This window comes from Nicotiana sylvestris, chromosome 8 (genome assembly GCF_000393655.2).
Source record: "Nicotiana sylvestris chromosome 8, ASM39365v2, whole genome shotgun sequence".
NCBI lineage: Eukaryota > Viridiplantae > Streptophyta > Magnoliopsida > Solanales > Solanaceae > Nicotiana > Nicotiana sylvestris.
This window is the reverse complement of record NC_091064.1, coordinates 1,655,403-1,727,491: the sequence shown is the minus strand read 5'-3', so window position 1 is coordinate 1,727,491 and position 72,089 is coordinate 1,655,403. Positions and strand designations below refer to the sequence as shown.

The window sequence follows — 72,089 nt, the reverse complement described above, 5'->3', positions numbered from 1 at the left end:
GCGATTTGAGGTTTCGACTAAGTCCATATCATAGTTTAGCACTTGTTGGTGTATTTTGTTGAGGTCCCGAGGGCTTCGGGTAGATTTCGGAAGGTCAACGGATAGAAAAAACTGCTGAAATTCTCTTTGGGAAGCTGCTGTCTTTTTTTTACAGCATCATGAACAATGCCCATGAATAGTGACCGTGAACAGTACCCCGTGAACAGTGCTGGTGAACAGTGTAGTGAACAGTACCGAACGCGTGAACCGTGCCCCCGACATTTTCTGGACAAATTCTTAAGTTTTGAAAATAGGACTCATCCCATTTTCCATTTTTATCAAATTGTAGCTCGGGGAGAGGCTATTTTCGGGAGATTTTCGGAGAAAACAACGGGGTAAGTGTTCTTAACTTAATTTTGGTTAGATTACCCGAATCTATTACTAGTTTTGGCATTTAATTGGTGATTTTAGTTGGGAAAATCTTGAAAACCCTCTGGGTTTAATTTGAAGATTTGAGGGTCGAGTTGATGTCGGATTTTAGTAAAATTGGTATGGTTGGACTCGTGGTTAGATGAGGTTTCATATTCCGTAATTTTTGTCGGGTTCCGAGACGTGGGCCCCACGGGCGAATTTTTAGTGCAATTTCAGATTTTTAATGGAAAAAGTAGAATTTCATATGGAATTAATTCCTATAACTTTTATTGACTGAATCGAATTGTTTATGACTAGATTTGAGAATTTTGGGCACGAATTCGCGAGGCAAAGGCTTGTTGGAATTTTGAATTGGTTGCAAAGCGATGTAAGTGTTTGGTCTAACCTTAGCTTGAGGGATTAGGAGTTGTGTCTTATTTGCTACATGTTAATTGTGGAGTACGACGTATATGCATTGTGACGAGTATCTATACATTAGTGTCAAGCATGTCCGTGAGTCTTGTATTATAATTATTATGACTCTATTGTGGTTTATTGCGCTTCATATGTTATCATCACCATTGTTCCCTTGCCGGGATGTTTGTTTGATAGTATTGTTCCCTTGCCAGGATGTTTGTTTTGATATTATTGTTCCCTTATGGGGATGTTTGTTTGATATTATTGTTCCCCACATGGGATGTTTGTTTGATATTATTGTTCCCTTGCCGGGATGTTTGTTTTGATAGTATTGCTCCCTTGCCAGGATGTTGTTGAAATATCATTGTTCCCTTGCCGGGAAGTTGTTATATTGCTATTGTTCCCTTGCCGGGATTCCTTGTGGTTATTGTTGGCTTGTAACTGGGAGCGGGTGGTACGCCTACCACAAGATATAATGAAATGGGAGCGGGTGGTACGCCTACCACAATATATAATGAAATGGGAGCGGGTGATACACCTACCACAATATATAATAAAATGGGAGCGGGTGGTACGCCTACCACAAGATATAATGAAATGGGAGCGGGTGATACGCCTACCACAAGATATAATGAAATGGGAGCGGGTGGTACGCCTACCACGAGATATATTAAAATGGAGCGGGTGGCACACCTGCCACGAGATATGAAAAGAAAGTGAAATCTGCCTTTGTTTTCCTTATTCTTGTTAGTGGTTGGATTTTGATTCCTTTATAATTCTCTTGATATTCTGTTTTTACCTTCTTTTATATATATATATATATATATATATATATATATATATATATATATTTTTTCAATACTCCAAATTTCAACAATTGTCACATTTTTAACTCAATTGATTTCCCAACTAAATTTTTCTTAAACCGTTTGAGGTTGTACTTTACTTAAAAAGGAATTTCTACTATGTTTTGATTTATTGATTTCTCGTATTAAAAGTAAAGGATTCATTTGTCACACCTCCTTTTTCCGCGCCCGAGGGGCGCAGGGGAGTTTTTTCCAATTAAAGGACAATCGAAACGGGATTTATTTGTTTATTTCAGAGTCGCCACTTGGGAGATTTACGGTGTCCCAAGTCACCAATTTTAATCCCGAATCGAGGAAAATAATGACTCTATATTACAGTCTGCGTACCAGAAATCTAGATAAGGAATTCTGTTAACCCGGGAGAAGGTGTTAGGCATTCCCGAGTTCCGTGGTTCTAGCACGGTCGCTCAACTGTTATATTTGGCTTATTTATCTGATTTTTAATACACTATGAACTTATGTGCAAATTTATCTTTTAACCGCTTTACTATTATTGTTTTTAGGAGAATGTGAACATCGCTTAAAACACGTCTTTGGACTGCGTCACATGAAATGCACCCACAATCCGGAACGCATTTTATTTGATGTTTTGAGATTTGGATTTGGGTCGCATGAAATGCACACCCGAGCTTAAGAAAGTAAATTATTAAACACGCGCCTAAAGAGACTATCGCGTTATTATTTTTTGCGGAGGCCGCGAAATTCGCTAAACGACCCTCCTGAATTCTAAGTGTTTAATACATATATTTTGTGAGGGCCCCGCAATTTGTACATTTTTTCCGACGAGGCTCGTCTCATTTTATTTATTTTTATTATTACTTTTATTCATTTTTTTTGTAATTATTTATTTATTTTTAAAGGATGCCATTTCTACGCCTTTAACAATACTAAAACTTACGGCCTCCGTACAACTAAAATCTCATAACTTGTCAAGATTTAATAAAAGAAGTTAGGCGAATGAGTGTTTCGGGCGTAGTAACAACAGGTACTAATACTAATTTTGTCCAAATAAACTAAGACAATAATAACATAACACATTGAACGTAAATAATAACAATACTAATCTTGGGACTACTGATACAACTAAATCAAATGACATCAAGTAATCAATAATAACATAACACAAAAATGAACTAAAATGCATACGGTAAAACATAAGCAGAAAATTATCATATCAATTGATATATTGCAACTTCAAACATTGAACGTAAAATTTCTTTAATCCAATACATCGAGGCTTAACTAACCTGAATAAACAGAAATGCATGGAGCCATGGACCGAACCTCAACATCGACTTCAACGAACAACCGCGACCGGGAAACCATAGAAAAGGTTATCGAAGCTCAGACGGAATAGCTCGCGCCAGAAACTCGAACACGAACGGACTAACAATGAGTCATGGCTACAACTGACTTTTCCAGGCGGTCATTTGGGCGTGGGGGAGCTGAACGGAACAGCAGCAAGGGCCGGATTCAATGGAGGATCGTCGGACTAATTTTTTTTGTTACGACGAGGGAGAAGAAATGGCCGGGGGCTGGTGGTTTGGACGTAGCGTCGACGGGCAGTGATGAACCCGAACCACAGCAGCAGTGGCTGCTGCTCGAACAACGCAACAACGGTGACAGCAGTAGGGTTGACGAGCAGTAGGGCTTGTTGGCTGAGGAGGAGAGGTTGTTTGACGATGAGGGAGTGAAGCTGGGGGCAGTGACGGCGAAGGCGAAGCAGCAGTACTCGCCGGATTTAATGGAGGATGGAAGCGATGGTCGTTCGGACGTGAGGGAGTGGCATCGCGACTGGTTTTTGGGTTGCGACGGGTGTGATGGAGCTGGGCGTCGTTGGTGGTGGTGTTGAACTGGTTTTTGGACGTGAGGGCGACTGGTTTGGTCGTTTTCTGGACCGGGGATGCGACGCGGGGAAGTAGGGTTCTCTTTGGGTTTTTAAAGAGGATGGAGGAACAGTCGTTTGGGTGGTTTAACGGAGGTGACGACGAGGGCTGTGGGGTTTTTTTTTCTTCGTGGGTCTTGGTAGAGTTTGCTGAAGAAGAAGCTAAATCAACAGTAGTCCCTTGTTTGGTTTCTTCTGAAAGAAGAAGACGAGGCTACAGTCCTCCTTTTTTCAAAATTAAAAAAAAAAAGTCCCCCTTTTTCCAGTCCAAGTCTCGTGCATTTGTATGGGTTTGCCCCAAAAAATGAGCCCCACGCGTGGTGGGGTTCGAGACTTATGTCCCCCACGCGTGGTGGGGTTCCCCATGTGTCCTGGACACGGTTTATTATGGGCTAGGTCCGAAAATTAGGCCTAAAACCGGGTAGTTTGAACCCGAATATTATTCTTTTGCCCGGACCCGAGAAATAGGAACACGTTGCTTAACTAGTCCTATGTAAGCAAAATAACTACCAAAAATAAGACTAGTATTTAAACAAAACTATATCTTTTAAATATTTTTCAAGATTTTTAAAATAGCTACAAAATATTAATAAAACTATTTTTTTTTGTAATTTTCGTTTTAAATATTAAGATAAAATATGAGGTAATATTTTTGTATTTTTTCCAAGTTAAAAATGACTATAGAATATTAATAAAACTATTTTTTTGTAATTTTCGTTCTTTAATAAAGACAAAAATATGACGTAATATTTTTGTATTTTTCAAAATTATAATGACTGCAAACATTGATAGAACTATATTTTTTGTAATTTTCGAATTTATATAAAGTACCAAAATAAAGTACAATTTTTGTATTTTTCAAATTTATGAGAGATACATAAACTAAAATTTATATATATATTTTGTGATTTTTTCTTTTTGCAACAAAATAAGGTAAAATAGTTAAAATAGTTATACTAGACCCAATTTCACATATTCACGCTAAAAATGTGAAAATTCTCGGGGAGGGTCAAAAATCACGTGCTTACAGCTGCCCCTCTTTGACTGGAAACACGAAGAGTTTTCCGACAAAGAACGACTAGCCGTGTTTTTGACCCGACCATTACTTGGACGGACTACACTTCAGGAAAGGGAGGGAATGTGACCGAGCCCTGGTATCTGAGCTGCCTACATATCCTTGGTTATACAGGAATCAGGCCACGTGTAGTTCGGGAATGAGAGAGATGGTAGAGTGTACCGAGGTGAAGAGCCGATCGAGGTTCCGTTCCGTTGAGGTTCCGGTCCGCGGTCCTGTCATTACAACAAAAATGAAAACTGAAAAAGACTAACTAAGTCTATCAGCTACTAGTTACAAGGATTCCTATCTCTTAAGTCTTCTGAAACTTGGTCTTGAGTCTTGAATGGTGCTTCATACAGACTTTGGATTTGAACCTTGATACTTGCTAGTTGTAGGCGCTAGTTCTTGAGCAGATCACATTTGTTCTCCTCATCCGTGCTTCGGATTCATTCATTTTTCTCTTTTTCCTTTTTCTTCTCTCCTTTTTTTTTCTTTTTGTTTTTGTGACTAGCTTTTGTTGACCCTCTCAGACTGTTGGCTCGCATTCTTGGGGCGAGCTTCTTGTTGCTTCTATCTTGGATTGAGTGCTGGGGATTTTTGTTGTAGCCTTATGCCTTCCAATGGGTTATGGCTTGACTTTGAACGATCCCGCTGTTCTACAGGCGGACCCCTAACTTCTTCAATCTTTGACATATAACAATCATCTGCTCTACAGGCAGGCCCCTGACAATCAAAACAAACAAAACAAACAAAATTTCCTAACCCAGTTTGTACTGGGAAGGTTTGTGAGTCGTTAGCAAAATCGTAGCCCACTGATACTACTGATGCAGTGCTGAGAGTGAACTAAACACTAGATTAGGATGTATTCCCTTGTTATACAGGTGGGCGCCTAACTTCAATGCTTGAAATGTAAGGACTGAAATGTATTCCTCTGTTCTATGGGCGGGCTCCCAACTTCAACACTTGTAATGAAAAAGACTGAAATGTATTCCTCTCGTTATACAGGTGGACTTCGACACTTAAAATAAAAGACTGAAATGTATGCCTCTCGTTATACAGGTGGGCGCCTGGATTTAGGAAAATGACTCTTTTTTCTTTCTTTTTTTTTCTTCTTTTTTTTCAAAAATGTTTTTTTTTAGCATCTTAGGAGAAAGATTCATCGGACTAAGATTTTGATTTTTGGTTATCTTAGGAGAAAGATTCATCAGACTAAGATTTTGATCCTAGGAGAAGGTTCGTCAGACTAGGTCTCTATCTTAGGAGAAAAATTCGTCGGACTAAGATTTTGATCCTAGGAGAAGGTTCGTCAGACTAGGTCATTTTTTGTTTTTGGTTATCTTAGGAGAAAGATTCATCAGACTAAGATTTTGATCCTAGGAGAAAGTTCATCAGACTAGGTCATTTTTTGTTTGTTATCTCAGGAGAAAGATTCATCAGACTGAGATTTTGATCCTAGGAGAAGGTTCATCAGACTAGGTCTCTATCTTAGGAGAAAAATTCATCAGACTAAGATTTTGATCCTAGGAGAAGGTTCATCAGACTAGGTCTTTTCTTTTTGGTATCTTAGGAGAAAGATTCATCAGACTAAGATTTTTTGTTTTTTGGTATCTCAGGAGAAAGATTCATCAGACTGAGATTTTGATCCTAGGAGAAGGTTCGTCAGACTAGGTCTCTATCTTAGGAGAAAAATTCGTCAGACTAAGATTTTGATCCTAGGAGAAGGTTCATCAGACTAGGTCATTTTTGTTTTTGGTTATCTTAGGTTTTTTCTTTAACAACCACTTAGGAGGAAATGCATCTCCTACGGGTGAAACTAAAATGAACTTAGGAGGAAATACGTCTCCTAGGGGGTAAAACTTAAACTTAGGAGGAAATGCGTCTCCTATGGGTAAAACTTAAACTTAGGAGGAAATGCGTCTCCTATGGGTAACACTTAAACTTAGGAGGAAATGCGTCTCCTATGGGTAACACTTAAACTTAGGAGGAAATGCGTCTCCTATGGGTAAAACTCAAACTTAGGAGGAAATGCATCTCCTATGGGTGAAACTAAACAAACCTAGGAGGAAATGCATCTCCTATGGGTAAACTAAAACTTAGGAGGAAATGCATCTCCTATGGGTAAAGACACAAAATGTATTCCCTTGTTATATAGGTGGGCGCCTAAAATATGAAATGCACAGACAAAAGTATTCCTCCCGTTATTCAGGTGGGCGCCTGTTTAAACTAAGACATAAAAGTATTCCTCTCGTTATACAGGTGGGCGCCTGGTTTTAAAACTTGAAATAAAAAGACTGAAACCAACATATCCTATTTGAGGGCGGATGAACCCAACAGATCCTATTTGAGGGCGGATGAACCCGACATATCCTATTTGAGGGCGGATGAACCCGACAGATCCTATTTGAGGGCGGATGGACCCAACAGATCCTATTTGAGGGCGGATGAACCCGACATATCCTATTTGAGGGCGGATGAACCCGACAGATCCTATTTGAGGGCGGATTAACCCAACAGAGCCTATTTGAGGGCGGATGAACCCAACATATCCTATTTGAGGGCGGATGAACCCGACATATCCTATTTGAGGGCGGATGAACCCGACAGATCATATTTGAGGGCGGATTAACCCAACAGATCCTATTTGAGGGCGGATGAACCCAACATATCCTATTTGAGGGCGGATGAACCCGACAGATCCTATTTGAGGGCGGATTAACCCAACAGATCCTATTTGAGGGCGGATTAACCCAACAGATCCTATTTGAGGGCGGATGAACCCAACATATCCTATTTGAGGGCGGATGAACCCGACATATCCTATTTGAGGGCGGATGAACCCGACAGATCCTATTTGAGGGCGGATTAACCCAACAGATCCTATTTGAGGGCGGATGAACCCAACATATCCTATTTGAGGGCGGATGAACCCGACAGATCCTATTTGAGGGCGGATTAACCCAAAATATTTTTAAGACTTGAAAATGTCTTACCTCGAATACTTGCTGGGGGTTGGGATGAATTTTCCTTTTCTACCTTCCCTATTTTTATTATTATTCTTTTTTTTTTGTTTTTGCATAGCTTCTTCCTTCAAAGACTACCTCCCTTGATTTACTTACCTGTTGGGGGGTAAAATGTTATCAGCTGGGGGTACCTGACTTCCAGAAAATTTTCTAAATGGAAGGAAAATTTTCTGCCCCAGTTTGATAATATCCCTTGTGGCATGCGTTTCTGCCTCAATGTCATTTCCCTTACCTGTTTCAAATCAAACAAAATTGTTAGTTTAAAACGCGGTGGTTGGTTGTGATACTCCCAACGGGATGGCTTTTCCTCTTTTCCTTCCTTGCTTTGCGTTGCACAACTTGTTGGGGACGATTTTATTTGCTGGGTACAATCCCTTTCTGATGGGGATATCCCTCTTCTTTTGTGGCATAGCTCGGAAACTGGCATTTCCCCGACCTTTTAGTCTAGTATGGATTTCGCCAAATCATGCTCACTGCTTTCCTTGCTTTGTCCATGGGCCTTGGCCTTGAGGTTTATAACGCTTGTCAATCCTTCTGTCAATTCCCTTTTGCTGGGGATATCTGTATTGACACTGGCCTCGCGTTTGTTCCCTGCTGACTATACCCCTTGGATGTACTAGTCAGATCTCATTTTTGGAAAGCTGATGGCCTATTCGAAGTCACTTCATACTTGTTTTGACCAGACAGACTCTATTGGGGATTTTTCTATGAAAGGAAAAAGATAAAAGGGAACAGAATAAAAAGACAAAGGAAAAAACATGACTCTTTTAACAAAAGAAACTATAAATAAAAACCCTATCAAATGCAGATGCCGACTCTAATGGCCATGACATGCATATGGGGCCTATCCTTTACCGTCAATCCTCTTTCAAGATCTTCAATTGGCGATTCCCCATCTGATTCTCACTCTTATTCGACTTGTAGTGCCCGAAGGGTTTTCACTATCAAGCCTCTCTCATTTTGGTTTTCTCTCAGCTTTTATCGCCTTATGGTGTCTGTGAAGGTTTTCACCAATAAGACTCTCTCATTTGTATCACTTTCCAGCTGGGAATTTGGAGTGTTGCCGGCATGACTCTTTTTGTTGGAGATTAGAGTCCTTTCTGTTGTGGAAACAGAATGTTATGTTCGCCGGTAAGAATCTTATTTGTCTGACTTGGCATCTTTTGAAGACTGGTCAGAAGGTCTTTCTTTGGACCGTAATGTGGGTTTTGGATAGGGCTAGAAAGAAAGGGTATTAAAGGCTCAAAAATGAATCGATTTTGGGTTATTAATTACAACCTTCGGAATTAGATTTATTTACAACAAACGCAACTTTTGCCCCAGTTTCTTGCTTGGGGATATTTTGATTGTTTTTTTTTCATTTTTCAAAACTATGACCGAGCTGTGAAGCGCCTACGTATCCTCTTTGAGGAATCAGGTCAAACGTAGTTCCCAATTCCTCTTTTCATTTGACTTTCTTTTGTTCTTTTTGTTATCATCTTTCTTTTCTTTTCTCTTTTCATTTCTCCTTTCTTTTTGTCGTTTTTTCTTTCTCTCTTTTTTCTTTTATTCTTATTTTCCATTTTGTTATTTTCTTTTCTTTCTTTTCTCTTACCTGCCATGCTCGCGTATTTTATTCGTTGCTACTAATTCCGAACGAGGGGTATGAAAGAAAATAAATAAAGCTCAAAAGGGGTAACGAATGATAAAGTGTTTGGGTAGCAGAACAAAATGCCTTCGTCATTCCAGTCTTCAAGACATGCCAAGTGCAAACAACACAATTAAACAATAGATTTATAGTCTCTTCCGATGGTGCTAGACTTGATAATTATATTCAACATCTGTTTGTTCATTTGTCACTTCTAAACACCGCTGGGCGATACTCTCATTATCATGAACACCCTTCATGCCAATTTGGCGAATCTTGGTTTTAACGGTTTTTCTTCATATTTTACTTGCCCCAGTTTCACATGACTCGAGCTCTGAATAATCTCAAACCGTCCTTATTTTCTTTAAATGGTCTGGTCGCCTTTCCAGGGTTTTATGATTAACTTTAAAGACTAGGCCCAAAGTGTGTGCGCATGTCATGTCCCTAGAATCGGCATTGAACGAAATGATAACACGACTAAACAAAAAGATGACTGGGAATAATCAAAGACCGGATTTTGCATTAGACTACCGGCGAAATGGTTTGAATAAAAAAACAAACAAAACAACCAGAATAAAATCCTAACACAAACTGGACAAAATTTAAACAAATTGCTATGACAAAATGGAAAGATAAGAAGGTTTGACACAGGACAAAATCCAAATTACAACCTTAATAATCCGGACAACAGAAATGACAACAAAATAAGCCACCACAAGCTTCTCTCTTGCTGACCAAGGAACAAAACGTCCTCCCACTTTATCAAAATTGGCATTTTAGCCACTGAGCCTTGCATCAATATTACCAGCTTCAACCTCATCAACCTCCGCAGGCAAGTTCTCGAGGAGGTTCGAGTGCTCCATGTCACTGTTATTAATCACAATCCGCCCTTCTTGGATCATTCTTTCTATTTCTCTTTTCAAATCCCGACAGCTTTCAACATTGTGCCCCTGGACATTGGAATGGTATTCACACCTTTTAGAAGGGTCAAAGCTTCTTGCACGTGGGTCCACACGATTTGGAGGAATAGGTGCAATCATGTCATGATTCTTTAATTTCTCAAATAAGCTTTCATAGGACTCTCCTATTGGTGTAAAATTATCTTTCAGCCTTTGTTCACCTTTATACCACTGGCTTGGCTGTGGGTTATAGGGCACCCGAAAATTTTGTGGAGACTTCTGGAGATTTTGTGATGCTCGTGCTCGCCTCCTGGGGTGCTTTGGTGGCTGGACAACATATTGAGGTGGAGCGACAGAGTATTGAGCGTCCTGAGGTGGATAATACTGCTCAGGGGAGCCATAGAAAATCTGAGGAGGCTGCTCATACCTTCGAGATGTACTCCTGGGACCTCTTCTAGGCCCTGATGTCATCATGATTTCTTCAATCTCCTCATTTGTGCCGCTAAGATTATCTGACTCAACCCGGACAGCCTGAGTTGCGGCCTTAAGAACAGCTTGACTTATAATTTTGCCTGTCTCAAGACCATTCTCTACCATTTCTCCAATCTTGATTGCTTCCGAGAAGGTTTTGCCAACTGCGGACACCATGTTTTGAAAGTAATCTGGCTCTTGCGCTTGAAGGAAGACAGTAATTAGCTCGTGGTCATCCATGGGTGGCTTAACTCGAGCTGCTTGCTCTCTCCATTTTATGGCATATTCCCTGAAACTTTCACTTGGTTTCTTCTGCAGGTTTGAAAGGGACATGCGGTCTGGGGGAATGTCGATGTTGTATTGGAACTGTCTGACAAAGGCCTGTGCCATGTCATCCCAGACATACCAGCGAGACGTGTCTTGATCCATAAACCATTCGGAGGCTACTCCCGTAAGGCTTTCCACAAAATAAGCCATCAATAATTTTTCATTTCTTCCTGCCCCTCTCAGTTGATTGCAATACCTTTTCAGGTGGGCTATGGGATCTCCATGTCCATCGTACTTTTCAAATTTTGGAGTCTTGAAACCAGGCGGCAAGTGGACATCGGGGAACATACATAGATCTTTGAAGGCAACACTCTTTTGGCCTGCCAACCCTTGCATGTTTTCCAACCATTGTTCTAAGCTTTTCACTCTTCGGGTCATTTCTTCCTGTACCATCTTTCGGGCAGGCTTCTCAGTTTTTGCAGCAAGATCAAACGAGTACGAGTGGTACTCAGGAGAGTGGTACTGCTCTTGTTGTGTCGCAAATTGTGACTCATGACGAGGAACCTTCCCACTCTGAGTCTCTGGAGCACTTGTAACAGCTTCGACGTTAGTTGTCATTTTTCTTTGAGGCACAAACCAACCACCTCAATTTTCTTCACAATTCAAAATCAAATATGTTAGAATGGACTCAGTCGGTCCTTATTATTATCAATATACCTATATATATATTTATTTATTTATTTATTTATTTACCTTTGTTTTTCTTTTCCTTTTTTCGATGTTTTTCTTTCTTTTTTTTCAAAAAAAAAAAATTTTCTTTCGCTTTTTCCTTCTTTTTCATTCTCTTTTTCATTTCTTGTTGTGGTCGAATCTTATGGAGATTGCCTACGTATCATGACCCCGCATGAATCAGACCTTGCGTAGTTCGTGCCAATAAAATAAACAATAATGAACATTTTTTCTTTTCACTTTCATATTAAAACAAACTGGGTTTCAAAGGTTTAAAGATGACCTACAAACTTGAAAATCAAACAACCCGCCTATTTTAATCAAAAGTTTTACAAACTTCAAAAACAAAATGGCCAACTTCCTTCTTCCATTTGCTAATGCAACCAGACGGTTATTTTTTGCAAATGTGGCCCCTTCCAAATTTCATATAAATTTTGAGGCCGGGGAGGATTATTTTATGACACTTTACAAATTTGTCCATTCTTTTACGAAAATAACCTTTCGACAACTGAAAGATACTCTAAGGCTATCTCGGCAAGAACGGTTTAAGACGCGGCCGAAGCTGGCTCGGCTTATTATGACAAAAGACGGCATTCCCCTGACCGCTGACTCTTTGATTTTTTTTTCTTTTCAAATTAATAAAAGACTTGGCGTTGTAAACACGGCCCTTCAGCGCCTCGGGGACGAAGATTTTGAAGGCTGTGTGGGTCAACTGGACCAAATCTTAAACATGACCCAAAAGTGGTCGTTTTATGCAAAGTCAGCCTTCCGGCGTCCCTTTCGGGAACATTCGGCTATTTTTGACAAAACAGCACCACCCGACTTACTTATGACAAAATTAAAATTTTGACATGTTTTTATTATTTGTTATTTTAGAAAAAGGTGGGGTTGGACATCACCCGATTTATTTAGGACATTTTTTGCAAAATGGGGGTTGGACCCGATGAGGGTTGCCTACGTATCTCACATCCGGTGAGAATCAAACCCGCGTAGTTCGGGCAATCAAGGATAAGTAGATGAACTAACTTTTTTTTTTGAATTTTCGTTTAAAAGAACTACTTTAAAAGAAGCAAGGAAATATTATTTTTTGATTGATTTTCTTTTTAAAAGAAAGACTAATATTTTTGAATTTTCATTTGCTCTTTTTTCTTTATTCTAGAGAAGAAGAGGAAAATATTTTTCGGAATTTTGCTTTTAATAAATGAAATGCTTCTCAAAATGTTTTTTTTTTGAATTTTGAATTTTCTTTTCAATTTCGAAAAAAGAATCAAAATATTTTCGGATTTGTTTTTCTATTTTATTTTTTTGAATTTTGAACTTTCTTTTGATTTTTTTTTTTGGATTATATATATACTTTTTTTTGGAACAAATAATAAAATCACATTCAACGCCGGACTCTTTTTTATTTTACTATTTTCATTTTTATTTTGACATTTTCATAAACAGATAAACAAATAAAAACCCATTTTAAAACAAAACCTTTTTTTTTCATTTTTATGGCAAAACAAATATTTTCTTTTCTATATTTTTTTTAAAAACAAGACAGAACAATGATGATTTTTTTTCCTTTTCTTTAAATATAACAAACTAACAAGACATTTTTTCATTTTCAAAATTTCGGCAGAGTTTCGACTCTACTCGGACTTCTATGCTGTTATTTTCTCCTTTTTCACGATTTTCTTATATGCGGAAAATGATGACAACATACAAAATCTTTTTGAATTTTCATGCTTTGTTTTTTATTTGTATTTTTATTTTTTATATTTATTATTTCTTTCAAAAATGTGGCATGGGAGACATAATGATTTCCAAGACTTCTTGGACTCCGCAAATGCTCCCCATGCGCTTTTCCCAACATATGAAGCGTGGGGGACATATGGGAATTCCAAGACTTCTTGGATTCCACAAATGTTCCCCATGTGCTTTCCCAAAAAGCAAGCGTGGGGGACATAGGGAATTCCAAGGCTTCTTGGATTCCACAAATGTTCCCCATGCTTTGATTAAAATAACATCATGCTGGAAATGACCAAATGACCCATACGCCCTTGACTAAATACAACATGTAGCACATAGGATGCCGAAAGATTGTCTATTATTTTCAGGTTGCTTGTCCTAGACGGACCCAACCCCTATGTTGAGTCCCCTAAGTCAAATGCACATGATGCAAATAAACGTTCCTACTAGGGATCCGGCATGAGGCTTTGTTATACTAGGTTCAAAAACCTGGGTCGGTGTTCTAGACAGTGTACCCGAGCGGACAACTCGAGCTGAGGAAGGAGCTCCTTTCCGGGAACCAAAAGGCCAGCCGGCTTAGAAACTTTCCGAGCCTCTTTTATTTAGGGTATGACACTAACAGAATAGGGAGTCTCAACCAGTAAGCACATCCCCGGAGGTAAGAAGAGAAAGGTTTAGGCACAGTTTATATACAGTTCAAATAATATCAAAGCGGTAAAAGCAGCATTTAGCACATTAGGCTCAAAACATGTAATAATCAGATAATAAATAAAGCCAAATAATAATAATTACTCTAAGCTCGAATTCTTAACCCTGAACCAGTGGTTCTGGGTTTTTAATCCCCAGCGGAGTCGCCAGAGCTGTCACACCTCCTTTTTCCGCGCCCGAGGGGCGCAGGGGAGTTTTTTCCAATTAAAGGACAATCGAAACGGGATTTATTTGTTTATTTCAGAGTCGCCACTTGGGAGATTTACGGTGTCCCAAGTCACCAATTTTAATCCCGAATCGAGGAAAATAATGACTCTATATTACAGTCTGCGTACCAGAAATCTAGATAAGGAATTCTGTTAACCCGGGAGAAGGTGTTAGGCATTCCCGAGTTCCGTGGTTCTAGCACGGTCGCTCAACTGTTATATTTGGCTTATTTATCTGATTTTTAATACACTATGAACTTATGTGCAAATTTATCTTTTAACCGCTTTACTATTATTGTTTTTAGGAGAATGTGAACATCGCTTAAAACACGTCTTTGGACTGCGTCACATGAAATGCACCCACAATCCGGAACGCATTTTATTTGATGTTTTGAGATTTGGATTTGGGTCGCATGAAATGCACACCCGAGCTTAAGAAAGTAAATTATTAAACACGCGCCTAAAGAGACTATCGCGTTATTATTTTTTGCGGAGGCCGCGAAATTCGCTAAACGACCCTCCTGAATTCTAAGTGTTTAATACATATATTTTGTGAGGGCCCCGCAATTTGTACATTTTTTCCGACGAGGCTCGCCTCATTTTATTTATTTTTATTATTACTTTTATTCATTTTTTTGTAATTATTTATTTATTTTTAAAGGATGTCATTTCTACGCCTTTAACAATACTAAAACTTACGGCCTCCGTACAACTAAAATCTCATAACTTGTCAAGATTTAATAAAAGAAGTTAGGCGAATGAGTGTTTCGGGCGTAGTAACAACAGGTACTAATACTAATTTTGTCCAAATAAACTAAGACAATAATAACATAACACATTGAACGTAAATAATAACAATACTAATCTTGGGACTACTGATACAACTAAATCAAATGACATCAAGTAATCAATAATAACATAACACAAAAATGAACTAAAATGCATACGGTAAAACATAAGCAGAAAATTATCATATCAATTGATATATTGCAACTTCAAACATTGAACGTAAAATTTCTTTAATCCAATACATCGAGGCTTAACTAACCTGAATAAACAGAAATGCATGGAGCCATGGACCGAACCTCAACATCGACTTCAACGAACAACCGCGACCGGGAAACCATAGAAAAGGTTATCGAAGCTCGGACGGAATAGCTCGCGCCAGAAACTCGAACACGAACGGACTAACAATGAGTCATGGCTACAACTGACTTTTCCAGGCGGTCATTTGGGCGTGGGGGAGCTGAACGGAACAGCAGCAAGGGCCGGATTCAATGGAGGATCGTCGGACTAATTTTTTTTGTTACGACGAGGGAGAAGAAATGGCCGGGGGCTGGTGGTTTGGACGTAGCGTCGACGGGCAGTGATGAACCCGAACCACAGCAGCAGTGGCTGCTGCTCGAACAACGCAACAACGGTGACAGCAGTAGGGTTGACGAGCAGTAGGGCTTGTTGGCTGAGGAGGAGAGGTTGTTTGACGATGAGGGAGTGAAGCTGGGGGCAGTGACGGCGAAGGCGAAGCAGCAGTACTCGCCGGATTTAATGGAGGATGGAAGCGATGGTCGTTCGGACGTGAGGGAGTGGCATCGCGACTGGTTTTTGGGTTGCGACGGGTGTGATGGAGCTGGGCGTCGTTGGTGGTGGTGTTGAACTGGTTTTTGGACGTGAGGGCGACTGGTTTGGTCGTTTTCTGGACCGGGGATGCGACGCGGGGAAGTAGGGTTCTCTTTGGGTTTTTAAAGAGGATGGAGGAACAGTCGTTTGGGTGGTTTAACGGAGGTGACGACGAGGGCTGTGGGGTTTTTTTTTCTTCGTGGGTCTTGGTAGAGTTTGCTGAAGAAGAAGCTAAATCAACAGTAGTCCCTTGTTTGGTTTCTTCTGAAAGAAGAAGACGAGGCTACAGTCCTCCTTTTTTCAAAATTAAAAAAAAAAGTTCCCCCCTTTTTCCAGTCCAAGTCTCGTGCATTTGTATGGGTTTGCCCCAAAAAATGAGCCCCACGCGTGGTGGGGTTCGAGACTTATGTCCCCCACGCGTGGTGGGGTTCCCCATGTGTCCTGGACACGGTTTATTATGGGCTAGGTCCGAAAATTAGGCCTAAAACCGGGTAGTTTGAACCCGAATATTATTCTTTTGCCCGGACCCGAGAAATAGGAACACGTTGCTTAACTAGTCCTATGTAAGCAAAATAACTACCAAAAATAAGACTAGTATTTAAACAAAACTATATCTTTTTAAATATTTTTCAAGATTTAAAATAGCTACAAAATATTAATAAAACTATTTTTTTTTGTAATTTTCGTTTTAAATATTAAGATAAAATATGAGGTAATATTTTTGTATTTTTTCCAAGTTAAAAATGACTATAGAATATTAATAAAACTATTTTTTTGTAATTTTCGTTCTTTAATAAAGACAAAAATATGACGTAATATTTTTGTATTTTTCAAAATTATAATGACTGCAAACATTGATAGAACTATATTTTTTGTAATTTTCGAATTTATATAAAGTACCAAAATAAAGTACAATTTTTGTATTTTTCAAATTTATGAGAAATACATAAACTAAAATTTATATATATATTTTGTGATTTTTTCTTTTTGCAACAAAATAAGGTAAAATAGTTAAAATAGCTATACTAGACCCAATTTCACATATTCACGCTAAAAATGTGAAAATTCTCGGGGAGGGTCAAAAATCACGTGCTTACAGCTGCCCCTCTTTGACTGGAAACACGAAGAGTTTTCCGACAAAGAATGACTAGACGTGTTTTTGACCCGACCATTACTTGGACGGACTACACTTAAGGAAAGGGAGGGAATGTGACCGAGCCCTGGTATCTGAGCTGCCTACATATCCTTGGTTATACAGGAATCAGGCCACGTGTAGTTCGGAAATGAGAGAGATAGTGAAGTGTACCGAGGTGAAGAGCCGATCGAGGTGCCGTTCCGTTGAGGTTCCGGTCCGCGGTCCTGTCATGTTATTTATATCACTGGTTGATCATTGTTGCCATCATTGTTACGTGCTTCCTATTATTTTTGTACGCTATATTGCACAGGTTTATTTGGTAGTATGGTCTTAGCCTCGTCACTACTTCGCCGAGGTTAGGCTAGGCACTTACCAGCACACGGGGTCGGTTGTGCTGATACTACACTCTGCACTGTGTGCAGATACTGATACCGGAGTGCTTAGACCGCAGTGAGGATGCTGTCTTCAGCCCACACAGGCGACACGAGGTAGTTCTGCAGACATCCGCGGGCCTTGGCGTCACCTCCTATCTTTTCCTTCATCCTGTTTTCTTTACTCATTTCAGAAATAGTGTTTATTTTATCTTTTAGACTTTGTATGTAGTATTCTTAGACTGTCTGTGAAGCTGTGACACCAAATTCTGGGTAGAGTTGTATTTAGACTTCCGCAGTTTTGTATTAAGATAAATTGTCAGATTTTGTCTTCCGCTTAATTATTTTCGCTATTTGCATGATATCTACTCATCACTGATAATGGTTTAAAACTGGAAAAGGTTAAGTAATTAGGATAATTTGGCTTGCCTAGCTTTCACCAGTAGGCGTTATCACGGCTCTCGAGGGTATGAAATCCGGGTCATGACAACAATGAAATACATGGAATAGAACGAGATACATTGAAATACAATGAGAAAAAAAAGACAATGAATACAATAAAATACATGAAAATACAGTGAGATACATTGAAATATATTAACAGAAAATTCAAGTTGCTCAGCCCCAAACTCCGTCGTCTTTGTTCAAGAACAAACCCTAATTTCCGGTGAATCCGCCATCGAGCAATGGTGGCAAAATAAGGACTCTGTTAAAGAGACGTAAAAAATTCCTAAAAGAGAAATAAAGAGCATTACAACTATACCTGTTTATCGGGCCGGGCTGACCCGTTTTTAGCCCGCTTCAGCCCGGATCAGCCCGCTACTGTTCACGTTGGGACGGGTTGGGACGGGTTGGGTCGGGTTGTGTACATTCACATTTAGACTAACTGTGCCCAGAACCCGTTAAGCCCGACTTTCCTTAACGGGCTGAACACGGGCTGCAGCCCGTTAGCAGCCCGATTTCCGTTTGAATTTTTTTTTAATTAAATTAGACGAAGAGGAGGACCAAGAAATTGGAGATATAATGGTTTATGGTTCCGATTCAACCAATCCCGGAAACCAAGATCCTCGTGTTGACATGGAAGAACTTACAAAAATGATGCAAAGCATGTGATGTACTATTTCTTATTTTTTATAATTATTGTAAATTTAAGTTTTAATTTGCAAGTTCAAAAATAAAAAAATAAAAAAAGAACTTGCAAATTAATTTGAAATATTAAAAATATAAATGAAAGCCTTCGGAGTTTGTTCCTTACATTTGCCTATTGGTCTTATACTCTTATTAAATAATTTTTTGTAGCCACTTACTTTCCAATTTCAATTTTATAATTATAAAATACAAATTTCAAATTTAAAACTTTAAACTTTAAACTTCTAAGTTTAATTCTAACCCTTAAAAGTTTGCAAATACTTAACTATCAATAACATTGAATAAGAAAAATAAAATTTAAATTAAAAAAAAAATTGAGACTGGCCCGCCCGAGCCCGTGTGAGCCCTAACCCGTACGGGCCCACGAAAACCCAAAAAATCCCAGCCCTATAACAGCCCGTTAACCCCAACCCGCTAACAACCCGCCCGCTAACCGAACGGGCTGGGGTTTTTCTGTTCAGCCCGTCCCAGCCCGCCCGATAAACACCCTTAATTACAACTCACCTCTACGGTTTATAACAAACAGAAAAACATAAATCAGCAACTTTACCAACATAGCCGGCGAATCATGAGAGTGGCAGTGCCATGTTATGGACTTCCATGCTTGAAACCTCTCTACAAATTCCCCTTCTCCTCTTCTACCTTTTTCCCTAATAAAAAGCAACGTCCGATGGGATTGAAGAAATTGGGATCGGAGAGAACGTAGGTAATGTAAGTGAGAGGAATTTTGAGATTGAGCATCGTGTTTTCAGGGAATGGGGGGAAGAGAATGACATGTATCAAACTAGAGAGAGAAAGAAAATAGTGTAATTAAATATCGTATTTAGTGGCTTAGGGGTAAGAGGTAACCAAAATTAGATATTTTGCTATAAACATTAAAAGGTATCTATAGAATATAATTTTTTAAACGATATTTATTTAAAATAAATAAGGTGTTAACCTTTGCTATAGGAGGTAAAAATTTCTAATTTTTATCCAATATAATTCCTTAATTAAGTGGGTAATATCCCATTATCCAACAATTAACCAATCACCCACATAATTAAGAATTATCTCAAATTACTTAAAATACTACTCACTTTTAACATACCTTGTACACCTTACTATCATGGTCATATAGTATATTGTATGACACTAGTTCATAAATACCGGGTATTATAGCTCGGACTGTATTTTATCCCAAATTGCCAAGCTTCGACGAAACTCATTTTCTTCGATTTGCTTACCCTCTCACCTTCACGAATTTACTTATCCCTTGTTTGAAATAGCATAATACTTGTAACCTCAAAATAATCTCATTCCTGAGCTTGCGTCGATTAACTTTACAACGAAACCTTAACGTCCGAAAATGCGGGATGTAATATCTCATTTCCAAGCTTTCACCAATTTGCTTATGGCATACTTTTACGTACGAAAATATGGGATGTAACAGAATATATGGAGGCCACGACCCCGAGATCGGTCAAAATCCCAAAGACTTCAAAGAGCACTATCGGGCAGTTGAACACGATTAACAGAAGGCCCTAATATCCATGACCAGCTGGGTATCACGGCGTGGATCTCAACACGTACCGGCGAAAATTCAGTGATTAGTTAAACGGAAGATTTTTATCTTTTATGGAATTGTACCTAGAGTAGGATTCCCCTACTATATAAAGGGGGTCTGATTATTCATTAAACACATTGTAACATACGCATACCAATGCAATATACTGTTATTTTCTTTGTTCAAAGCTCTTATTCTTGTTCGTTAGTGTTTCGTTACTATGAGTCTAGATCGAGGGCGGGTATATCACTAAAGCTGGAATCATCCCCCTCAAGTGGTTTGATAATTTACCACATCTTTATCTGTTTAATCTATCGTAACTTATCGTTTGCATCAAATTGATCCGTGTATTCTTAAAACCACTTACAAATTTAATTGTTATCTGTTTTTTAGGGTAAACCCTGTTATGGCATCTTACCAGGGAATCACTGATCAAATGGAATACAAATTTACAGTGTAGCAGTATGGTCTTTCAACTCCTTTAACCACCTAGTCACATTCTCAAAATCTACATACGTAAGACAGCCTTTTTATTTATTTATTTATTTATTTATTTAATGTAGTGGAGTTTTTCATATATATGATCTTTTAAATAACTCATCCAAAGAACAATAATGAATATTGAAGTTTACTAAAATGGCACCTATTTGACATTAACAAAAGTACTGCAAATGAGATCGAGGGATCAATACTTCTCAGTTCTCTGTTTCAAAAGACCAAAATTTAAGTAATTTATTCTAAGTACTTATTTCTCAACTATAAATAGAAAGAAAACCACAATCTCCAGAATATGAGCAATGAATAAACATGTGCTCTGCAATAATGAGAAAGCATAGTGCAAGAAAACATAAAACAGAGGCAAAGTGATATATTTGGCATAAATTCACATGTTTTTATATGATTTGGATTGAGGTTGTAATTGAATGACAAAACTTCAAATATGTTTTTAAGGAATTTTAATCTATCAATTAGGATAATTATAATTTATAAATAAGCCTTAGTGATCATTAGCAGGGGCAAAGCTAGTAGCCTGACTATGAGTTCGGGCGAACTCAATAACTTTTGTTCAAATAGTGTATTTGCGCTTAAAAAATTTATTAAATACATATAAATATTAAATTTAAAACCAAATTATTAATATTTAAATTCGTCGTTCTAAAATCTAGAACCTATAATACTGAAGTTCATCTCTGATCAAGTGAGTTTAATACATTAATACCTGTGATATGGTCGAGAATGACTTATAATCGAGTTTAATAATGAGATATCAAAGGAAGAGCATCAAGGTTGAAGAAGTAATAATATTTAATTTATATCGAATATATAATACACTTTTCGCTAACCTTTTTTACTCCAAAAAATCATAAGGAGTAGATATTTTGGAAATGCTGCTGGTGGCCCGTGAGCCCCGTGAGTTCTTTTGATATTAAAGAAATTAAATGAAAAAAAAAATTGTATCACGTACAATAATAATAATGATTTTTTTGGTTAGTATATTTCTCTAGATATACAGATTTAAACTTCTTCATTTTACTATTTGGTATTATTTTCTATTATTCCGTCGAAAAAGGACACATTTTAGAAACTTAGAAATTATTTAAAATTATAAGTTTCAATTTTTGTTTTCTTTATTAAACGTTATGTCAAGTCAAACGATAATATAAAATTAAAGCGGAGGGAGTTGTATTTTAATGTTTCACTGATGGCTAGTCTTTCAGAAAATCACCCACCTAGTTTTCAGTAGGTTCAAATTTCAATTTCATCTGAGTGATTTCGTTCAAGTTCTTTCCTCCCTTTAATCCACGGTAGATAAATGAATTTAATTTATAATACTTAATTTATTTTACATTGTCAATATATTTTTGATTTTTTAATTTAAAATTTTAACCAGACCTAATTATTCAATGCGATTTGAAACGATTTTTTTTAATATAATCACAATTTTACATTGCATTAAAAATAATTATAATTTAATATTTTTTTTTAATATTTAGAATTTTAAAATCAACTAAAATTTGCTTATTAAGCTTTTTCTTATTTGAACTATGATAAATGGACCTTGGCCTAATTCAACCCTAAAAGCTAACTCATCAGGTGTTAGGGGTGTTCAAAGTCGAACCGAAACCGAAGCTTAATGGCTTATTGGTATCGGGTTAACGGTTTAACGGACGGGGAACATATTGAAATTTTTTTATTAACGGCTTATCGGTTTGGGGACGGATTATTCAATTTTCTTAACAGATAATCCGTTAACCTGTTAAGAATATATATAAAATTTATTTTTATCCATATATATATATATATTAAATAATCAAAAATCCCTCTTCCACTTCCAGTACTCTATCTCTATTACTAATTTGTTATTAGACAAATTTTAATTGCTTGCTTCGCGCATTCTTTTCAATCCTATCAAACCAAAAACAATTTACTTGATTGCTTCACTTTTTCTTACCACCTCCAGTAGGTGCAGTGGAAGTACCAAAACTTAACAAACAAGAGATAGTTTAATTTAACGAGTAGAATCTGCTGTTAAATTGGGTTAAACACATACATCTGCAGATTTGCTTGCATGTAAAAAAAAGTCAGTCCGCACACATTTCGGCAGGTGTTCTTGGATTGTTTAGAAATTAGAGCGACATCTAAAAAAATTTGGAACATTTATAAAATAAGAGCAAGAAATCCCATTCTTTGACCAACATCAGCAAACATTTGAAGCACGGCGAAGCAAATTTTGGACCCTCGCTAAATTTGGTAAATTGCGTCATGTGCAATATAGATTGAATTAGGCCGATAAACCGCCCGAAAAGAGCTAAACTGATACCAATTTGTCTGATATCTTATCGGGTGGCTAGCGGATTAATACATTTAAAAGCCGATAACCGATAAGCCAAACCGTTAAGAGTAAATAACCGCTCAATCCGCCCGATAAGCAGCCCTATCAGGTGTAATTGTCAAAGTAATTTAGAGAGACCACCCATCCCTTAAACGACCGATGTGGGACTCTTTTCAACACCTATAATATGGGAGCTCTTAATGAGCCCATCCCTGATACCATAATAAAAAAAATATGCTTGGGCTTAGCTCAACCTCAAAAGCAAGCTAATGAGGTGAGTATAACCTAAAACTATATAAAGACATGGGCGGATTTAAGCCTAATATATGCTGACACCTATGCTCCAAAGAGACTAAATGATGCACTTAGTTGAATAATGTGTTATTTATCTAGAGGAGCAGAGATTAAGTTCTACTTAGTATTTTTTTCTCTTTTCTCTAATAATACACTTATATTATAGAAATCCTAGATCCGCAATAAAGAGACCTATTTATATTTTTTTCACCCGACATGGGACTCAACATCATACATATCAATTAGTGTTGTAATGTCCGACTACCTCATTAGAGCATGATAATTCGTTTGTTTTGCTTTATGTCAATTAATATTTGAATCGATTACTTGGCTTGAGAAATCTTTTTTATAGTTCTTTTAAGTTTTTTTCCTTTTACAAGTCATTAGTGTTGCATCTAGGTAGTCGCATGTCATTATCCCTTTATTCTGCCACCAGACCTCTCTGTAACAATATTCCTATATAACAACACTTTTTTTATAAACGTCAGGCTTTTTCGGAAACCATTTTTATGTTATGTTATATTATATATTCTCTATAACAACACTTCGCTATAACATCCAAAAATATTTAGAACAAACGAGACTGTTATATAGAGATGTTTAACCGTATTAACAATATAAACCTATCCAAATCAAACACTACTTGATTATTTCAGGCTCAAAAGTAAGGACAAATTAGAAGATGATATTTACATTTATATGAAAAATAAGCAACTCATCACCATATTGAGCACTTGTAAATTTTTATTATAACACAAATTTGTAATAATATTATGTTTTTTTTGGCTTAAAGTTTGTATTATACAATCCCCACGTGCCTACTTGAGATAGGTCTTTTTAAAAAAGAAAGGAAAAAGAAAGAAAAGATGTAAGGTCTTATTTACCTTTTTTGTAGTCCCCATCTACTATATTTTTATTATTTTTCCTTTTGGTTGGCGGTGGCTTTAGCCTTTGGTGACAGAAATAGGCACTACCCTAATTTGAAAGCTCACGTTTTTGTTTCATGGTCAGCAATTGTCACCTACTAATTATATTCAACAAAATTATATTATTGTTTGAATATTCATTTATCCAGCTCAGGAACTTTCTTTGTACATAATAATATTGGTGGATCACTTTTTTATTTTAATTTTATTTTACATAAAGAACAAACAAACCCAACAAAGGTTCTTTCTTTGTTCAAACCCTAGACTTTCACCAATCTTGAAAACTTGCAAGATCGAATCTTTTTTATTTTTTGCTGCAAATGATTCAAAAGGGGTTCCTCCAAATTGAATATCTGAGGTGGGTTTTGATTTATTTTCCCCAAAAATCAGTACTTTTTGTGTTTCTTGGTTTAATTTATCTGAAAAATCAATATCATGGCATGCTGCAAGTCTTCTTTAATTTTTGCTGCCAAGAATTGAAAAGGGGTTTTTACTAATTGAATATCTGAGATGGGGTTTGATTTATTTTCCCAATTTTTTTTGTCTGTGTTTCTTTTGGTTTAATTTATCTGAAAACCAAGATTTGAAATGCTGTAGTTTGATTTCGTGTGGCATAGTTTAAAGATCATATCTTTTATTAGTTACTTTATATGGGCTTGTTTGGTTTATTTCAATTAGCATTTTCTTTTTCTTGTTTTGTCTGTGGTTTGGTTTTTTGGTCTATGACCAATTGAGATATCTTGGGCTACCGTTTTACGCTGTGGCAGAGCCAGAAATTTATAGAAGGGATTCAAAAGTAGCAAATTTTTGAACCCTGTTTGCCAGTTCACTAGAATTTTCTCTTATGTCAAGGACATTCAACAGCTTATATGTAATCGAAAACATTCAATTTTGCCCAATTTGACAGTATAATTTTTCAATGAAGGAGATTGGATCCCTTTCTTCAACCTAGCTATGCCACTGGTGTTATGTTTTAGCTAGTTGTATGTAAATTTGTAGAGTTTGATGTATTGCAATGAACCAGGCCGAAAAAGAAGCGAATGAATATATAGGATTCGTATTGACCAACATAACTAGTTTGAGGCATTCTTGTTGTTGCTGTCATTATTTGTATGTAACTTGTACTAATTGATGTCGTTGCAGGTAATTAAGAGCTACCCAATTGAAGGGTTGAGGTTGCATTGTAGGGAGACTTCTTTATGCTTGGAAAAGACAGTAAAGAATATTACTAAAAATGATTTCGAGATCGTATACCAATCTTTTAGATTTGGCTTCTGGGAATTTTCCGACAATGGGAAGAGAGAGGGAGCGGAGACGGATGCCACGGGTAATGACAGTGCCCGGGAGTATTTGTGAGCTGGATGATGACCAGGCTAATAGTGTTTCATCTGAGAATCCGTCTTCGCTGGCTGGTGATCGGATGATTATAGTGGCAAATCTGTTGCCATTGAAAGCAAAAAGGAGACCAGACAATAAAGGATGGAGCTTTAGTTGGAATGAGGACTCCTTACTTTTGAGACTTAAGGATGGATTACCTGAAGACATGGAAGTGCTATATGTTGGGTCGTTATGTGTTGATGTTGACCCGATTGAACAGGATGATGTTTCTAATTATCTGTTGGATAAGTTTAGATGTGTTCCTGCATTTCTTCCGCCAAATATTGTGGAGAAATATTACGAGGGCTTCTGTAAGAGGCATTTGTGGCCACTGTTTCATTACATGTTGCCGTTCTCACCTGACCATGGAGGCCGCTTTGATCGCTCTATGTGGGAAGCATATGTTTCTGCCAACAAGTTGTTTTCACAAAAAGTAGTTGAGGTTCTTAATCCTGAGGATGACTTTGTCTGGATTCATGATTATCATTTGATGGTGTTGCCAACGTTCTTGAGGAGGCGGTTCAATCGTTTGAGAATGGGGTTTTTCCTTCACAGTCCATTTCCTTCATCTGAGATTTACAGGACACTTCCTGTTAGAGAGGAAATACTCAAGGCTTTGCTCTGTGCTGACATTGTTGGATTCCACACTTTTGACTACGCGAGACACTTCCTCTCTTGTTGCAGTCGGATGTTGGGTTTAGAGTATCAGTCTAAAAGAGGTTATATTGGGTTAGAATACTATGGACGGACAGTAGGCATCAAGATTATGCCCGTCGGGATACATATGGGTCATATTGAGTCCATGAAGAAACTTGCAGCGAAAGAGTTGATGCTTAATGCGCTAAAGCAGCAATTTGAAGGGAAAACTGTGTTGCTAGGTGCCGATGACCTGGATATTTTCAAAGGTATAAACTTAAAGCTTCTAGCTATGGAACAGATGCTCAAACATCACCCCAAGTGGCAAGGGCAGGCTGTGTTGGTCCAGATTGCAAATCCTACGAGGGGTAAAGGAGTAGATTTTGACGAAATACAGGCTGAGATATCGGAAAGCTGTAAGAGAATCAATAAGCAATTCGGCAAGCCTGGATATGAGCCTATAGTTTATATTGATAGGCCCGTGTCAAGCAGTGAACGCATGGCATATTACAGTATTGCAGAATGTGTTGTTGTCACGGCTGTGAGGGATGGGATGAACCTAACTCCGTATGAGTACATTGCTTGTCGACAAGGAATGTCTGGCTCAGAAGCAGATTCAGATGTAGATGAACCTAAGAAGAGCATGTTAGTTGTATCTGAATTCATTGGGTGTTCACCTTCACTGAGTGGGGCCATTCGAGTCAACCCGTGGAATGTTGAAGCAACTGCTGAGGCAATGAATGAGGCTATATCTATGGCTGAACCAGAGAAGCAGCTACGGCATGAAAAGCATTATCGTTACGTTAGCACCCACGATGTTGCTTATTGGGCAAGAAGCTTCTTGCAAGATATGGAGAGGACTTGTATGGATCACTTTAGAAAAAGATGCTACGGCATTGGTTTGGGCTTTGGGTTCAGAGTTGTGGCCCTTGACCCTAACTTTAGAAAGCTTTCGATTGATGATATTGAGTCAGCTTATATTAAGTCTAAGAGCAGGGCCATATTCCTTGACTATGACGGAACTATGATGCCTCAGAATTCTCTCATTAAGTCTCCAAGTCCTGAAGTTATCTCAATCCTGAATAAAATTTGTGGTGATCCGAACAATACCGTCTTTATCGTTAGTGGAAGGGGAAGGGACAGCCTGAGCAAATGGTTTTCTCCTTGTAGGAAGCTCGGTCTTGCAGCAGAACATGGCTATTTTGTGAGGTGTGTTTTTGTTCTCTTTTCCTTTTACAATAAATGTTCTGTTGTGCGGAGCATTTAATGAATATTTCTATCTTAAAAGCTATATCTTTCCATCCCACATTTAAAGCTATCTCAGGGATTATTATGACCAATCTCCCTTCTCCCAAGAGTGACAGAATACTCCTGTATCTTCTGATCTTTCGACGCTTATTTGAGAACAGTGCAAATCCATTCCTTAATCTTTTTTGCTCAAAGTAAATGTATCTTCATATTATGACTTCCCTCCACCTAGTCACGCCATGTGTCTTTGTTGGATGTCCACCTAGTAATGTCAAAAGATTTGAAGCTTGCATTGAAATAAATTCTGTTTTCCTCCATGAAAAGCTATCGCAGCTACCCGCTTGAGTAGATGGGAAAAGAAAGGATGACTAAGAAGTGATCACAGTGGGTGAAAACTGAGGTAAGGAAGAGGATATAGTGATTCTGGTGGAAAGTGATGCCAGAATAGGTTGTTCCACAGTCCTAGGAAGTAGGAAAGAGAACTATTCCGGGAAGAGTGCCCAGGAGCATTTTTTGGGGTAAATAATATTCTTGAGCATGGACATGATATTATTCCACTCCTTTATCATTGCTTTTACGCTATCCTTAGGACACTCCCATTCATCATTATAGCATTGATCTAATTCTTACTATTCGTATACTTAATTTTTTTGATAATGAACATTTATTTTTAAATTAAAAATATATAACTGTATGGGGTTGAGGGTGCTCACTTGCTGAGCTCCTTGCCTTCCACAGTTGAGATGCAGGGTTCAAACCCTATCAGTAGTGTTCCCCTTTCCCTCTCCCCCTCCACCTCCCTTGATGTAATAAAAATTTTGAAAAACAAAAAAAAAAGCATATATAACTGTGTAATCACTACTTGGGAAACCAAGCACGACACAGGGAATTGCCTAGTAATTACGTTACGACAAACAAACATGCCTTTGTAATTACTAAGCTTTGTAGTTACTAGATCGGTTAATTACAAGGGACAGCCTCATATCATAAGGATCTACTGGAAATTTGTGAGGGATGTAGCATAGAATGATACTTCGTCTCTAGAACATCCTAAAGGGAAATTTTTTACATAAACTGGGAAGGGAGAACATTTTAGAACTCCAACAAACTTCAGTTTATTCCGTAATATTTTCTTGATAAGATAAGATAAATTTCATTAAAAGAGTACCAAGGAGGTACCACCAAGATACAAAATTAGACCAGAGCTGTTACAGTTGCATCACCAAAACATCCAGAAAATCAAGATACTGAAATAAGTTCGCTTTCATATTTCTCCTGCACCAAAAGCATAAATTCACAAAAGAAATATGATTCTTTTGGTCTTCAAAGCATCTCTTATTCCTTTCCAACCAATATATTAAACTGAGGAAGCTAACTATATGGTTTAAATTATAAACACTGCTCATTTGACACCAAAACGCCTAAAGCTGAAATGCATCTGTACATAAGGCTACATTTGTCTTCCTCTTTTGCATGGGAGGCTAGCAGGTCTTAGTTTCTATCATAGTATAATCTGTTAGCTTTGTCCCTCCAGTTGATAGGCTGTGATGCTGTACGCAGATTTGGGGCTTCATATCCGAATTGTGCTGAGATTTCATTTTTTTTGTATGATGTACATATTACAATTGGTAAATAAAAAAATTTTAATTACCAAAAAATATATATATGAGCTATTGAATCCCCTTGACATGAAGAAAAATTCAAATATAGTGGTAAAGGGGTTTCAAAATTGCTTTAGGTCATATGTTTAAATTCCAACTGTGACATCCTAGAATTTGTTTGAACCCCTTTTTATAAATTTATGGTTCCGACACTGGGTAAGGTAGACTCAATGTCAGCTAAGGAGTTATTCTACAGCGGGATAAGGAAAGGAATTAACAAGGAGAAGCAACAGAAAGGAAAAAAGTGTTGGCCGGCATTTTGGTGGAAATTTTGGAGAGAAAAGGATTCTCATAGTTTCTTGGAGCATCTTAACTCCTCTACAATGAATCTCCTGAATCACTTGTCTTACTAGGATATCCCCAGTTCTAGTTCTATGCTGAAACCTCAGATTCCTTCCCCTTGACACTACCTAGTTCCGCCACTGACCTTACCTGGGAAATGTTCAGAAATAGCTGCCAAAGCTGTGATGCCCTTTGACGCTGTAAAAGCAGGTGGTGATGTCCTCTTCACACTTATAACATCTGTTACAAAAAATCAATCCCCTCTTTTGCAGATTGCCTTGACTCAGAGCAGCCTCATGAGCCAAAATTCAATTGATCTGCTACTTTATGCGGAGCTTTGCTTCTCCATATCCTCTAGCGCCATTATTGTTCCAGTCGTAGTGGCAGTGAGGGATTTATAACACGAATAAGCGGAGAAAATATCATTCTGTGGGAGGGTCCAAATTAGTCTATCAGGTTCAGGTCCGACGTCCAGTGTCTGCATAACTTCCCCGTCCCTGTAATTGTTGAGTGACGCTTTAGACCTCTTAACCATTTCAATGCTTTCTCAGTTTAATCTACTAACACTGTCGTATTCTGCATTGAGCTATTGATGCCTCTGAAATCTGTGCTATGCTTAAAATGTCAAGAAACAGTTCTGATAGGGGAATGGACTAGTCACGGATCTTGTCAAGATAGGATTCAGGTTCTACTGATATGTAGTTGATGAAATGAGTATTTCTGTTTTTCATGTTTCTTTCTAAAATATACTCCATCCCAATTTATGTGGCAATGTTTGACTGGACACGAAGTTTAAGAAAAAAATAAGGACTTTTGAAACTTGTGTTCTAAAATAGGGTAGACTTTTGTGTGACTAAGTTTAATTGTTTCTAAATTAGGAAGCATGATACTCTTTCTAGGACAGACTAAAAAGGAAAGTATGCTACATAAATTGGGACCGAGGAAGTAACTTATTTTTCCAGAATTAATGGTCGAAGACTATATTACGGGACCATCAATGTCTTGTAGACGTGGAAGTACATATTATTAAGAAATTTGTACTTTCAGGGTCTTAGAAATTAGGAATTAGGTTGGGTTCAACCGTCAAAATATAGTTGGCAAAAGGTTCAATTCTCTTCAGCTTAACCATGTAGATTTCCCCCTTCTATTCTTGTTGTCTTGTGATTTGCATTTGATAAAGCATTTGAAATGTTGTTATTGGAAAAAATAGTTGAAATTAATATTTTTATTTCTTTTGTTAAAGAAAGCATTTGAAATTATTGTTGAAATACCTCGCTCTCCTTTTTGTAGTTTGGTAGCGGACCACATGAATTCGCCCGAGCTCCTCATTTGTTTCGTTGAGCTCAAGCTTGTCTTATTTGACTTTGCTGATTTTTTATCTTGTGATGTGACAGATGGTCACAAGATCAGGAATGGCAAACATGCAGTCAGAACTCTGATTTTGGTTGGATGCATCTTGCCGAACCAGTATTGCAATCCTATACAGATTCTACAGATGGATCTTGCATTGAAAAAAAGGAAAGTGCTATAGTGTGGCAGTATCGTGATGCAGATACCGGCTTTGGGTTTTCTCAGGCAAAGGAGATGCTTGATCATCTAGAGAGTGTTTTAGCAAATGAACCTGTTGCTGTCAAAAGTGGGCAGTTCATTGTGGAAGTCAAACCTCAGGTACATATACTTTTCCCAACTACCAAATTGGTTGTTTCTTTCTAACTATTGATGATGTTTGATTTGTCCATCTTTGGTAGATTGCAGTCTCTTAAATGTTGTTCCTAACACATGGTCTGAGTATCTTTACTTTTCTCTTTTTCCATTCTAGGGTGTCACCAAAGGTTTAGTTGCAGAAAAAATCTTCACATCGTTGGCAGGGAAAGGGAAAATGGCAGATTTTGTGCTTTGCATTGGTGATGATCGATCTGATGAGGATATGTTTGAGATCATCGGTGATGCTTTATCCAGAAATATTCTTTCTTATGATACCAAAGTATTTGCCTGCACAGTGGGACAAAAACCAAGCAAAGCTAAATATTATTTGGACGACACTTCAGAGGTTAGACTTATGCTAGAGTCTCTCGCTGAAGCAACTCTTACTCCAGCGACTTCTGATGAAGAAGCTGACAACTCGGATTGAGTGTAAACTGCTAGTAGCCTTGGTTTTGTTTGGTTTCCTTCTTACTGCATATATACATATTCCAGGTTGGGCCAGTGACTTTTGTCTCTTCATAGTTAGCTTTAGGTTTAAGAAAATGGAATTACAAATTCCGCTCATCATTCTTTCCTTTTGACATTGATCCATTCTTTTACCCCTTGCCTGGAATTATCTTGTGTATGAGAAGTGGAGTACTGAAGTTAGAAACTGCCAAAATCCTAGAGTCCGATGAACATTTAGGGACCCATTAGAAGGAAGGAAACGAGGCGCAGGTGAGAGGCATGGTATCAACTATTTTACAAAATAGGCAGCGAATTTTGCTGAACTGAAACTTTTGACCACTCCTGAATTATGCTGGAACGAATGAACGAATAAAGAGCTGACATTTATTGCGGCGGATAAGCTTATTTTGAAGGTTGTCTTGTGACTGCTTAGCATCAAAGAAGTATCTTTGGGTTTATGTAAGATTTCAGGTTAGACAAGAATTGTGTCGATGGACATGGAATCTGTTGTGGTAAATAAGCATCAACATTTGGATTGAGGCGATGGCATTTTGGCGATCTTATTGTACAGACTGTTAGGTGATGAAAGGGATGTATTATCTCGATTTCTTTTTTGGTTCATTTGGAAAATATTGTGTGGATACAGGTAATGCAATAATATTTTCTATAAATTGGTAAACCTTCTGGTGTTTTACTAATGATAAAACTCACCTTTGGGTGTCAACCATTCATTTTGTTGCTATGACTTTGTGAGTACTGACTATATCTCCATGCCATCTTTCTGTTTGTTTGTTCTTTTTCCCTTTCCCTTTTTGGACCATATTATAAAATACCATGCTGTGATTTGAAATTTTGTACTCCAACAACGGCTCCCGTGTAATCCCACGAGTAGGGTTTGTGGAGGGTAATGTGTACACTGTCCTTATTCCTATCTCGTGAAGGTTTAGAGTCTGTTTCCGATAGACTTGAATGTACTAAACTATGCAAGTCAAATGAACGTCACTAACCATTTGTGATAATATGAATGTTGCGAACATCAATTCTCAAAAAGGTAAAAATCTTGCTAGTATTGTCACTTCATAGCAGAGTTATGGAGAATTTGAGCTGAGACAAGTGAATACTGGTTTTAGAATAATGTCCAAAGCACATGGCATGATACAACTCCCTATTCCTGGAAAATTTAGTACCACCAAGGATCGACCAGTTTAATTTCCGAATGAAAATGACATATATTGCATAGTATTGTTGGATGGTGGGAGGTGACATTCATTACTATATTCTGCACATTGCAGGAAGGAGATATATTCCTTTTTTTTTGTTGTTGGGGGGGGGGGAGTTGGTGGGTGGGGGATGGAGGGTGGAGGGGGCTCCTTTTGTGCAACACATCCCTATGAAGTATGAACCAGCTCCCCTATTGTAACTAATCACAAAATTCGCAAGACGGTGAATGTCACAGGGGCGTTTTTGGTCAGTCAAAACTCACACCCGCGCGACAGTCAAGTCGTACACTTGACTCAGCCTTCCCCAAACACTTAGCCAATTTTAAGCAAGTTTGGCTTAAACGAAATTTTGGCAGCAATTCAATAAGAACACACGCATATAAGGGAAAATCCCAACTTTTGCATTAATGTGGAAAATATACAAAGGACCCCTCACTTTGCTATGAACACAGTTCGCTCACAACCCACTTTTGACGAAGAACACAAGTCGTTCTTGTCAACACTAAGATCTGCCCAAGCCAAACCTTAGCCCCTTTTTTGAAACAACTGAAACCCTCATGTTTCACTCTTGTTTCCCACTTAGAATTTCACATGAAATTCCCCACACTCTATGCCTAAGTCACAAAGGCCCTATTTATAGAATATAGGCAGCCCTTAGACTTGACAGCACATGACACTTGTCGTCTACAGCTTTTGCCACTTGTCGGGCTAAGACAAATCTGTTCCTAACATGTAGTTGACATCCCCAACTACTTAGGACACACTATACACGAAATGGGGTCATGATACAAGCATAATCAGATCATGGGACAAAAAAGGTTATGACAAGGTAACCGCCAACTACTTTTCATGTGCATTGCATGTGCCATCTTCACTTAGCCAGCTGACTCGCGCCCAAGGCTAGCATTGCGCCCAGCCTTGGCTCATCTTGACATTGCTCCGCGCCAATGCCTTGCCCGCAATCCGCTGCCTATGATTTTGCCGCACATGCCCAACGCCGCTGCCGCCCGCACACTGTCTTGGCCCAATTTCTGCCTTGCCCATGTCAACCTTCATTTCCCTCGTGCCATTGCTTGTATTTTCCTTCACATAGCTTTGCCTTAGCTATTGAAAGCCTTTTCCATCATCCCGCATTTCCGTCTTGTATTAGCTTAGCCCGCACTTAGCTGCCACAACCCAAAGTGTCGTGCCACTGACTTTGGCGCGCATGCCGTGCCATGCCGCCCTAACATTGCCCACGCAGCTTTGTCAAGCCTTTGCCAAGCGCGCCTTGCCTGTCCCAAGGCCTTGGCCAATACTTGCTTACAACAGCCCTCAATGACAATGTCTTGTCTGTCACCCGCATGATCGTTTTGCCTGCACATAGGCCAAATGACAAGGCCATCATGCCCAAATCCTTTCCACAACCGTGCCACGCCCGATGACAAAGAGTCAGGCCCTAACAAACCACGCACACCCTTTGAAATCGACGTCCTCATCGAGCCGTCTCAATGAAGCAGCCCCAAGGGGTTGTTGACATACACAACCCCTAGTTCTCCATTCCCATCAGCCACAATGGCATTTGCCTCCGCCACGTATTCCTGTTTCTCTGCAGCCTACATAGCATTCACCCTAGCCTGCACCGGACAGTCCTTCTTCAAGTGCGGTCCACTACAAGTGAAGCAGCCTTTGAACTTGCCGCTCCTTTATTTGCCGTTGTGATTCTTTTGTCTCACATTCTTGGCAAAGCCCTCATCTTCGGCAGCTTGGCCCTTCCCTCTTTTCTTCCATTCCCTAGCTTTCCCGTCAGCCTTTGAATGCGAAGTTCCAGCAGGGTCATCACCTATGTTCAGGTCAGCCAACGCATCTGCCGCAACAATGGCAGTAGAGAGGCATTGAACATTCTGCCTTCTCAACTCCAATTGCTCCCAATCCTTCAATCCACTCATGAAGTAATGCAGCTTATCTTCCCCTGCCATATTACTTACATTGAGCATCAAGGACGAAAATTCCTTGACATACTCCCCCACCGTGCCACTTTGTTTCAAGCGACGCAGTCTATCTCGTGCCAACCACGACGAATTAGTTGGAAGGAATTGGGATTTTAATTCCTTCTCCAGCATCTCCCAAGTTCCAATCTTGGGAAGTCCAGCACTTTCCGTTTCTGTCATTCGTGTGCGCCACCACACCTTTGCATCACCAGTCAAATACATTGGTGTGATTGTCACCTTGTCGTCATCCGTCACACGTGCAGCCTGGAAATACTGCTCCATATCCCACAAGAAATTTTCCAGTTCTTTGGAACTTCTTGCACCCCCATATGCCTTTGGCTCTGGAATCCTCAACTTTGTGCGTTCATCACTTCTAGGGACAACAGTTTGCAATTCCCTTCGAAGTTGAACCACTTCCTCGCGCAGTTCTTCCTTCTCTTGGCGTACCAAGGCCATTTCTGCCAGCGTTGTCTCATGTCTCGCTGCATAATCTGTCTCTAACCGTGCCATTCTCGCAAGAGCAGAAGAATCGCCATTTACTTCGAGAGCCTGCCCAACGAGTGCTTCCAACTGCTCTATCCTTTGACGCAGTTCCGCATTTGTGCCACCAGCCATGTTCTCAAATAGCCCCACGAATTTTGCCACCGATCGTCTTGCCACTGCCACGAACTTGCCTGGCTCTGATACCAGTTGTCACGGGGGCGTTTTTGGTCAGTCAAAACTCACACCCGCGCGGCAGTCAAGTCATACACTTGACTCAGCCTTCCCCAAACACTTAGCCAATTTTCAGCAAGTTTGGCTTAAACGAAATTTTGGCAGCAATTCAATAAGAACACACACATAAACAGGAAAATCCCAACCTTTGCATTAATGTGGAAAATATACAAAGGAGCCCTCACTTTGCTATGAACACAGTCCGCTCACAGCCCACTTTTGACGAAGAACACAAGTCGTTCTTGTCAACACTAAGATCTGCCCAAGCCAAACCTTAGCCCTTTTTTTGAAACAACTGAAACCCTCACGTTTCACTCTTGTTTCCCACTTAGAATTTCACACGAAATTCCCCACACTCTATGCCTAAGTCACAAAGGCCCTATTTATAGAATATAGGCAGCCCTTAGACTTGACAACACATGACACTTGTCGTCTACAGCTTTTGCCACTTGTCGGGCTAAGACAAATCTATTCCTAACATGTAGTTGACATCCCCAACTACTTAGGACACACTATACACGAAATGGGGTCATGATACAAGCATAATCAGATCATGGGACAAAAGAGGTTATGACAAGGTAACCGCCAACTACTTTTCATGTGCATTGCATGTGCCATCTTCACTTGGCCAGCTGACTCGCGCCCAAGGCTGGCATTGCGCTCAGCCTTGGCTCATCTTGACATTGCTCCGCGCCAATGCCTTGCCCGCAATCCGCTGCCTATGATTTTGCCGCACATGCCCAACGCCGCTGCCGCCTGCACACTGTCTTGGCCCAATTTCTGCCTTGCCCATGTCAACCTTCATTTCCCTCGTGCCATTGCTTGTATTTTCCTTCACATAGCTTTGCCTTAGCTATTGAAAACCTTTTCCATCATCCCGCATTTCCGTCTTGTCTTAGCTTAGCCCGCACTTAGCTGCCACAACCCAAAGTGCCGTGCCACTGACTTTGGCGCGCATGCCATGCCATGCCGCCCTAACATTGCCCACGCAGCTTTGTCAAGCCTTTGCCAAGCGCGCCTTGCCTGTCCCAAGGCCTTGGCCAATACTTGCCTACAACAGCCCTCAATGACAATGTCTTGTCCATCACCTGCATGATCGTTTTGCCCGCACATAGGCCAAATGACAAGGCCATCACGCCCAAATCCTTGCCACAATCGTGCCACGTACGATGACAAAGAGTCAGGCCCTAACAGTGAACCACAGAAATTCCGTAGCAGAGAGTCTTTCTCCTCAATGTGAGAAGTGAGACTCCTCAACTTTTCGCTTTTCGAGAATCAAACTTCTTAATTTATGACATAATATTTGAATATAAAATCTTTAAAGTTTTTTAATATATATTTGAAAATTACGTAAAAAATACAGTAAGTTACAATAATTAACATCAATTTATGTGATAATATTTGACTAAGCACGGAGTTAAAAAATAAAAGAATTTTTATTTTTGGAAAACCTGTGCATATAATCATCAAATAAAGAATAAAATGAATGTCAATAATATATGGTAACATTATTCTATATTTGACTATTTTAGTTAAATACAAATATATATATATTAAAGCAAGAAAGTTACCATATAAAATTGACATTATGGTTAAGCCAAGTGGCAAGCTAATAAATGTCAATAATATATGGTAACATTATTCTATATTTGACTATTTTAGTTAAATATATATATATATATATATATATATATATATATATATATATATATATATATATATATATATATATATATATAAAGCAAGAAAGTTACCATATAAAATTGACATTATGGTTAAGCCAAGTGGCAAGCTAATAAATGTCAATAATATATGGTAACATTATTCTATATTTGACTATTTTAGTTAAATACAAATATATATATATATATATATATATATATATATATATATATATACGGAATTTGAATTAAAAGATAATTTTGAATTTACAGATAAAGTTCTAAAATTCGAATTCTATATTTGACTATTTTAGTTAAATACAAATATATATATATTAAAGCAAGAAAGTTACCATATAAAATTGACATTATGGTTAAGCCAAGTGGCAAGCTAATAAATGTCAATAATATATGGTAACATTATTCTATATTTGACTATTTTAGTTAAATACAAATATATATATATTAAAGCAATATATATATATATATATATATATATATATATATATATATATATACGGAATTTGAATTAAAAGATAATTTTGAATTTACAGATAAAGTTCTAAAATTCGAATTTAAATTAAAAATAAAATTTATCTATTTTTATCATGTTATCATACTTAATTCGGTTAATGGTCATATGCAATCATGTAAGGAAATTTTGTTATTTTTTATAATTATTTAAATACTACTTTGCCTCTAGCAATAAATAAATAAATTACTCCATATAACGATAAAACTCTTTCCCATTTAAAATCCTATAAGTACAGTTCTTTGAAACACTGTAGATAGATTTTGAATAAAATGAAATTCTTTTAAAATAAATGTAATATATAGGTACACGTGTATGTTTATTTAAATAACAAAAAAGAGTTTACAAAACCAAATAAAAGTTTACTTACATATATAATAAAGTAAACATACATGCTGGAGAAAGAAATATCACAAAATCAGTCAATATTAAAAAAAAAGTTGTTTCTTTTTTCTTTTTGAAGAATATTTGTTTGAAGAGTCAATTTGCATAAATGGACATCAAACAAATAACAAAACATTGGCTATACAATTGCTATCATTAATTTTAATTTAGCACATTCAAGGAATTGAAGGGTATAAGCTGAAACCCCTTCATTTAGCTATAGTCAAGCCAATATTGCAAGGGTATAATATTTTTTTCGTTGAAGAATATTATTTTGAATCATTATATTATGTGAAAGATTTTTTTTTTCAAACTCAACAAGAGATAAATTGGTTTCTAATTGATAGTTTCTATAGCGACTTTTAAGTGCAACAAAGAGTATATATATAGAAAAAATTGGTATGACATGAAATATTTTTTTTTTAAAATGTAAACAAATTATTTCAAAAAAACTCTTTACTTTTTTAATTCAAAGATAATAAGAAAAGATATTTTTGAACATTAGTAGAGAGTTTTAAAATTATTATAATAGAAGTTATATCATGGATAAACTCAAAAAATCGAAATCTTATAAAATATTTACATAATATCCGGCCATATTTTGTTTACTTTTTATAGCTAATATAAATATATGATATATTGACAACATACAATTATAAATAGACTACTCATTACACTAAGTTATGGAAAAGAAAGAGAAAAGAATAGAGAAGCTGACCTTGAGGATGAATGGAAGGGATAGGTTGTGGAGAGAGAGAGATGGAGAAGAAAGGAGGGGCAACAATGGGGGTTTGAGGGATATGAGATGGTGTGAAAGAGACAAGAGAAGAGAGAAGGGGATGGGGGTTGCGGGTGGTTTGAAGAAAAGAAGGATTTGGGGGAATAGTGGGGGGTTAGGTTTATTAAATGGGGGGGGGGGGGGGGAATTCTGCACTTACCTGGCCCGCGCTGGTCTACCGCGGTCCTACCGCGGTTACGCTGGGACCGCGGTAGACCTCTTTCAGAGGGGGTATTTAACCGCGGTCGGACCGCGGTTACGCTGGGACCGCGGTCTGGGCGTGTTCCTGCTACTTTTTTTTATTCATGAAGTTATGCATTACACTTACAACACATTCGTGGGTTGCCTCCCATGCAGCGCCTGATTTAACGTCGCGGCACGACGCAGATGATCGCATTTAAGGCTCGCTCGACCTCTGTGGTTCAGTCAGGTGTAGCTCAGACACTTCCTTTGGTTCGCTCATGCCCACATATAGTTTCAATCTCTGCCCATTGGCTCTAAATGTACGAGAGTCTTTTTCTGTGGCAATCTTGACAACACCTGAAGGGAAAACTTCGGCCACTCTAAATGGTCCAGACCATCGTGACCTGAGTTTACCCGGAAATAGCCTTAATCGTGAGTTATAAAGCAACATCATATCTCCAGGATTGAAATTTTGCTCCACAATGTTCTTGTCGTGCAACATCTTCATTCTTTCCTTGTACAACCTTGTGCTCTCAAAAGCAAGATGTCTGAACTCGTCGAGCTCATGCAATTCTGTGATTCTCGTTGTGCCCGTAGCCTCGATGTCTAGATTCAGCTGTTTCAGTGCCCACCACGCTCTATGTTCAAGTTCCACTGGCAAATGGCAGGCCTTCCCGAACACCAACCTATATGGTGACATACCAATCGATGTTATTAAAGCAGTTCTATAGGCCCAGAGTGCATCATCTAACTTTTTCGCCCAATCAGTTCTTATGGCGTTCACAGTCTTGGTTAGCACACTCTTTATCTCTCTGTTGGACACTTCAACCTGCCCACTAGTTTGCGGGTGATAAGGGGTAGCCACCTTGTGGCGTACATCATACTTTGCAAGCAACTTCTCGAAAGCTCTATTACAGAAGTGAGTGCCTCCGTCACTGATAATCGCTCTTGGTGTCCCAAATCTAGTGAATATGTTCTTCTTCAAAAACCCCACCACCACTCTTGCATCATTAGTGGGCAACGCTACAGCTTCTACCCATTTGGACACGTAATCCACAACAACAAGTATGTACTTATTGCCATAGGAGCTGACGAAGGGACCCATGAAGTCAATCCCCCAGACATCAAACACTTCCACCTCTTGAATTGGGTTCATGGGCATCTCATGGCGACGGGAAATGTTCCCGGTCCACTGAAATTCATTGCAGCCCTTCACCCATTGGTGCGCATCTTTAAACACTGTTGGCCAAAAGAATCCGGCCTCAAGCACTTTTGCAACTGTCCTGACCCCTCCAAAATGTCCTCCATAAGCCGATGCGTGACAAGCCTGCAAAACAGAAGATTGTTCTATCTCGGGGACACACCTCCGGATCATATTGTCAACACAAATTCTAAACAGGTAAGGCTCATCCCAATAATACATGCGGCAGTCACGATAAAACTTTTTCTTTTGTACAGATGAAAGGTCATAGGGAACTATACCGCAGGCCAGGTAATTTGCAAAATCTGCATACCATGGCGCTTTCTCAAGACTAGCAGCGAGCAGCTGCTCATCTGGAAAGGTTTCCAGAATATCTTCAACCTCAACTGCATTTTCAGCATCTCAAGTCGTGATAAATAATCAGCGACTTGGTTCTCTGTGCCTTTATGGTCACGAATTTCAAGGTCGAATTCTTGCAGCAGCAACACCCAATGAATCAGGCGCGGCTTAGACTCCTTCTTCTCAATCAAGTACCTGAGAGCTGCATGATCAGTGTATACAATTACTTTAGAACCAATCAGATATGATCTGAACTTGTCGAAAGCAAACACCACAGCCAACATCTCCTTCTCAGTCATAGTATAGTTCAGCTGGGCTCCACTCAGCGTTCTACTAGCATAGTAGATTTGATGCATCAGCTTGTCCTTCCGCTGTCCCAGCACTGCCCCCACTGCGTAGTCACTGGCATCACACATGAGTTCGAATGGTTGCTCCCAGTTGGGGGAAACAATGATAGGTGTTGTGACTAGTCTCTTTTTCAGCTCCTCGAATGCTACCCTGCAATCATCAGAAAACAAGAAAGGGTGATCTTTTTCTAACAACTTACAGAAAGGGTTGGAAATTTTTGAGAAATCTTTTATGAATCTCCGGTAGAAACCGGCATGCCCAAGGAAGCTTCTGATTGCTTTGACTGAAGTTGGAGGAGGTAGCTTTGCTAATACATCCACTTTAGCACGATCCACCTCAATTCCTTTGCTTGATACCCGGTGCCCTAAGACTATGCCTTCTTGTACCATGAAGTGGCACTTCTCCCAGTTCAGAACCAAGTTAGTCTCGCTACACCGTTTCAGCACACGCGTCAGATTTATCAGGCACTCATCAAATGAATTCCCCACCACTGAGAAGTCATCCATGAACACCTCCATTATGTCCTCTACCATGTCAGTGAATATGGCCATCATACACCATTGGAATGTGGCGGGTGCGTTGCATAGGCCAAAGGGCATCCTCTGAAAGGCATAAATGCCATAAGGGCAAGTGAAAGAGGTCTTCTCTCTGTCCTCCGGTGCAATAGAGATCTGGTTGTATCCTGAGTACCCGTCCATAAAACAAAAGTGTGACCTCCCTACCAGTCTGTCTAACATCTGATCAATGAAGGGAAGTGGGAAGTGGTCTTTCCGGGTGGCTAGATTTAGCTTTCTATAATCCATGCAAATTCTCCAGCCCGTGACTGTTCTTGTAGAGATCAATTCATTGTTATCATTCTTAACTACCGTCATGCTGCCCTTTTTAGGTACACATTGAACTGGGCTAACCAAGCTGCTGTCAGAGATTGGGAAGATAATTCCCGCGTCTAACCACTTTATTACTTCCTTCTTCACCACTTCCTTCATGTTAGGGTTCAGCCTTCTTTGGTGTTCCCTGGAAGGTTTGTGTCCCTCTTCCAGTAGAATTTTGTGCATACAGTAGGCGGGACTAATCCCCTTTATGTCTGCCATGGTCCACCCAATGGCAGTCTTGCACTCCTTAAGTACCTGCAAGAGTTGTTGTGCCTGCACATCTAATAAACTAGATGAGATAATAACAGGTAATGTGGAGTTAGGTCCAAGGAATTCATACCTGAGATGGTTGGGCAATGGCTTTAACTCCAGCTTTGGTGGTTCTTCGATAGATGGCTTGGCTGGAGGAGTCTCTCGATTTTCCAAGTGCAAGGGCTCAAATTCTAGAGTTCTATCCCAGAACCCTCTACCCTCTAATGCCAACACCCATTCCGCCAGTTCCTCTCCATTCACCTCATCCAAATTCATTAAACATGCAGCAAGGGGGTCCTCAATGGTTAGCACCTCATCATCAGTCTCTACGATTATATCCACGACATCAATAAGAGAACAATTGGCAAATTCACTTGGTCGCCTCATAGATTTCTGCACATTGAATGTTATCTCCTCATCGTTCAATCTCATCTTGAGCTCCCCAGTTTCACAATCAATGAGTGCTCTCCCTGTGGCTAAGAATTGTCTTCCCAAAATTATGGGAATCTCTTCATCCACTCTGCAGTCTAAGATCACAAAATCTGCAAGGAACACAAATTTCTCTACCTGAATTAGCACATCATCTAAGATACCAGAGGGTAGTTTCACTGTCCTGTCAGCCAGCTGCAACAACATAGAGGTGGGTCTAGCTCTTCCAATGCCCAGTCTCTTGTAAATCGCCAGGGGCATAAGATTGATACTGGCCCCTAGATCACATAGTGCTTTATAAAAAGCAAAATTACCAATAGTACATGGAATTGTAAAGCTCCCTAGGTCAGACAACTTTTCTGCAATTGGTCTAGTCACCACTGCACTACATGTCTGAGTAAGAGTAACTGTGGACAAGTCTTGGAAATCAAACTTTTGGGACATCAAGTCCTTCATCATTTTTGCATACCCAGACATCTCCTTCAAAGCTTCAATCAATGGTATGTTTACCTGGATTTGTTTCGGCATTTCGAAGAACTTCTTGTATTGTTCCTCCTTTTGGTACTTAGCCAGCCTCTGAGGGAAAGGTGCAGGAGGTCTCTTCTTCCCAATCAACTGGGATTGATCCTTATCAGCTGCTACATCAACTACTGGTTCCTGGACTATCTCAGCTTCTTTCTCGGTCGCATTCTGAATGCTACTTTCTTCCTGGGCAGGCTGGACTGGCACCTCCGTCAGTTTCGTTGACTCATCCAACTCAATGGGTACTGGTATAAGTGTCTCAGCTTGTCTAGTTTCTTGAGCCCTCACTTGCTCTACATCCAGATCTCTGCCATTACGTAGACTTACCGCCATCAGCTGTTTTGGGCCTTGATCTTTTGGATTTATCTAGGTGTCTGCAGGTAGTGTCCCATGAGGACGATTGTTCAGAGACATAGAAATTTGGCCTACCTGCACTTCAATATTCTTGATTGCAGCATCATGTGCATCCACTCTCTCATTAATCTTTGCATTAGACCCAATAACCTGCTGCATCATTGCCTCAAGTTTAGCAAAACCATCTTCTTGCCTTCCACCATGCTGTTGCTGAGGAGGGTGATACCCCTGTTGCTGATTCTGATTATTATATCCCTGTGGTCTTGGGTAAGGTGCCATATTGTTAGGGGGTCTCATACCTCCCATGTTTCCATTGTTGAACTGTGGATGGACTGGCCTGTATTGTTGATTTTGCTGGCCCCAATTCTAAACACCCTGTCTCTGGCCTCCATAATTAGACACATAATTCATGTCTTCAGGGTAGTGGTGATGATCATGTTCTGCATTCCATTGGTTACCGATTGGCTGACTAATGCAAGATGCGCACAAACCCCCATTGGTAGTATCTACGATGTGTACCCGCTGCTTCTGCCCTGACTCTTCCACTTTTTTGGTGAGTATACTCATCTGTGTCAATAAGGTGGCCATATTTTCAGCCATAGAGTTGGATGGATCTAAGGGCACTGAGTGAAGCACTGGAGTGATAGGTGCATTCCTGGTTGTCCATCCTAAATTTTGTGCCATCTTGTCAAGCAGACTCTGGCCTTCTCTCCATGTTTTTCTCAAAAATGCTCCACCAGCTGAAGTATCAACAATGTTCTTCACGCTGTCTGACAATCCCATGTAAAACCGCTGCCCCAACATCAGATCTGGAATACCATGGTGCGGGCATATAACCAGCATCCTTTTAAAGCGCTCCCATGTTTCATGCAGTGTCTCCATTGGTCACTGTTTAAAACTCAAAATTTCATCAATTTGTTGAGCAGTCTTATTGGGTGGGTGGAACCTGTTATGGAATTGCCTGACTAACTCATCCCAAGTTGTTATAGAATTTATGGGAAGTGAGTTTAGCCAAGTCTGGGCAGCTCCTGTCACTGAGAATGGAAACAATAACAGCTTGATTGCTTCAGGAGTTACGTTGGGCTGCCTTTGGGTTTTGCAGATAGAGAGGAAGTTCTTCAAGTGCTGCTGAGGATCTTCAACTTGTGACCCCGAAAATAGTCTCTTGTTCTGCAACAAGTGCAGCATGTTATTCGTAATTTGGAATGACTCAGCCTGTATCTGCGGAACTACAATGGCTGTGGACAGATTTTCAGCTGTGGGTTGTGCCCAGTCATAGAGAGCAGCCTCTGGCACTATTGGTACCGCTGGGTTTTCCTCGTGATCCCCTATGACTGTTTCGAATTGTGCAGTTGTTGGTTGTTGTTTGTTTTTACGATTAGCCCGATTCAAGGCCTTGAAAACTTTCTCGGGATCTGATAATGCTTCAAATACTTCACGAGATCTCGATGTGTTTCTAGGCATGCACCTGTGCAACCAAGTCAACAAACGTTAAAATTTCAATGTAAAAATTGGGTTTAGAGAAAAAATGACTACAATAAGAATTTTTGTACTTCTTTCAATTGTAATTGATAACACCGTTAATTCCCCGGCAACGGCGCCAAAAATTTGATCACGCCCAACTATGCCTTATAAAAGGACAATGCGGACGTTGCAAATATAACCTGAGCATTTATGCCCAGAGTCGAATCCACAGAGAATTAACCTATCAATTACTTTCGTTGGACTTACTAAATTTTTTAGAATCAACTTTCCCAAACGTTGTGAATAACAGTTGATGGTATATTTAATAACTAAGATTGAAAGTCAATAAACAGTTGTAAACTAAATATGCTTAAGTTGTGAACAATAATGAGAAGGTGCTAAGGTAGTGATTTCCCCTATTGATGGAATCCCTTTTGTTTATGTTTCATATAGATTTACCAACACATCTCTATCAACCATGAACACTCTTTTTACCGTGAATCTCTCCCTAGTAATCACGATAATTTACTAGACGCACTCTCCCGAGATACGTTAGCTGGCTTTGTTTATTACAATTCACTTTAGATTGCACCCAAGACTTCGTTATCCCAAATCCCGCCTTTAAACCCGCAGTTATAGATCCCTCTTATACTTTGGGAGTGATGTTGTTCAACAATTACCTAAATATGCACTCTCTCCCGAGTTATGCATACTAAATAGGCACAGCTAATTGAGGATCCTGTCAATTAACTACAACAAACACGTAGTTGAACAAATAGAGATTAAACTGACAAACTATATTAACATAATCAAGAAGTTCATCCTTCAATAGGTTCCATCAAAACCCTAGACAAAGGATTTAGCTACTCATGACAATGGGTAAATAGACTATGAAAATATTCATGATCAAAATTGCCAGAAAAATAAAGAGAAGAAGAAAATATGATGTTTGGGTGATCTCTCACACTTGTTTTTCTTGCCAAAGTACTCTAAATATATTTTATGCCTCCCTTGGGCGAGTTCTATTGTTTAATATAGGGTTTTGGGCTAAAAATCCCGTATTTTGCACTTCAGTCCCTCAATTTTCCGCTTCCTATCGCGGTCCTACCGCGGTTACGCCAGGACCGCGACCAACTAGCCTCTCAGAATCCGCAACAGCCTTCTGTCGCGGTCCGACCGCGGTTACGCCGGGACCGGGACAGTCCATCTCCAATTCTGGTTTTGCTGCCTTCACGTGGTGCACTTAGCGGATATTGTACGATTGGCCTCTTTTTCTCCATAATTGATCCCAAAAGTACTCCATAGACTTCTTTTATTGTATATAGCCTGCAACGCATGAAAAACACTAATCAGAGCATTTTGTTATCACTTTTTACCATAAAAACTATTCAAGAAGGTGGTTCTTTAGGGCCTAATTATAGTCCAATTCACATATTATCAATTATACACATATTATATATTGATTATATATAAATTACACATCATTCAATTTTTTAATTTAAGTGGTCGGGTGAGCACCTATTTAGGCTGATTAGATAAAGCTAAAAGAAAAATATAAAATAATTTCAACCAAAGAATAAAAATATAATTAAAGTTCATATGTAAATAATTTTTATTAAAACTCATCCTTTTATAGTGAAATAAATTAATTTTTGTAACAAAAGAAATAATGACATAAAAAAAAAAGATAAAAGAAAATAAATATTGAAAAAATGTTAGAAAGATCTAAAAACGAGAAATAAAAGATGACAACAAATTTCTTCTTATGTTTCATCTTTGTTGAGTATAAAAAATTTGAAAGTTAATCTCATCGATTTCAAATATTTTTTTTTCAACTCAAATACATAGATTATAAGATAAGGATATCTTCGAATATTTTTTTTTAATTTATATTATGTGTCATTTTTAAAAAATTACTATTACTAACAAACTGATATGATATTCGAATTTGAATTGGAATGCAATTTGAGTAGTTTGCATTGAGGTTAAGCCAAGTATGGTGTCGAAAAATAAAATGCTTGCCAATTTTAAGACAATATATGCAATGTTTTATAATAATAATCAACTAATTTAACATTTAATGATTCAAAGAATTTTTTTTTTTTGTATATATAGGGTATTAAAAATTCAAATTCTGGGGCTAGAGATATCGATAAACTTATAGTGGAGTCATACTGAAATAAATCCAGTCAAAGAATCATTTAAATTTTTAGATAGCCGATTAAAGTGAATTTTAAATTAAGGATAATATCTTCACTTGCATCATTATAAAGATAATCAATTATAATATATATATATATATATATATATAAAGTTTTAGAAATTGAAATTTCAAAATAGAAATATTTTTTGAAAGATAAAATCATACCAAATAAGAGTTCAAGTCGTAGTATAAGAGTCACGTCGTAATCAAAGAATCGTTTATATCGTGTCAACCTTTGTGCTTTGCCATAAATATGAGTTATTATTTCACTTTGTGGCTATTTTTAGGTTCCAATGACACCTATGAGAATAGTGCAAAAATAAAATTATCACTACGAGAATTGAGAAAATGTTAGTCTTTTTCATGTAGTGTTTCTTAATTAATACCTTACGATTATCTATAATTATTTAGAAGGTTTAAATGTTAAGGTTATTTAAATATAATTCAAATAACTCAGATATTTAACATGGTTAATATCAAATATCAAAATGGAGTAAAAAAATTCACTAGCTACATAATTTTTTATATTTTTAGATAGCCAACTAAAATGAGTTTTGAATTAAAATAATATTTTCAATTACATTATTAGAAAAATAATTATTATTGAAAAATAATGTTTTAAAAATTGAAATTTTAAGAAAGAAATATTTTTTAAGAGATATCAACACACCAAATAAGAGTTCAAATAGTAGTAAAAGAGTTAAGTCTTATCCAAAGAGTCATTCATTGTCTCAACATTTGATTGTTTTGCCATAAATACGAGTATTATTTTGTTTCCTGACTATTTTTAGGATCCAATGACACCGCAAGAATGATATCAAAAAAGAAAAAATAGAAGAAATGGTTAATTTTTTTCATGTAGTTAATATCCAATGATTATCTATATTTACTGAGAAAGTGTAAATTTTAAGATTATTTACATACAATCCAAATAACTTAAATATTTGACATGATTAGTGTCCGCGCATCCGCGCGGGTACTAATACTAGCTAGGGATAAAGTAGGAAGTTTAAAAGTTAAATTGTTTCTAAGTAAGGAAGTATGACATTTTTTTTTGGGAATATATTAGAAAGAAAAGTATGACACATAAATTGGGATAAATGAAGTACTAATATCGAAAAATGTCAATTTTTTTGGGCCCGACTAAAAAAAATATTACATAAATTGAGACAGAGAGTATTATTTTTCTAAATCTAAGTTTGATTTTCTTAATTAAAATATACGGCTCGTGTATGTTCGCATACGGCTCATTTGCTGTAACAGACGTGACTAAACGAATGGCATGGATGCATTAAATAAGTAGTGACAATACTTATTGTATTTGGTATTTATACTAAATCATATTAATTTATTCTAATTAATTAATTTAATAAAGTAAGAATGCAAAATAATTAAAATGTTTAAGGGTTAGAAGTCTTCATTTAAATACATGTCGTCCATCTATTGCTATGACGTAAATATTGAGTGCGGGTAAATTTTTAATGGGTGCACAAAATGTAGTGATCATTCTTAAACTTCTTACGATGATCATTGTTGTCAGTCCCTGTGATTTCGATTATAAATATTAAATGCTGGCAACAAATTTCAACATAATCCGTTATCGTCCAGCGGTTAGGATATCTGGCTTTCACCTAGGAGACCTGGGTTCGATTCTCGGTAACGGAAATTTTTATTTGGGTCCTCACTGTACAGCCCCTTAATATCGTAACGGAAATTTTTTATTTGAGTCCTTACTGTACAACCCCTTAATATCTGAAATCTATAAATGCACTTCAATTTAAAAAAAAAAAGGTATTGTCTTGCTAAAGTGCTAGTTCTAAGTTACTGTTCCGGTTATATGGGTTTTGAGGTGTTTTTTACTACTCAAAACCAACCAAATGAAAACAAATGGGGTGAAAGGCGGCTGCCATTTTTGTGTGTGTGAAAGAGAGAAGCAGAAAATTCCGTTACAGGGAATCGAACCCGGGTCTCCCAGTCACAGTTCCCAAAGTTTCCTCTCTCTCCTACTTTCTAGGTTAGGAGAGCTTCCCCCCGGCGTCTTTCATGGCCGGAATTCAACTAATTCTCCTCAGCGATCACCTTATGTATTTACTGATTACTGTTTTTAATCTCCTGTATTTACTGATTACTGTTTTTAATCTCCTGTATTTACTGATTGCTATTTTTAATCTCCTTGCGATTAAGTCGAGTATTTTGAGCAATGTCCAGCATGAAGGAGAACATTATCTACTTTGCAATGGGATTCAAATCTTATGAGATAGAAAGAAGGCCAACCATTGATGAAGACTGATTTGAGTGGACTGAAAGAGGCATAGACTTTATTAGAAGGATTACTTTCAACAAAAAGACAATGTTGTGGTTGTGTGGGTCCTCACTGTACAGCCCCTTAATATCTGAAATCTATAAATGCACTTCAATTTTAAAAAAAAAAAGTATTGTCTTGCTAAAGTGCTAGTTCTAAGTTTCTGTTCCGGTTATATGAGTTTTGAGGTGTTTTTTACTACTCAAAACCAACCAAATGAAAACAAATGGGGTGAAAGGCGGCTGCCATTTTTGTGTGTGTGAAAGAGAGAAGCAGAAAATTCCGTTACAGGGAATCGAACCCGGGTCTCCCAGGCATAGTTCCCAAAGTTTCCTCTCTCTCCTACTTTCTAGGTTAGCAGAGCTTCCCCCCTGCGTCTTTCATGGCCGGAATTCAACTAAATTCTCCTCAGCGATCACCTTATGTATTTACTGATTACTGTTTTTAATCTCCTGTATTTACTGATTACTGTTTTTAACCTCCTTGTGATTAAGTCGAGTATTTTGAGCAATGTCCAGCATGAAGGAGAACATTATCTACTTTGCAATGGGATTCAAATCTTATGAGATAGAAAGAAGGCCAACCATTAATGAAGACTGGATTGAGTGGACTGAAAGAGGCATAGACTTTATTAGAAGGACTACTTTCAACAAAAAGACAATGTTGTGGTTGTGTGGGAATCTGAAAGAAGCTTCAAAAGAGAGGCAAATTGTCAAAAGATGGAAAAGTAAAGACCAATACTCATAGACCTTTTGTGCAAGAAACTTCAACAAATATGGTCGCTACATTTCCATAATCAGGGTCCATAACAGGGGGAGATCAGTTATTATTGTACCAAAAGTGACTTTCAACTCAGGATGGTCAGAAATAGCGACAAAGATTGAGAGGTTCATTAATGGCGGGGAAAGAAGGAACGCATCAAATGCTCTTAGGGTGGCCGAAGAGGGTTTAATGTTCTCAAACACTGTCAGAAATCTAAGTGGGCCAACAGAGAGATGAATGAAGCAGAAACTCAACAAGATGGTGACATAATCCATATAAAAGGAGTCCAAAGCCACAATGAGGTTTGGGCAGATGTCTGGTGGGATTAATAGCAGATGGAGACTCAGAACTAGTAACCCTCTCGGAAGTTCGAAGATGGACACTAAAGCTCTGGGTACAAGCAAATGGGATTAACATATACGAAATGGACCAGAATAGATTTCTGTTTGAATTCTCGTAAAAAATGGCTACTGAATTTGTGATGAAGAATGACTAGTACTGGAAGAAAGAAAAAATGAAGCTTCAATGGTGGAATCCAATGGTGGGTACGATGCCGAAAAACAAAAGAATAGAACATACATGGATTAGGTTATTAGGGCTTCCTCTTCATCTACGGTCTCCTAAAGTTTTCAGAGAAGTGGGGGAGGTCTGTGGAGGATGGCTAGAGACGGAGGAAGAAATAGAGCTTAAAAACTATTTGAAATGGACTAGAATTAAAGTGAGAGGGGACGGGTCATCGACCCCCAAAACAGTGAAAATTGAAAGTGACGGCGACATCTTTGAGATTCAAATATGGTGTGAGACTCCGGTGAGATTTTCTGAGGGGGAGAAGGAAGAAGAAGAGGGCTATGTCCAGCAGGTAAAAGGGAGGGTTCCAAAACAAAGGGTAAAAGAACTTAACCTAAATAAAGGGGGTGGGGCTCGAAGAGTTAATCAACAAATAAAGCACGTGGGTAGTTCCAGTGAGTGGGATTTTAATAAGTCACGTGACCAGTCACGTGACGAACCTTTAGCAAATATTAAGACTGCTCTGAGAAGGAGCTTGGGCCCAGACTCATTGGCCCAAGTGATTTATGAGGAGAATTTTTTTTATAAGCCTATTTCTCATTATAGACCTGATCCAGTAAGTGAAGAAATAAATGCTCTTCAATTTAGCCTAGCGGTAAAGGAACAAAATAACGTGACAAAGGAACTGCCTCACAGAGGCGATATCATAAGCGAGGAAAAAAATGAAGAAGAAGAGAAATAGAAAATGGACGAAGACAGCAAATACGGAGAACTCCAAATTGCTCATTTAATTTTGCATGCAACAGATAATGACGGAACCATGGATTGGGCAATTAAAGATGTTGAACCACTTAATCAACAAATTCTAGAGGAAGAAAATGATCTGGACTTCGAGGTATCCATATGGGTTCACCAGAATATCATAAAATTGAGCAAGGAATTTGAGGTGGATTTCAGTGGGTGTGAGCGAGAAGCAATGGAGCTATTTATGAAAATAGATAGTAGGAGACAGTCCAGCAGAGGGAAAGCAATTACACAGTCCAGCCAGACACCAAAAAGGAAGGGAGTCAAGGAATTAAAGGCCTTAGAACTTAGGAGTAACTTCAAAAGCAATGGAATGAGAAGCAGGTGGGGTGGGGGGTGGGAGGGTCCATATTGATGTTTAATCAATGATTGTGAATATTTTGTCATGGAATGTGAGGGGGTTGAATAGAGTGAGGAAAAGGAGATTGATTAAAAGTTTGTTACTCAAATGGAAGGCAGGGATAGTGTGATTACAAGAATCAAAAGTAGAGGGGGATGTCAGGGATTTAATGAAGGAATTATGGGGCAATAGATGGGTTAGACATGTTCAACTTGAAGCTAGTGGGACAAGAGGGGGAATTATAGTTATGTGGGATGATATAGAGTGGGAGGGGGAGGTGGTTGGTATTGGAGCTCATACCATAACTTGTAAACTTTCAGGGAAACCTCAGGAGTATACTTTCTATATATCAGGAGTGTATGCCCCAAATGACAGGATAAAGAGGGAGGAAGTCTGGTGGGAATTGGCATGGGTTAGAGGTCTATTTGAGGGTCCTTGGGTGGTTTGTGGGATTTCAATATAGTGAGGTTCCCTTCAATGAAGAGTAATTGCTCCAGAATATCAAGAGCAATGATGGACTTCTCTAGCTTCATAGAAGACATGGAGCTTGTAGATATCCAACTAGCTGGTGGAGAGCACACACGGAGGAAGGGAGATAGACATTTATTAGCAACCAGACTGGACAGATTCCTATTCTCAGCTGGCTGGAATGAAAACTTCACCAACATAAAACAACAATTGGTGCAGAGAGTGTTTTCAGATCACTACCCTGTAATGCTTCAATCAGGCTCCTGGGAACCAGTCAAGTCATACTTCACGTTCAAGAATTGGTGGCTTCAGACTGATGGGTTCATGAGCAGAATTGAAGAGTGGTGGAAGTCCTTTACTTGCCGAGGAAGACCAAACTTTATTCTGGCTTTTAAACTCAAAGTCTTAAAAGTAAAATTAAAGGAGTGGAGCAAATCAGTTGAGGGTAACCTAGCCAGGTAGAAATCAAACATCCTCACTCAATTGGTAGATTTGGAAAAGGTACATGAACAAAGAGGTCTTTCTGATGTGAAAATCCTAACTAAAACATAACTGTCCACGGAACTTGAGGAGATTGCAAATCGAGAGGAAGTAGCTTGGAGCAGAGATCCAGGACATTGTGGTTGAAAGAGAGAGATAGAAACACAAAGTTTTTTCACAGAATAGCAAATGCCCACAGGAGATACAACCACATTGACTAGTTGATGGTGGAAGGGGAAACTCTTCAAAATCCAGAAGATATTGAGAGGGAGATCATCAGATTCTATAAGAATTTATACATTAGAGAAGAGGAATGGAGGCCATCAGTAACTAGTAGGAACCATCCAAGGATCTCATCAGAAGATAATTCAATGCTTCAAAGTCCATTTGAAGAACATAAAATATGGGACAGTGTGAGGGCATGTGCAGGAGACAAAGCACCTGGTCCTGATAGGTTCTCAATGGCTTTCTTCAACAAGTGTTGGGAGGTAGTCAAGGATGATGTGGTTCCAATTTTTGTGGCTCTAATTCCAAAAAAGGTGGGGGCCAAAGAATTAAGAGACTTCAAGCCTATCAGTTTGATAGGCAGTATATACAAGACAATTTTAAAGCTTCTAATTGAGAAACTCAAAAAGGTGATCAACAAACTGGTGGATTCACAACAAATGGCTTTCATCAGGGGCAGACAGATCATAGATGCAATCTTAATAGCTAATAAATGTATTGACACAAGGAAAACAACCAAAGAACCGGGGATGATGTGCAAGTTTGACATCGAGAAAGCATATGATCATTTGAATTGAGAGTATCTTCTTAATACTCTAAGAAGGATGAGCTTCAGAGAAAGGTGGATTGGTTGGATACGATCCTGTATTTCAACAGTAAGCTTCTCAATCCTGATCAATGGGGCCCAACTGGTTTTTTCCAATATCAGAGGGGGCTAAGACAAGGGGATCCTCTTTTCCCCTTTCTGTTCATTATTGCCATGGAAGGACTAAATGACCTGGTAAAGGTAGCACAAACAAATGAATGGATCAGAGGCTTCAAAGTGAGTAGTAGAGCTAATAGTAACATGAGGATATCACACTTGCAGTACGCTGATGATACCTTGGTGTTTTGCGAAGCTGAAAGTGAACATGTAAAGATTCTGAGGGTGATCTTCATTCTATTTGAAGCTTTTTCCGGGCTCCACATTAACTGGCAGAAAAGTTTCATCTGCCCAATTAATGAGGTGCCAGGTATCCAAAACTTGGCCAACATTCTGGGGGGGGGGAGGACAGTAAGGGAGCTTCCGACTATTTATTTGAGGATGCCTTTGGGTGCAAAAAGTAAGGCAAAAGGAATATGGAACAATGTATTAGCGAAATGTGAGAAGAAATTAGCAAACTGGAAAAATCAATACCTATCCATGGGAGGAAGACTAACTCTGATCAACTCTGTGCTTGATGCCATGCCTACATACATGATGTCCTTATTTCCAGCTCCAATCTATGTGATAAAGAGAATTGATGCTATGAGAAGAAACTTTCAGTGGGAAGGCAACACTGGAAAAAAGAAATTTCACCTGGTGAAGTGGGATGTCCTGACTTCCAGCAAAAGGGCAGAGGGTCTAAGAATAAAGAATTTAAAAGTGCAAAACCAATGCCTAATGATGAAGTGGCTACGGAAACTGGCGGTAGAAGATCAAACCTTGTGGATAGAGGTCATTAGGGATAAATATGAAATAAAGGAAACTGGACAACCAAGTCAATGAGAAGTCCATATGGTGTCAGCTTGTGGAGATCAATTAGAAATCTTTGGTGAAAAGTGATCAACAAATCAAAGTTCAAAGTAGAAAGTGGAAGTAACGTTTCTCTGTGGAATGACAATTGGTTAGGACAAGGATCCTTGAAGGATCTATTCCCTGACATTCATGAACTGAATCAGCAACAACAAGCAGTTTTAGCAGAGGTTTGGACAGCCCAAGGATGGAGCCTCACTTTCAGGAGAAGTTTAAACATTTGGGAGATCGACAAGCTGACTGAGTTTTATAGGGTCTTGGAACAATTCACTGGAATCAACTCAAGCCAAAACATCATCATGTGGCAAGGGAATGGGCAAGGAAAGTTCTCAGTAAGGAGTGCGTACAAAGAATACAACCTTGCAAACAATCAAATTGGATATTGGCCATGGAAGATGATATGGAAAGTCAAAATTCCATATAAGGTCACATGCTTCACCTGGTTATTAGTAAAAGATGCTCTCCTAACACAAGATAACTTGACAAAAAGGAGATTCCAACTGTGTTCTAGGTGTTACTTATGTGGGGAGCAGGCAGAGACAATCAACCATTTTTTTTTTCATTGCAAATACACTATCCAGATATGGAGGATCTTTATTAGTCTAAGGGGAGTTCCATGGGCAATGCCAGAAAGAGTCCTTGATATTCTAGCTAGCTGGAATAAAGAGGGAACACTCTCGAGAGACAAATAAAGATGGAGAATTGTCCCAGCTTGTATATGGTGGTCAGTATAGGAAGAGAGAAATCAAAGATGTTTTGAAGGAAACCTCAACAACATCTAGAAGATAAAGATGAAATGTGTAGCTCTTTTTTATTTTTGGTGTAAAGGAAAGCTTTTGGAGGATCATGAATCCATCTTAGATGCCTTAGATTTAGTTTAAGAAGATCTTGGGTGAACAATGACCTTTTTTTGTTTATTTTGTATGGACACTCACAGTGTAACTATGGGTGACTTCACAATTTCAGTGAAGTCTTCATATTAATATACAAATTGTTACCTTCTCAAAAAAAGGAAGAGAGAGAACAATAGTCATGGAGAAGCGATAACTATTATTTCTTAGTTCGTTTTTTATGGGCCCACAAAATTTTAGGCGACTCAAAGTCGATCGCCCAATTTCATGCAGATGACGTGGACTATAACACACGAAAATTTGAAAATCATGCTGAATTTCTGTTTTATGGCCGTAAAACGCCAAAACAAAATGATGATAACTATTGTTCTGTAGGTCGTCTTTATGGTCCGGAATTTTTTTAGGAGATTCGGAGCCGACCGCCTGAATTCATGCAGATGGCATGGACTATAGCACACGAAATTCTGGAAATCGTGTTGAATTCCTATTTTAGAGCCCTAAAATGCCAAAACATGAGGAACGGTCATCACAAAGCGATTATTCTTTAGGCCGTTTTTTGTAGTCCGGCAAAATTTTAGGAGATTCAGAGCCGGTTTCCCGAATTCATGCAGATGGAATGGGCTATAGCAAACGAAAATTTGAAAACCATGTTGAATTCCTATTTTAGGTCCCTAAAACGCCAAAAACAAAGAACACTCATGGCGAAGCGATGACTATTGTTCCTTAGATTATTTTTGGTGGGCCAGCAAAATTTTAGGAGATTCGGAGCCGGTCGCCCGAATTCATGTTGATGGCGTAGACTATGCACATGAAAATCTGGCAATCATGTTGAATTCCTATTTTTTGGCCCTAAAACGCTAAAAAAACAAAGAATGGTCATGGCGAAGCGATGATATTGTTCCTTAGGTCGCGTTTGATGGACCAAAAAAATTTTATGCGGTTCGGGTCCGGTCGCCCAGATGCATGTAGATGGCTTGGGCTTATAACACAAGAAAATCTGGAAATCGGGCAAAATTTTAATTTTTTGGCCCTAAAATGCCAAAAAAATAAGGAATTATCATGGCAAAGCGATGACTATTCTTTCTCAGGTCGTTTTTGATGGGCCGACAAAATTTTAGACGGTTCAACTTTGTTCGGCCCGATGCATGCAGATGGCGTGAGCGATGACTAATATTCCTTAGGTCGTTTTTGATGAGCCGATAAAATTTTAGGCGGTTTGGGTCCGATTGTCCGGATGCATGAAGTTGACTTGGGTTATAGCATACAAAAATCTGAGAATCAGACGGAATTCCATTTTTTAAGCCCTAAAATGCCAGAAAACGTGGAATGATTATGGCAAAGCGATGACTACTGTTCCTTCGGTCATTTTTTTATGGGCCGGCAAAATTTTAGGCGGTTCGGGTCTGATCGTCCGGATGCATGCAGATGGCATGGGCTATAGCACACGAAAATCTAGGAATATGGCGGAATTCTAGTTTTTTGGCCCTAAAACGCCAAAAAACTAAGAACGATCATAGCGAAACAATAGTAATTGCTTCGCATTGATCGTCCTTATTTTTTGATATTTTAGGGTCATAAAATAAGAATTCATGACGATTTCTAATTTTTTGTGTAATGTCCACGCTATCTTCATGAATTCGAGTGATGGGTTCGTTAATTTTGTGGGCCCATCAGAAACGATCTAGTGAACAATAGTAATTGCTTCGCTATGACTATTCCTTATTTTTGCCATTTTAGGACAATAAACAGGAATCCAGGACGATTTCTAATTTTTCGTGTGATAATGTCCATGTCATCTTCATGGATTCGGACGATGGGCTCTGCAACACCTAAAAGTTTGTGGGCCAATCAGAAACGGCCTAATGAACAATAGTCATTGTTTCGCCATGTTTGTTGCTCTTTTTTAGCGTTTAGGCCCATAAAACAAGAATTCAGGATGATTTTTAGTTTTTCTTGTGCTATGTTCACATCATCTTCATGAATTCGGGCGACGGTCTCTAAATCGCCTAAAATTTTGTGGGTCATTAGAAACGACCTAATGAACAATAGTCATCGCTCTGCCATGATCATTCCTCGTCTTTTGGTATTTTAGGGCCATAAAAGAGGAATTCAGAATGATTTCTAATTTTTCGTGTGCTAATGTCCACGCCATCGAGCGACGAGCTCTGAATCGCCTAAAATTTTGCGGGCCCATCAGAACAACCTAGAATAATAATCATTGTTTTGCCATGTTTGTTCCTCATTTTTAGCGTTTTAGGGCCATAAAACAGAAATTTGGAACAATTTCTAATTTTTCGCGTGCTAAAATCCCCGACATCTTCATGAATCGGGCGACAGGCTGCGAATCGCCTAAAATTTTATGGGAACCAAGAATAAAATTTAGCTGTATTAATCAATTCTTTTAGTAATAAATTGACTTAATCTGATGATTTAATCAACATTAGCAAAGGAATTTCTCCAACAAGAATACTGAAAAAACAATTGGCTAAAGAATGAAGCTGAACAGATTTCATTTGCTAAAGAATATGATGTTTGTCTCTTGTCAAAATTACATTCAATTGGGATCTATTGTTGCAACTAACCGTAGCCTCATCTATCTAATTTTCAGTGATACGGTATGAATGACGTGTCTTTCCTAACTCTTCTAGTGTACAAACTGCAAAATTCAGGTAAGTTCTTCACAAAACTGTGAAAGAAAAAGCCTCAGATCCTACTCAAACGAGAAGTAAGATCAACAAACACATCCTCCCTGCAGGGAATTGTGTCACCACCCACCAGATGATCAAAGCCAAATTCTTCCTCAACTTGACTAAGCAAATCTTGAAATAAAGATTGGCTCAAGAACGATATGGAGATTACAAATCTCTTCTTCTACTTCTCCCCAACATAAACAGCAAAATGGCCCTTTGGAATATCTCCAGTTGTAGAAGACTTCTTGATTATACGAGGCATACTGAGAGCCATGACCATTTAGTTCAATACAGATGAGCAAATAAGGATGGGAATAATTAATAAGGACCTTGAGATCAAAGAAAAGTTTTATATGGTTTCAGGTTTTGCTGAGTGTTGTTATAGTAAACCCCTCTTGGTATGTGTTTATATAGGCCAATGACAAGTTGTACAATCCTACTAATGTGCATTGAAAAGGCTTTGTGTAGGCACCAGCTAAAGACAATAGAACCTGAAGTATCACATGGTTTTGCCTTCCAACTAATTGTCATACTAATTAGACTTTGAAAGCAGAAGGTCCCACTGATGTTCACAACAAAGAACAGATTGATAAAACCTCATCTATCTCGAAAATGGTTTATGGACCACCTCTATCTATTTCTTGATGTTATATCTATGAGGGCATATCCTGAGAATTTTAGACAAAAATCAGATAATGCATAGTGCTAAAGCGATGGCTCAGGATACAAGTTGGTTTCGACCAAAAAAAAAACTAGTCTTATGTTTCCAGCTGCAGTTGAGTACTTATAAAATGGTCAAATTATGACGATTAATTATTGGAAATAATAGAGAATTGGAGTAATCTAAGACCAACTATGTGCATTCCTTCCAGTTTTGGAATGCTTGCTGCTGGAGCAAGCAACACACCATATCCACTGATTCCTAAGTTAATATAGCCTTACATGGAAATGCAGAAGCTCAATTTGAAGTTAGAAAGAGAAAGTGTCTTTGTTAAGATGTATAATCATAAATTCAGTTTCGCGTAAATTACTAACTACGAATTTCCTACAAGGAGTACAACTTTGAGAATGGCTTAAAAACATTCTCTCCCCATCTCGACTTATTGTCTTGGGAGTACATAATGAATTTTTGCAGTTGGTAGTAGTGATTATATCAATTTCAAGCAATTGCTTCTAGCGTGATAGATATTTAGGGTGGTGCAAGCTCTCTAAGGTAATATGACCAACTGCGGGAGTAGTCACAACTACCTCCAATCAAATGCTTCCTTACAGTTAATTTGAGTAGATCCTAGTATGAAGAAGCATATAAGGACAGAACTACTCACTTAAAATCACAGCTTGAAGTACTTGTCCGCATAATGGCAGAAATCCAGCATTTGCCCACGATTTACCTGGATGGATTGTTCATGGAGTCAAAACCTTTAACCACTGATGCATGTGCTAACCATGGTGTAGGTTCTATGAAGCTCCAATATGTTACTGATTGACAGTAAATATCAGATTTCCAAGTATTCCAACATTAAGATAAAACTTAACGTACTTGAATTAGTGGACCAGAGTGCACAAAATGAAGAACTACTCCAATCTGGTATATGATCAGCGTGGGATGCAGCACCAAGTTGATCTTCCAGTCAAAATACAGAATTTATACCCCTGATTACACTTATCTGGATCGATGAGACCCTTTACAAGCAACTGAGCAATGTTGTATTCTCAGCACATAGCAGGCACACGCTGCATCCCTCGAATCTTCATCACTCATCATCTTAATGCAATGCAAAATTTTATCTGCACCCTTCATCTAAGAAATGGTTTACTGTCAAATCTACCAAGTAATGTACTCAGGAATTGGTCTAACAGAACAACAGCCAAGATATCAACTGTGAATACCCTGCACCAATCTAGTTTAGTTAGCCAATGTTGCATTAGTAGGTGTAGAAGAAAACTGAATCATTTCTAAATCAAGCAACAAAAATAGTCTCAATCATTCTTCACCAGAAATCCCCGCAGCTGCATATTCCATCTCTGAAATGATGAAATCGACTTGCATCCCTCACTGTAATCTCCCTTTTCGTAATTAAAGTTATGTATTTCAGCGTACTATGGCAGTCAACACAAACTCGCAAATTCTTTGTAACGAGTATGGACTTGCTAGGATCCAGATTTAGCAATGCAAATGCAACTGCAAGCTTCTCGCTGTGATAAAGCAGAATCTGTTCCTTCTCTTCTTCCTCAACATCTTGGTAGACAAAACTGGATTCTGCACTGTACCCCATTTTTTTCATCTCCGTTGAAATCTCCTTCAATTTCTCATTTATTTTAGTGGACTGAGGGTGGGATTGATCCCCACCAGCAAATGCATGGACAACCCCATTTATTTCAATCCAACTACATCCTGGGCTCTTCTTAAAGCCAGAATCCTTCTGCTTAATTCTAATATGAGCAGCGTCATCCCATCTCCCAGCAGTAGTATACAAGTTGGATAAAAGAACAAAATTACCTGGACTTTCAGGTCCTAGATATTGGATCTTGTTAGATACTTCTTCTGCTAGTACAATATGTTTATGGATTCTACAAGCAGCAAGCAAAGCACTCCAAATACGCACATCAGGTTTAAAAGGCATATTCTGGATAAAACCATAGGCCTCATCTAGGAGACCAGCACGGCCCAAAAGATCCACCATGCACAAGTAATGATCCATCCTAGGGCTAATTTTGAATTCTTGACACATGCTGAAGAACCAATATTTCCCTTCAGCAACAAGACCAGAATGGCTGCAAGCAGATAAGAGACCAATGAAAGTTATCTCATCTGGCATTTGAGCTACAGTCTGCATGTCATAGAACAATGAAATTGCTTCCTTTCCATGACCGTGAACTCCATATCCAGCAATCATTGCATTCCATGAGACAACATCCCTTTTATTCATCTTATCAAAGATAATCCTAGCAATGTTGACTTTACCACATTTGGAGTACATGTCAATTAGGGCATTACAAATAGAAACATCCTCTGTAAATCCACGTACTATCGAGTAACCATGGGTGCAAACTCCAAGTTGTAGAGCAGCCAAATGTGAACAAGCTGGTAAAATTCCCATCACTGTTGCAGATTCTGGCTGGACCCCAGACGATTGCATCATTTGGAAAATCTGCAAAGCTTCTTCTGCATGGCCATTCTGAACACACCCTGCAATTATAGCACTGAAAGAAACAGAATCTTTTAAACCCATCTCCTCAAAGAAGTTAAGCGCATCATCTATTCTCCCGCACTTTGCATACATAGAAAGAAGAGTATTACACACCATCAAATCCAAATTGGACCCCGACTTAACAGTATAACCATGCATCTTTCTTCCTCTTCTCAGATCATTCAGCTTAGCACAAGCTCGAATGACAGTGGCAAGCATGACAGGAGAAGAAGACCCAGTATCTTCCACCCTCATGTGGTCAAACAGTTCCAATCCTTCTTGCGTAGAATCACATGTTATATATGCTCCTATCATTGCACTCCACGTGATCTCATTCTTAAAAGTCATGACTCTAAAAATCCTCTTCGCATAGTTCAACAAACCGCATTTTGCATACACATCCAAAATGCCAGTGTCAACAACTACATCATTGACAAAGCCCCTTCTCGTAGAATACCCATGAACCGCCTTCCCTTCACGCAACTTATTAGCTTCCGCAATAGCAGGAAGAATAGCCACAATTGAAGATGAATTTGGTGTTAACCCATTCTCTTGCATTTCGAAAACCAAACCCATCATCTCCAAATACAAACGATTCACCGAGCACCCTGAGATCATCGCATTCCATGCCACAATATCTCTTTTCCACATTCCATCGAACACTTGTCGTGCCTCAACCAATAACCCACACTTGGCATAAAAATCAACCAAAGCTGTACAAATATAAACATCACCATCAAGCCCGTGCCTTTTTACATGTTCATGAATCTTTACACCATTTTCTACATCTTGCATAGCAGAACAAGCCTTGATCACAAAAGGGTATGTATAATTTGTGGGTCTAACACCAGACTCCACCATTTCATAGTACAAGTCAATAGCTTTCTCAAAGGGTCCATTCCAAGCATAGGCTCTAATCATTTGGTTCCATAATATGGTTTTATTATTTCTATCCTGATGAGGAATTTCGTCGAACATATGGCGTGCAAGATCGATTCTACTGCAGGAGATATAAAAACGAGTTAACTTGTCTAGTAGATTTGAATTGTAGTCATTACAGTGATTGTGTTTTAGGACGTGTTGATGGATTGATTTGCCTATTGATAATGACTTGGATTCTGTGCAGGCGTCAAGAAGCGCAAGGTAATTGTAGTAAGGTTCTTGTCTGAAATTCCAACTGATGTTTACTATTCGCCGCGCATTTGCGCATGTCATCTCCCGCTTGGCTTAAGGCTTTTGGTCTCTGTAGGAGAAATGAAATTGCTCTTCTCAAGCTTGAATTTCCTGTGGATTAGAACATGACATGTTCTGGGCCGGGCCCGGGCCTTCGTGGCCAAACGGGCCGGGCTTTGTGGGCCTGGGCTCTGGCGGTCCCGGGCTTCGTGGGCCTAATGGGTGGAACCGGCCCGTGACGGGCCTAAGCTCACATGGTCCTGTGCTTAACGGGCCGGGCTCGTGGGCTTCGCGGGCCTAGCGGTTTTTTTTAAGGCAATTTCTTGTAGTATCATGGCTATATTAAAAATATATATGTAGTATATATGTAGATCTAATTATTAAAATGCTTGACGAAAAAGAAAAATAACAAAACAATAGTAAAACACTAAATTGTCATGCATAATATATTGTCTTGTAGTATATATATTGTATCTTATGTATATATATTATAACTTATTACTTATATATTTTCTTGTAGTATATATTGTATGTTATGTATATATATTCTCTTATATATTTTTTTGTAGTATATATTGTATCTTATGTATATATATTCTCTTATATATTTTCTTGTAGTATATATATTGTATCTTATGTATATATATTCTCTTATATATTTTCTTGTAGTATATATATTGTATCTTATGTATATATATTCTCTTATATATTTTCTTGTAGTATATATATTGTATCTTATGTATATATATTCTCTTATATATTTTCATATTGCCCAGAAAATGCATTTGTAGCAATTTGAAAATGTTCTAAAAAATCTAAAAGAATTTTAACATTCGTCCAATCTTGAGTAGTAAGCATTTCATCATCATCCTCACCACCTACCCGAGAATTAAACGTTGCATTAATTGGGTTTCTATATTCATATGCAACTACTAAACTTTCGTACATACAATTCCATCTAGTCGGGCAAGGTTTAGGAACCTTTCTTTCTCTAAGGCCATATTCATCACATTTTTTAAAATACTCTCTAAGTCTACTTCTACGGTTTGAATAAAAAAGCCAATTAAGAGCCATTCTAACCTTTTCAATTTCTATGTTTAAAATTCGCATACCATCACCGACAATTAAATGATAAATATGACAAATACATCTAACATGGAAAATATTAGTAAATGCAGGATTTAGTGTTGTTGTAAGCATGCCTATAGCACTAGTGTTACTAGAAGCATTATCCATAGAAATTGCCATTATTTTATCGCTAAAGCAAAAATATCTACAAATATCTGCAACAGTGTTAGCTATAAACTTACCTGTGTGACGCGAATTAATTATTCTATATGCAATTATGCGTTTTTGCATTATCCATTCCTCATCTATCCAATGACTTGTAACAGTTAGATAATCACAATCATTACCACTTCTACCAATATCAGTAGTAATAGAAATCCGATTAGGTATATGAGTAAATAAATACCGCAAATATTGTTCATATTCATGTTTGAATTTATAAATATCACTCTTAACTGTTGCGCGAGGCCAACCTTTATAAGTAGGATTAAAAACTCTTCTAATATAATGAACCCAATTAGGATTAGATGCAAAAGTATAAGGTAAGCACATAACAGTAATCATCTTTGCTAATTCTTCACGATCTCTATTTGGATCGTAATATAAAATACCTCCGGTGACAGTGTTAATTCCTGGTTGAACTAGATTTGAACCTGTACTAGGGTTAACCGCAGAATCTACACTTGTCCCCTCTAGCTGCGCTTTCATTTGAAAAAATCTAGCCTTATCTCTAGGGTGTGTTTTTATGTGCCTAGTCAAACTACCTGTGCCGCTACGGTCTCCAGTATATTTATGCGCCATTAATTTCTCACAAGTTTGACACTTAGCCTTATTTTGTTCTCTTACTTGAGTAAAAAAATTCCAAACTAATGATGTTTCTAGGCGTTTAGCAGGTTCTCTATTAAAAGTAGGAGTTTCTACAGGTGGGTCGACCGGTGCATCAGTTGGGTTATTAAGAGGACTAGTAGGTGTATCATCTAAATCCGGTGCTTGGGTTTCATCATCATCCTCATTTTCCTCATTATTTTCTAAGATGGTTTCATTAGGATAAAGAGCATTCATAATTTCATCATCTAATCTTTCACCTGGTGCAACATTATGGTAAAATTCACTATCGGTAAATTGAAAACAAGGGTGATCACTATCAAGAATTACGGAAGGAGGAGGACGTCTAGGTTGGCGACTACTTTCAACTTGCTTATCTTTTCTAGGTCGGGGAGCCGGGGGAAGGGTAGTTGGTTGGCCACTACTTTCACCGGTTTTATCTTTTCCTTTACCAAACATTTTTTTCAAAGTAAATGCCATATTAATTATAATTATGCAAACTAAACCACACAAAAATATATTCTTAAAACGTAAGAGTTGAAACGAGTTTACCGGATTGCCGAACAACTTCTTGAAAATTGAAAATCGTTGAACACTTGAAAACTTCAATTCAACAACTTCACAATTTTTCACGAAATTTCAACAATAAATTAAGTAATTGTAGTAGAGAGATTGAGAGAGATTGAGAGATATTGAGAGATATTGATGAATTGGTGAATAAAAATGAAAGAATGATGGGGTATTTATAGTTGAGAAATGGGGAAAAGTGTAATTATATAAAGTTTGGGGTTAAAATAAAGTTTGGGGGCCACATGACCATTTTTTAAACTTAAAAACGGTCATATTTTCAGCCCAAACGGCTAGATTTTAAATATGGCCGTTGGAGAATTTTAAATATTTTTTTTAAAAAAAATAGCCATTGGGCCCGTTAGGCCCGCCAGGACCGATCCAGGCCCGTCTGACGGTCCCGGGCTCATGGGCTAATAGTACAAGACCGGCCCGTCACGGGCTTCTCAGGACAACCAGGACCGGCCCACCAGGCCCATTAGGACCGCAGGCCCGGTCCGGTCCGGTTCAGGCCCGACCCACCAAGCAGCCTTAGAACATGTAAAATGGCGATTACTGAAGGCGGGAAGCCTGTTTCTAACCTTTTAAATGTTTGTAACTAGTATATGTACCCACGTGTTGCAAGGAGAATATTAAATATATATTTTTTTTATAAGAAAATATTACTTGAAAAATATGGTAGACATAAAGGAGCTTCAAATACTATTATTTTATAAATATATAAATCCACCGGATATTCATACATTGAAGTAATAAGGAAATATATGTATCCATTAGAAAATAGGTAGGGAGGAAAGCATTCATAAGAAAATGCAATCTTGGATGATTGGTCATATTCTAATTCTCATAAATTTATTAGAACCATTTGAAAAAGGCCATTTTTATTACACAATATGTTGGTACAAATTAACAAAGTTTTTCTTAAAGGCACGAAACAAAATCTTCCTTCGATCTAACTTAAATCACCAAGCATTAATGGAATAGACCTTTGAATATCAGCCGCTGATAACAGAATAAGCTCTTTGTTAACAAATTCAATATATGAAATGTATTTTTTTTCTTGGTCTAGCTGAAGAGTATAAAAAATAGAGAATGATGAGTCAAATTACGAAAATTTGGATGTATGCTAATCAAAATAAAATAAAAGTATTAATGGTCTCAACTTCAAGTTGTCTAAGCCAATTCTTTCTTGCTTATATCTTCTTCTGACCGAAAGCAAGTTTTATGAATTTTTCATCTTATTACCCGCCCAGACAATCTTTACTGTATTTCTAAAGATCTTGAAAGTACTCATTTCCTTATTTTAAAGTACTTGTTCCCGACTCTTATCAAAAGAATAATTAGTAGAAAGCCAAATTTGATGGTTTATAAAATGTTTGGTGAGTAGTTAATGGACCAACCACTTTAATTGACACCCAAACTCTATCTTCATGACTCATACTAGACATGATATAAATGGACAACATCTTCACACTTGTGTATTTAGCATCTGATCAAGCCATAAAATAATTATTTAGCTATAGAAGATACATATTATAAATAGGGATTTGAATTTAAAGATTAAAACATGTCCTCAGATGAATTAAAATTGATAAGTTTGTTATGCATAATAGAAATGATACCATCATATATAGTTGAGAAGAAGACTTCAGCCTAATCCAATCTGTTAGAAATAGTTATTTAAAATTGAAGCTAATCACTTTCACATTTATTGTAAAATTTTGTCTTTTTATTTAAACTCAAAAGTTTCTTTTGCTATTCTACTTCAAATTTATATTAGAGTTTTTATAAATTTTCTTTTGTTATTCCACTTCAAAGTTATATTAGAATATTTATTAACTTTGTCCTAAAGTTTAAAAGTATTTTATAATGCATGAAAATTCTCTGGAATATGAATTTTAAAGAGAAAAGTAAAATCATAGATTCATAATCTTCAAAAAATAATTTATTGAGTAACCAGTGTACCCCATGTTTAGTTAAACTTAAAGCGTCAATATTGAATATTTTACAAAATATATATTGTACCTTTTTTATTGTGATTTAACATTTATTATTGTGACGTACTCGCATATACAATAGAAAGCTATTTTTCTTAGTTTTCTTTAATTCTTTATTCTTTCTTTATACTAAGGAATTACTCAATTAATCAGTATCGTAAAGGAAATATTCCATACATGAATATAGTTTTTCAAAGAAAATCAAGAAAGCATAAGTTAATTAAGAAAAGAAATAACGAACAAATATTAATTATTAGTTAAGCTATATTAATAAAATAAAAAAATACTAAAATGCAGTAAGCATTATTTCTATCGTTAAGCAGTATAATAGCATATATGAATAGCATACAAAACATTATGATAACCAGATAAAAATTCATCTTTAAACCCCACTATATTTTTAATAGAAAATATCAATTCACCCTTTAATTTAAACACGCTAGGAGATTAATTATGTACAATAATCAAGATCTAGCAGACGATAAAGAACCAAGAAAAAATAAGATGCATTTAAAAAGAAAGGCAGAAATAATTGGATTAGATTAATTTTATGGATACAAAATCAAGCCAACACGATTGAATCACTAAAAAAAAGTAGAAAGCTAGCTTTTCACTTTGATATTGAATAGAGACGAAGTGCACTAAATTGGTGAAGATTAATACCACTACAAATCAACAATTTTACTTGTTTTTTTGCTCGAAGTTCTTTTGTAACCACGACCTGATATACAAATCACTCCTTCTCCTAAACACATATGTAGATGAAAAAGTGGGAAAAGAAAGCTTTCTGCCTTGTTAATTTATAAGAGTCCATCAAACTATAGAGTACCTGGTCCTCTATAATTTTCCACTAAGAATACTAAGGAAGCAGTTAGTAAAAGAGATACGGAATTTTTACGTGGAAAAATCCCACTCAAGGGGACAAAAACCACGACCTACACTTGTAGGCTTTCAACTTCACTAACTTGTAATCACACTATTACAAGCCACTTTGAAATGACTCTATTACAAAGTCAACTCAACTAACTCGTGATACACTTACCACAAGCCACTTTGTCACTCACTAGTTACAAAGATTTTAACTTATGATTAACTCTAGTCACAACATAAACTTAGAAGGTTTGTGATTTTGGGTTTCCTAAAACACAGCTTCTAAGAAAGCAATATAGGAGTTACAATGAAGAACAAATAACAAGATTACAACTCAACTACGGGTACACATAGACTCATTGTGAAACTGATCCTTTAGTGGAGTTGTCTTCTTGTTCTTGACACACTTATGACTTCAATGTTGGATAAACTTTTTAATGCTTGAGAGAATATCACTAAATGCTCAAGTAAATAACTTGTGTCTTGCACCATGTTGTTATACTACCAAAGACATCACAAGGATGATGTCAATTCTTGGTACACGCCTCTTCCCAATGGGAAGTGACTACTGCACTATAAGCTGCACTATCGCGTGTATAGTTGCAGGCAGTCATTTTCTGCAGTTGCTTTTCAGCTGTATAGTTGACTTGTACTGCTGTCATAGAACACCAATGGATCAGGTCCCTGTCGTGTTCCTCTTTGTAGCAGTTCATTAGCTGGAGTTCAGGATGAACCTCGTTCATTTGAAATATGTACCAAGTGAGTCAGGTTCCCTATGTGGTTCTTAACATTAAGTTTGTTAGATCATCAAAACATAAGAAACATAAGGCAAATACATTGAAAACCCATCAATTTCCCCTTTTTGATGATGACAAACTTAGACATTGATAATATTTATTTAGAGGAGAAATAACCAGATGAGGTACCAGGAACTACACAAGTTCCTCCTTAATCAGATCTCCTGTTTCAATCAACTTGTCAAAAAGCAGATTCCCCCTAACCTTTTGATTCCGCCTTACTTAGATCCCTCGTTTCAATCATTTTGTACACTTTCCCCTTTTGGCATCATTAAAAATACACAAGTAGGCAAACATCATAAAGAAGTTCAACACAGCCAACTCATACCACATATGTGCACACAATATGACAGAAAGTTAGAATCCAAAGGAAAACAACATTGTTCAAGCAAAAAGAGGAGTTGTTTCATTGATATGAACAATGGGATGAGCAAAATAGGAGCAGTAATGGTGAAATCCAGCATGCCATCAACAAAAAGACAAATAAAAATAAAACAGCAGCCACAAAACATCATAACAGAAGATAACTGGTCACTAGAAGGTATCTAAAGGAGAGGGAAGCAGGAGTGTCTTAAGAACCAGGTCCAGTCGGGCATTTGCAGACAACTGCTCTTCAAGTAGTTTTGTGCGAAGCTTATCATTTTCCTTTGTCAAGCGGGCAATTTCTTCATTGGTGAAATTAACGGAACCGGGTTCTTTAACAGCTTGACTGAGCTGAGTTTCTAGTATGGCATTCTGAGCCCTCAACCTTCTAATTTCTTCAGAAGCAGCATTTTGAGCATTGATCAGCTGAGAAATGGTCGAGATGCTTCCACCAATCTTTTCTACGCACTTACATTCTTCCAGAGTGGTTTTAGAGAAGGTTTGCTTGTGTGTGCCCACTTTGGGATTACCCAAGGGAGCCTTGTAAAACTTAAACGCTTGAGTGAGGAGAAAGCCATATGGAAGCCCATGATTCCCACCTTTAAAGTTTGCCATTTTTTGCATATGATATATCATGATTGCTAGCAGATTGATCGGGACAAACTCATCAAGAGCCTCCATTAAGACCAGATCAAACTTTGTAGCAATAGACCGCCTCTCAGAGCGAGGTAAAAACACCTTATTAACTAGCTCAAAGAGAAGATGATACTCAAGAAGTAGCACTTTCTTATGTACTTGTTCCCCCTGCTGAATAGCTTGCTCTTTCATGATAGCTCTCCTAAAATTAGCACCACAGACACCTTTGACTAAGGACATTCCTTCACATGGAATTTGGAGAACCTTCCCAAATGCTGAAGCATCAAGTACCATGTCTACTCCATTTACTAGTACACAGATGTGATCCCCCTCAACATTGAAGAGAGATGCATAGAAATTTTGTATCGCATCTTCGTACACCATAGGCACGTTCTCCTGAAACAAGTGCTCCCCTTGCTAAAATTCCACTATCTCCAGAATTTGCCTCATACCCGCCATCTCTGAGATTGCCGGATCAAACATACGACCCCACAAGGCTTTCTGAGTTCTCAATCTCTCCTGCCAAAGACCACTATCACTAGGTATGGTCTTCAGAGAACCAAATTCTCCTACAGTTTCCCGTTTTCTTTTTCTAGATCCTTTAACATATTTCCCTTTCCATCTTCTAAACCCCACAGTATCTCCTTCAGACATAGCTTGCTCAGCTACACTCTTGTTAGACTTACTGTTACCATTCATGGATGTTCCACTTTATTTTTCAATAGCTTCATCGGAAGCTCCATCCACAGACTTCTGGATTTTTTTAGATCGTTTTACTAAGGAACTGAGTTCCTCTAGAGCATCTTTGTCAACCTCAGCTACTGGAATATTTTTGTCAGTCACAAATTCCCCTTGTTTAATCAATCTCTACTTTTTTGTCTGGACACTTCTCTTACCTTTCTGCAAGGTAGACTCGAAAGCCTCTTTCTGCAGCAACCTAGTAGTGGGTGACTTGGAAGAGGATTTTAAGGGCTTAGGATAAACAAGAGGTTCCTGAGTTGATTTATCTGGAAGAGAATCAGGTCCTCCAACAAATTTTTTTGTAACTGTTTCATGGACTAGAGACTCGAAGAGTACAATGGTTATTTCATCGCCTAGGAATGGAGTTTCTTCCCCCTAATACTCGGACAAGAGATAGGCTCCTTCATTCAACAGGCTCTCAGCAACAATAGCCATAATATTGTGCGCTGCTTCCTTTTCTAGTGACTCTGTGAGAGCCACTCAGTTCAAAATGAAGGAGTTCAGATACTGATCAGTATCATCCTCAGAGACCTCTGAAACCTGAGAGGTAACACTTCCTGAGTGTTCTTTGGTGAGATTAGAGGAATGAGGAGACATGGGTTTTCAACACATGGAAGGAAGATAGAGTTTCACATAGAGGAAAAAAATTGGAAGTGAGGAGGAAACAGGTATAGGTGCAGTAGCATTGGAAAAAGTGGAAGAGTGAATTTCTAGAGATGACTTTAAGGGTGATAAAGAAGTGAGAGTGGTGTTAATGGTGGGAGAAGGAAGCAAATGTTCGATTGCCATTGTAGGAGGATTTGGTAGGGAAGTTGAGTGAAAGAGAAGTAAAGAGAGGATCACAGAGATACAAAAGAAATGAAGGTTCAGAACTTGTTGTGAGGGAGAAAGAGAGTTTTATGGAAAGAAAGGCTAATAATGAGAAAAGAGAGAAAGGGGTTTTGAAGGGTCTTGAAAATAGGGGTAGGTTTCTGGGAAAACGTTATCGTGTAGAGGAGGTGAAGGGATTTGAAAGACAAGACATGACATGCAGACTTTGAAAAGTCGGATGATGTGGCAGTTGAATTAATTTTGTTAACCTTTTTGAGAAAGCATACAAGACAACACATTACTACTAACATGTAGTACAGGAAACTGATGCCCAAACGGTTTTTGAAAAAGATTTTAGCAGCTCTTCTTTTGCAGTTCATCATTGTACCTTTAGCTTCTATGATCGTCATACGTGTTTACCTGCAACGGTCTGCTTCAGTTGTTGAGAGAACCGCTGGGTTGTATTTCCTCGTACCCCATGAGATGATCCAATAGAATGAGTCATTCCAGATGTGCTCTTCTTAACTACCAGATAATTTTGTTTCCTTCAAAATGATGCAGTTCCACATGGGAGCTGAGATTTTGATTAGTAGAGGAACTAAGTGGGTTTCCCTGCACTCCTTGTTCTGCTACTTGTGAAGTCTCTTGCACTACATCTCCACCTCTTTCTTCAGCTTCAGTTTATAATAATTGAAGTACTAGGTTCCTTTTTGAGAAGTGAAAGAAAATGTTGCATTGTCTTTACCTGTCTCCTTCATCTAGCTCATCATATTACCCTTGCCATTTGAAACATCAGATATCTCCCAGGAACCAAAAGTGGTTCATTATCTTGATCATTATTGTTTCCTCCCTTGTTAGAAGAAGGAGTCTTTGTTGAATAGCTCATGACCACTTCATTCCACACATTGTGCCCTTTTGTTGCAGACTTTGTAGACTTTGCTTTAAGAGAAATATCTTAGAAGGATTCCTTCATCACTTTTTGCATTGGACTTCCCAAGCCGGTCCTTCCTTTTGTTGAGATCATAGCATTTGCATCCAAAGGTTCTTAGATGAGTTATCTTCAGTTTTCTTCCGTTGAGAAGCTCTTGGGGGATTTGTTTAGGAGGGACCTGATCATACACCTGTTCACCAAGAAGGAA

The 72,089-nt window shown here is 38.1% G+C and overlaps 3 protein-coding genes and 2 non-coding genes across 6 annotated transcripts; 3 read left to right on the top strand and 2 right to left on the bottom strand.

Moving 5' to 3' along the window:
* Positions 1-24,339: 24,339 nt before the first annotated feature.
* LOC104231261 (probable alpha,alpha-trehalose-phosphate synthase [UDP-forming] 7) lies at positions 24,340-32,244 on the top strand. Its single transcript, XM_009784221.2, has 4 exons — positions 24,340-24,505; positions 25,291-27,369; positions 30,746-31,019; positions 31,171-32,244. Exons 2-4 carry the CDS (start codon positions 25,382-25,384, stop codon positions 31,480-31,482), a joined length of 2,574 nt encoding a protein of 857 aa, XP_009782523.1. The 5' UTR covers positions 24,340-24,505; positions 25,291-25,381; the 3' UTR covers positions 31,483-32,244.
* Positions 32,245-39,158: 6,914 nt separating this feature from the next.
* On the bottom strand, positions 39,159-43,240 carry LOC138874466 (uncharacterized). Its single transcript, XM_070152914.1, has 6 exons — positions 42,896-43,240; positions 42,356-42,778; positions 40,767-41,977; positions 40,427-40,679; positions 40,075-40,271; positions 39,159-39,630 (listed from the first exon to the last, which is right to left on the bottom strand). The coding sequence occupies exons 1-6, from the start codon at positions 43,238-43,240 to the stop codon at positions 39,159-39,161; spliced, it is 2,901 nt and encodes a 966-aa protein (XP_070009015.1).
* Positions 43,241-44,075: 835 nt separating this feature from the next.
* On the top strand, positions 44,076-44,182 carry LOC138876660 (small nucleolar RNA R71). Its single transcript, XR_011402002.1, has one exon. It is a non-coding gene; the product is annotated as a small nucleolar RNA R71 (small nucleolar RNA).
* A 4,339-nt stretch (positions 44,183-48,521) lies between these two features.
* TRNAE-UUC (transfer RNA glutamic acid (anticodon UUC)) lies at positions 48,522-48,593 on the top strand. The gene has a single exon. It is a non-coding gene; the product is annotated as a tRNA-Glu (tRNA).
* Positions 48,594-57,703: 9,110 nt separating this feature from the next.
* LOC104245969 (pentatricopeptide repeat-containing protein At3g16610) lies at positions 57,704-62,341 on the bottom strand. 2 transcript variants are annotated; one of them, XM_009801682.2, is made up of 2 exons: positions 59,238-62,341; positions 57,704-58,580 (listed from the first exon to the last, which is right to left on the bottom strand). In XM_009801682.2, exon 1 carries the CDS (start codon positions 62,316-62,318, stop codon positions 59,904-59,906), a length of 2,415 nt encoding a protein of 804 aa, XP_009799984.1. In that variant the 5' UTR covers positions 62,319-62,341; the 3' UTR covers positions 57,704-58,580; positions 59,238-59,903. The 2 variants fall into 2 exon arrangements, with proteins under 2 accessions (XP_009799984.1, XP_009799985.1); XM_009801683.2 differs by having other exon boundaries at positions 57,704-59,303; positions 59,453-62,341.
* Between the last annotated feature and the right edge of the window lie 9,748 nt (positions 62,342-72,089).

Excerpts from the sequence above, each read along its gene's own strand:
- LOC104231261 (XM_009784221.2), top strand. The coding sequence starts at position 25,382 with ATGATTTCGAGATCGTATACCAATCTTTTAGATTTGGCTTCTGGGAAT. Across the intron at positions 27,370-30,745 it reads GAACATGGCTATTTTGTGAG|ATGGTCACAAGATCAGGAAT; the intron begins GTGTGTTTTTGT and ends GTGATGTGACAG. Across the intron at positions 31,020-31,170 it reads TTGTGGAAGTCAAACCTCAG|GGTGTCACCAAAGGTTTAGT; the intron begins GTACATATACTT and ends TTTCCATTCTAG.
- LOC138874466 (XM_070152914.1), bottom strand. The coding sequence starts at position 43,240 with ATGGCGGTAAGTCTACGTAATGGCAGAGATCTGGATGTAGAGCAAGTG. Across the intron at positions 41,978-42,355 it reads ATGAGGAGATAACATTCAAT|GCACAACAACTCTTGCAGGT; the intron begins GTGCAGAAATCT and ends TTAGATGTGCAG. Across the intron at positions 40,680-40,766 it reads ACTATGACTGAGAAGGAGAT|GTACTTGATTGAGAAGAAGG; the intron begins GTTGGCTGTGGT and ends TGCAGCTCTCAG.
- LOC104245969 (XM_009801682.2), bottom strand. The coding sequence starts at position 62,318 with ATGACATGCGCAAATGCGCGGCGAATAGTAAACATCAGTTGGAATTTC.